This window comes from Chelmon rostratus, chromosome 2 (assembly GCF_017976325.1).
Source record: "Chelmon rostratus isolate fCheRos1 chromosome 2, fCheRos1.pri, whole genome shotgun sequence".
Lineage (NCBI taxonomy): Eukaryota > Metazoa > Chordata > Actinopteri > Chaetodontiformes > Chaetodontidae > Chelmon > Chelmon rostratus.
Window position 1 is genome coordinate 6,497,041 of NC_055659.1, and position 55,894 is coordinate 6,552,934.

At 38.9% G+C, this 55,894-nt stretch overlaps 11 protein-coding genes across 11 annotated transcripts; 10 read left to right on the forward strand and 1 right to left on the reverse strand.

Moving 5' to 3' along the window:
* The first annotated feature begins 308 nt into the window (after positions 1-308).
* LOC121622936 (transcription factor HES-5-like) lies at positions 309-964 on the forward strand. Its single transcript, XM_041960016.1, has 2 exons — positions 309-409; positions 508-964. Exons 1-2 carry the CDS (start codon positions 309-311, stop codon positions 962-964), a joined length of 558 nt encoding a protein of 185 aa, XP_041815950.1.
* A 3,506-nt stretch (positions 965-4,470) lies between these two features.
* On the forward strand, positions 4,471-5,147 carry LOC121623185 (transcription factor HES-5-like). The gene is made up of 2 exons (XM_041960385.1): positions 4,471-4,593; positions 4,707-5,147. Exons 1-2 carry the CDS (start codon positions 4,471-4,473, stop codon positions 5,145-5,147), a joined length of 564 nt encoding a protein of 187 aa, XP_041816319.1.
* A 5,162-nt stretch (positions 5,148-10,309) lies between these two features.
* LOC121623989 (hairy/enhancer-of-split related with YRPW motif protein 2-like) lies at positions 10,310-10,878 on the forward strand. The gene is made up of 2 exons (XM_041961566.1): positions 10,310-10,432; positions 10,546-10,878. Exons 1-2 carry the CDS (start codon positions 10,310-10,312, stop codon positions 10,876-10,878), a joined length of 456 nt encoding a protein of 151 aa, XP_041817500.1.
* Positions 10,879-14,240: 3,362 nt separating this feature from the next.
* LOC121623974 (hairy/enhancer-of-split related with YRPW motif protein 2-like) lies at positions 14,241-14,809 on the forward strand. Its single transcript, XM_041961538.1, has 2 exons — positions 14,241-14,363; positions 14,477-14,809. The coding sequence occupies exons 1-2, from the start codon at positions 14,241-14,243 to the stop codon at positions 14,807-14,809; spliced, it is 456 nt and encodes a 151-aa protein (XP_041817472.1).
* A 3,320-nt stretch (positions 14,810-18,129) lies between these two features.
* LOC121623983 (hairy/enhancer-of-split related with YRPW motif protein 2-like) lies at positions 18,130-18,698 on the forward strand. The gene is made up of 2 exons (XM_041961550.1): positions 18,130-18,252; positions 18,366-18,698. Exons 1-2 carry the CDS (start codon positions 18,130-18,132, stop codon positions 18,696-18,698), a joined length of 456 nt encoding a protein of 151 aa, XP_041817484.1.
* A 9,770-nt stretch (positions 18,699-28,468) lies between these two features.
* Positions 28,469-29,130, forward strand: LOC121623315 (transcription factor HES-5-like). The gene is made up of 2 exons (XM_041960570.1): positions 28,469-28,591; positions 28,699-29,130. Exons 1-2 carry the CDS (start codon positions 28,469-28,471, stop codon positions 29,128-29,130), a joined length of 555 nt encoding a protein of 184 aa, XP_041816504.1.
* Positions 29,131-32,840: 3,710 nt separating this feature from the next.
* On the forward strand, positions 32,841-33,511 carry LOC121623231 (transcription factor HES-5-like). Its single transcript, XM_041960447.1, has 2 exons — positions 32,841-32,963; positions 33,077-33,511. The coding sequence occupies exons 1-2, from the start codon at positions 32,841-32,843 to the stop codon at positions 33,509-33,511; spliced, it is 558 nt and encodes a 185-aa protein (XP_041816381.1).
* Positions 33,512-37,085: 3,574 nt separating this feature from the next.
* Positions 37,086-37,654, forward strand: LOC121623954 (hairy/enhancer-of-split related with YRPW motif protein 2-like). The gene is made up of 2 exons (XM_041961514.1): positions 37,086-37,208; positions 37,322-37,654. The coding sequence occupies exons 1-2, from the start codon at positions 37,086-37,088 to the stop codon at positions 37,652-37,654; spliced, it is 456 nt and encodes a 151-aa protein (XP_041817448.1).
* A 5,236-nt stretch (positions 37,655-42,890) lies between these two features.
* Positions 42,891-43,458, forward strand: LOC121623946 (hairy/enhancer-of-split related with YRPW motif protein 2-like). The gene is made up of 2 exons (XM_041961502.1): positions 42,891-43,013; positions 43,126-43,458. The coding sequence occupies exons 1-2, from the start codon at positions 42,891-42,893 to the stop codon at positions 43,456-43,458; spliced, it is 456 nt and encodes a 151-aa protein (XP_041817436.1).
* A 5,896-nt stretch (positions 43,459-49,354) lies between these two features.
* Positions 49,355-50,013, reverse strand: LOC121623018 (transcription factor HES-5-like). The gene is made up of 2 exons (XM_041960135.1): positions 49,891-50,013; positions 49,355-49,777 (listed from the first exon to the last, which is right to left on the reverse strand). The coding sequence occupies exons 1-2, from the start codon at positions 50,011-50,013 to the stop codon at positions 49,355-49,357; spliced, it is 546 nt and encodes a 181-aa protein (XP_041816069.1).
* A 4,011-nt stretch (positions 50,014-54,024) lies between these two features.
* On the forward strand, positions 54,025-54,694 carry LOC121623786 (transcription factor HES-5-like). The gene is made up of 2 exons (XM_041961234.1): positions 54,025-54,147; positions 54,260-54,694. Exons 1-2 carry the CDS (start codon positions 54,025-54,027, stop codon positions 54,692-54,694), a joined length of 558 nt encoding a protein of 185 aa, XP_041817168.1.
* Positions 54,695-55,894: the final 1,200 nt, after the last annotated feature.

Below are 55,894 nucleotides of genomic sequence, written 5' to 3' on the forward strand. Positions count from 1 at the left end.
GCAAGTGTGTGCTCAGTCAAAGTCATTGATCTCAGCATCAGGCAGCAGATCTGCTCTCTCTACAGGGTCACCACTTTCCCAGATTCACAAAGAGCTCTGTGAGTTTCTCTCCATCACCCCCCCCAGTCCTCCACCTGTTCCCCAGAGATCTAACCATTGACTTCTTCTAATATGACCACTGAGCATGTGGCAGCTTGACATATGAATTTTTCTAGATGGGCTCTCTGATTGGCTAGAAACTGTGAGAAACTCCAGTCAGACCAAGACCCACACATTCATATGGAGATGTGGGACTATAAATAGGAGGGATGAAGCCAGCAGAGATCACATTCTCTCTACAGAGACCTCCACAGCACAGAGATACAGCCATGGCACCTACAATCACTGCAGCAATGACCAATTCTCAGGACCCACAAGGTAAATTGAAGATTCAACAAGACTGGATGTGATCAATGAGAGGTTGTTGTTGTTCATGCTAAAATCTGACTCTAAAATAAGTTGCTTAATGACTTTGTTCTTCTCTCTGCAGCTCAGAAAGCCTCTGGTGGAGAAGTTACGCAGAGAGCGAATCAACAGCAGCATCGAGCAGCTCAAGTCTCTCCTGAGTCCAGAGTTCCTCAAACAGCAGCCAGACTCCAAGCTGGAGAAAGCAGACATCCTGGAGATGACAGTTTGCATCCTGAGACGGCTGCAGCAGCAGCAGCAGCAGCAGCGTCGAGCTGTGGACTCAGCAGCTGTTGATCAGGGCTACTCCAGGTGTGTCCAAGAAGTAGAACACTTCCTGTCCAGAGAACAGGTGAAGACAGAGTCCCAGAGAAGTCTTCTGAACAACTTCGACAAGCTGCAGTCCTCCTCTGATGAGAACCTGAGACCGGCTGACATCTCTCTGCTGAGCTCTACAGTCCAGACCAGCATCACCAAAGACAAGAGTCCAGTCAACAGCGCCCTCTGGAGGCCGTGGTAGACACCTACACACTGGAATTACAACCAGTGAAACTCTGATGACCACATTGGTCAAAGATTACTGGACTGAATTCTTTGGAGTTTTATGAATTTGTTCTTCTGTATGTACAGAAGGTTGTATTTTGTGTGTTTCTTTGTACAAGATGACATTTCCTAAGGAAATGACAGCAACAATATCTTTCACATTAAGAAAGAACATCTTGTCATGCATGTTGCATGAACCAAATCTAATTGCATGAGCAATTATTATTATACCTCACTGTACTTCATGTACTGGTGGTATATGCTATGGTAACACATCTTATTGATCATTGTGATCAATATGAGTGTATGCTATGGTAACATTTGTCATCATTTGATTGTTATTGATCATTGTGATCAAAAAACTTTATCTTTTTTATGGACATATTGTCATAATGGACTTTATCTCACTTTAATCTCTCTAATGAGTACTGATCTGTTGCAAGATCCAAATGTTTCTTCATTTTTTCTTAAAATGATTGTTTAATGTCACTATTGTCCTGTGACACTTTCATGCTTCACTGCGCATCATGTATTAGCAAAACATAATGTAATGGTGCTATTTGTTACCTCTTGATTAGTAACGATCATTTTGATCATAAACCTTAATTGTCCTTTCTACGAACATTTTGTCAAAATGGATTTCCCCTCACTTAATGTGATTATTGAAAAATGATCTGTTTTAAGATCAATATGTTTATCTTTTTACTGTAAAAGGTTTGAACTGAATGCTCATTAAGAATGATGTAATCTGCTGTAAGGTCAGCTTTTACAAGTTTTTCTTTTGTTCACTGAGTGAAAATGTTTTGATCCACTTTGAAAAAAAACTCTCAAAGGAAAGTGATTCCTGTGTCATCCAATATTGTAAATCATTTGTCTTTTATAAAGACAGCTGTTCCTCTACTCTCTCTGAGAGAGCGTCTTATAGAAATATACAAGTTGTTGTGATGGATCATCACCTGTAGATGATCATTACTTTATGTGGCTCACTGTGCCTTGATGAATAAAAAAAAACAATGCAAACTGAAAATGTGTTCTCATGTCATTGTGTGCCATGGTTACCCTACTTATTATGATAAAACAGACTTTATTTTGTCATTTTCACTAAATTGATAGATACCGCCATATTTGTTTCTAACTCAGACTGAAATGTCAAGACAAAATTCAGAAGTCAGCACATACAGAAACTTTGAACATCCCTGTTTAATGTAAAACTAAGAATAGTATTGTGGTTCAATTAAGATATTTGACAAAGAGGGATTATCAATGTCATTGCATTGATAAGGAGGAACGCAAGTCTGTGAACAAAATTGGGGAAATGTACACTTCAAAGACACTTTTGCTGCACCATTATTTTGGCACAAGTTTCAGTTTCAGGTGTTTTAATTTGAAAAGTTAAAAGTTAACCATTTAACTCTTTAAAGAGCTTGGACATTGTTTCTTCAGTGATGCAAAATAAGACACACTTCTATTGTTCCTCCAGTGAAAACAGTGAAAGGACAGAGTGTGGGAAACCAGAGGAGACTCACTCACAGAGCCCTGTGGGACAATAGATCCAGACCTTTGCCCCGAGGAGACAGAGGTTAAAAGGGACTCTGGCTCAAAAAATGCAAACATCTTGACCTGTTTCAAATCATAGATACAAGTTAAAGTTTTTTTCTGATTATAAAAAAAATCGCCTTCAGCAGGTTTACATACTTTGCATTGCCATATAGATTCATTTGTTTGATTTTAACTATAAATGGACAAGAGAAATTTCATTGTACCTGAGTATAATGAAAATAAAGATAATTTATTCATTACCTAAAGATGAAGCTGAGCAAAGTCATTAATTAAATTCCTGTCAATGAAGTAAATGCTAAAATGGTTGTTAATTAGAATTTCTAATGTATGACATTTGGTTTGTTGAGTTTAACTTACATGTTAGTTTTATGATCTCATGACATTTGGCTTTTGAACACAAGTTACTAGAAAGGAGAATATCATTCGGTATTTAAGCCGAGCAGGTGAATGGTTTTCTGACTGCATATGACCAGGGTCAAGTATCACGTGTTGACCTCAGTGTATGTTGATACGTACAGAAAAGGTTTTACTAACGTTTAAAATACATGTGCGATGTCTCCGCTGATTTTGGTTACTTGAATTTTGAATGTTATCTTTAGATTGAATCTTGATGAGCTGTAAACGTTCAAAAGAAACAGTTAAAAAAGAAAAAAGACGTAATGACCTTCTTGTGTTAAAAAGAGAGGCGTCGTAAAATGCATTTGGCCTAAGGCACATGCCCTCATATCGGTCAGTGAGCGGAGTGTGGGAAAACGATGGAGAACAGAGTTTAGCTTGATTAGCATTATCAACCCCACCAGCAGCACGCTTTTCTCCAAAGGAATTTGGCACACTTCAGGAAACAGCTGCCTCAACCTCCCCCCCGCCTCTACATGCTGACATTTTTGTCTCTCATGATAAACTCTTCATCATAACTTCAAAATGTCAGAACCAGCCAATGGCGTTCCTTCCCTCCAGATGGTGGGTGACGTCAGGCTCTGTTTCTACTACAACACACGTCCAGCATCAGTCACAAAAGCTCCATTCAAAGTCCTTCTGTTGTTCATTGACCACAGCATTCAAGGAGTCAGTGTGGGAAACTGAGACCAACTTTCTACCCACACTGACGACAAGGTGCATGTCTGAAGGCACTGCTACATCTGGACAGCAGAATGACTGGCTTTTAAAAACAGTTTCAATCCATTTCAAACGTTATATTCATTTTACTACCTGAGAGAACTGACCTTTAAAAATACAGTATTTTAAATGAATGAATATAGGAAAAAGGCAGAATTAAAAAAAAGACAAATCCTCTTGAAATATCAAGACAAAATGGAGGATAAATGGAATTAATTGCTTTGTCTATATAAGCTATGGTACAACAGCACGATACAGTCAGAAAAATCTATTTCCACTGATGACTTAATTTTGTTGGATATATGTTATATATAGTATTTTAAATTAAACAAATTTAGGAAAAAGGCAAAAATGTACAAACATGAAAATTCTCCATAAATCATCAAGACAAAATCGGGGATAAATGGCATTAATTGCAAAGTCTAGATAATGATGAGAGACACAACTCATATATTGCACCACAAATGTTATTCCATGTTCTAATGTTATTCACGTGTGTGATGGGATGATGAGCGTGTGCTCAGTCAAAGTCATTGATCCCAGCATCAGGCAGCAGATCTGCTCTCTCTACAGGGTCACCACTTTCCCAGATTCACACACAGCTCTGTGAGTCTCTCTCCATCACCCCCCCAGACCTGCAGCTGTTCCCCTGAGATCTAACCATTGTCCCCCAGGCAATACCAGCATTCAGCGTGTGTAATCCACTATTGTCTGACCAAGCTCTCTGATTGGCTGAGACTGTGAGAAACTCCAGTCAGACCAAGACCCACACATTCATATGGAGATGTGGGACTATAAATAGGAGGGATGAAGCCAGCAGAGATCACAGTCTCTCTACAGAGACCTCTACAGCACAGAGATACAGCCATGGCACCTACAATCACTGCAGCAATGACCAATTCTCAGGACCACCTGACTCTCACCCACAAGGTAAATTGAAGATTCAACAAGATTTGAATGTTGTTGATGAGATGTTGTTGTTTTTCATGCTAACACTTCACTCCAGAATAAGTTGATTAATGACTTTGTTCTTCTCTCTGCAGCTCAGAAAGCCTCTGGTGGAGAAGTTACGCAGAGAGCGAATCAACAGCAGCATCGAGCAGCTCAAGTCTCTCCTGAGTCCAGAGTTCCTCAAACAGCAGCCAGACTCCAAGCTGGAGAAAGCAGACATCCTGGAGATGACAGTTTGTGTCCTGAGACGGCTGCAGCAGCAGCAGCAGCAGCAGCAGCAGCGTCGAGCTGTGGACTCAGCAGCTGTTGATCAGGGCTACTCCAGGTGTGTCCAAGAAGTAGACCACTTCCTGTCCAGGGAGCAGGTGAAGACACAGTCCCAGAGAAGTCTTCTGAACCACTTCAACAAGCTGCAGTTCTCCTCTGATGAGGACCTGAGACAGGCTGACATCTCTCTGCTGAGCTCTACAGTCCAGACCAGCATCACCAAAGACAAGAGACCAGTCAACAGCGCCCTCTGGAGGCCCTGGTAGACACCTACACACTGGAGTCACTACCAGTGAAACTCTGATGGCCACATTGGTCAAAGATTACTGGACTGAATTCTTTGGAGTTTATGAATTTGTTCTTCTGTGTGTACAGAAGGTTGTATTTTGTGTGTATCTTTGTGTGAGATGACATTTCCTAAGGAAATGACAGCAACAATATCTTTCACATTAAGAAAGAACATCTTGTCATGCATATTGCATGAACCAAATCTGATTGCATCAGCAATTATTATTATGCCTCACTGTACTTCATGTAGTATTTGTTTTACTTCATGGTAGTTTATGCTATGGTAACATTTATTAACATTTTTAGTTATTTATCATTGTGATAAAAAAAACTCTTCCTGTCCTTTTTATGGACATGTTGTCATAATGGACTTACTCAAAGTTGATCTGTTGTAAGATCAAAAGTTTTATTCCTTTTATCTAAAATGTTTGCAGAATGTCACAATTATCCTGTGACTTGTTTATTGTTAACTGCACAATCAGTTTGACATGTTGAGAATCAACTGAATTTAATGGTTAATAATGACGATGTGATCTGTTGTAAGGTCTGTTTTTACTGTTGTTGCTTTTGTTCACTGAGTGAAAATGTTTTGATCGACTTGGAAAAAAAAACTTGCAAAGGACTGTGTCCTCCAATATTGTAAATCATTTGTCTTTCATAAAGACAGCTGTTCCTTTACTCTGTGTCTTGTAGAAATCTACAAGTTATTGTTGTGATGTATCATCACCTCTAGTTGGCGCTGTCTTACTTTATGTGGCTCATTGTGCCTTGATGAATAAAAAACATTGCCAGAATTTTCTGTTGCCATGTCATTGATTGTAATGGTTGGCCTCGTTATTACAATGAAAGCCACACATTCCACATTTAATTTTTCATTTTCACTGAACTGATAAAGGCCATGATCATTGTTCCTATAATTGACTGAGAAATCAAGATAAAATTCAACATATACAGCAATAATTAAAACAGAACATACCTGTTTAGGATAAGAGTATATATATTAAATAGGGATGCAATAATACCAAAAACGCACGGTATGAGAATACCTCAATATTAAGGCAATGATATGATATTTATTGCGATATCAAAAAGAAAAAAAGAAAAATTACTTGAAAAAATGTTGTTTATCAAGTGAACAAGCCAACGGCTGGCGTGGCCTGCGTTCAAACCTGCTTGTGATGCGAGGTTTAAAGTGTGTTCGGGGACAGTCCGGCCTCTCTTACGACTGCATCCATATTTCGTGCATTGTCTTTAACAACAGGAATACCGTGATGATTGTTATTGCTCTTCTACTGCAAAACAGCAGATTTCAAAAGCTCAGCTATGTTGAGTCCAGTGTGTGTTTGGAAAAGACGTTGTGTCTGTCACACAAATCTTTTCATTTCCCATTCGCTGGTCACAAAATGAGCTGTGACTGTAACATAGCTCTGAGTCGCTTGTGAAGTCCACACATCTGTGGTTATTCAGATGCACTGTTTCTGTGAGGCTCTGTGTCACAGGGCCACAGAGCTGTTATCACTGTGCGACTAAAGTGTGGCCTTGGTGGAATTGTATACTTAGGCCCCAGCGAGTTTACTAACCTCCAAAATCCATTGTTGTCGACCACAGTAAATGTCCTTAAGTCTTTGTCTATATATTAACGGATGCATCTTGTTATGTCTTCAGCTCTGGGACTGTAATACAGAATCAGGGCTCCAAATGCTTCTTTCAGGCTCCTTTGGCCCGGCTGAAGTTTTGTTGTTGTTGTGATTTAAGCTTTACTGGGTGGCAATGTGCCAAATGGCTTCTCATGTTTGATGTGTTTCCCACAGCGCAGTTAACAATCGTCCGGCGGTTTGTCAGTCTCCTTTGTTGCCATTTCTTGAAATGGGAAACCGAACTGTTGCCACATATCAGCTCTGAAAGTCAATCGGCACATTCATCTGTAATTTTCCTGTTGGGTTAATTTTTAGCAGCACTTGGCTTGGACTCAAAGGATGTATGGAGTCTGTCTTCTTGACTTCTATGATTGTGCCCTCTGCTGTTCAAACAAAAACACACTTTTGACAAAGAGAGGTAGTAAATAACCATGTAACCTCACGAAAGATAGCGTCACAGTCCCATGATGGTATCCAGCTATATTTCTATTACGAGTGTTAGAGCCATTTTTATGTTTTGATGGAAAATGTATGTTATTAGATTTAAATTTTATATTTAGAATGAATACTTAATTTATACTTTAACAGAGTATAAGAACTGTATAACAGAATTGTATGCATGTAGTAATAATAGGAGTTTATTTAGAAATACTGAGCTCTACCTCGATACTAGTGTTGTGATGCTTTTTGATTGGCCATTGGTTTAATATAAAACCGTCAGGATGCGAGCCAGAACAGAAGCCACGAGCCATTGGAGCATCACAGTCTTTTGACCGGCTACACAACGCACTAGAAATAATTATTTAGAAGTTATGGACCCATCTTTTGTTTTGTATGTTTGATTTTAAGCTTTAGTAGAGAAAGACATCAAACTGAAGATTCGGCTTCAAGACTTTTATTTGTAATGTGTGTCGTGTCTGAAAGAACTTCGAGGTTCATGGCCCTAGTGAGTCACCTGCACTCACAGCAAGATTCGATATATCGTTACATCCCTAATATTAAATGGGTTCAACTGATATGTTTGACGAAAAGGGACCCTCGGTGATATGTTACTATGTTGATATGCAGCCTGTCAAGTTATCAAATTAAATAATTATGAAGCTCATCATAAAAACATGTTAGTTGCACCAGTATTTTGGTGTCAGTGCTTCAGGTGTTTAAACATAAAATCTGAAGTGATCAGACTAAATGAAAACAATTTCCAATTCAAAGACAAACTTTCTGGAACATCCTTTTGGCATAACATCAGTTTCAGGTGTTTTAATGTACAAAATTTACCGTTAACAATTTCCCTCTTTAAAGAGCTCAGACATTGCTTTTTAAGTTTTGCATAATAAGGCACACTTCTTTTGTTCCTCTGGTGAAAGCAGTGAAAGGACAGAGTGTGGGAAACCAGAGGAAACACACTCACAGAGTCCTGTGGGACAATAGATCCAGACCTTTGCCCTGAATAGACAGATTAAAAGGCAGCCTGGCTCTTACAAAAACCTGGAATTTGTGTTAATTCAGGCCATTGTCATAACTGTTCCTCAATGGCATGAATCAGCATTAATACCTTTTTTTTGGAAAAATTCCATCTTGTCATCATTTCTTCTGCACAGTGTCTGAAAAAGGTTCTGCCAGTTACACTACGTTAAGTTCATCTGTTGTACATACTTGAACATAAGAATTTGGTGAATGTACTTTAGGTTATGTTTCTCAGAAAAACATCATGACACAAAAACTAAATGCAACACCAAATACTTCAGAAAAGATACTCCTCACCCACACTGACAACACGTTACTTTTATTAAACTTTTATTCAACGTTACAGCACAGCAGGACAAAGATAGATTGTGGTGAAAAATAAAGCTTAAGGTAAGAATTACTCAACACTAAAACTTGAAAGGAAGATATATTTCACTCTACACAACTGTGTGTTTGGTTTCTCTCACAGGTTAGCGAGGTGACTGTACACTTGCTATCTGTCCTCCCTACTAATGGGGTTAACTTTGGTTCACAAGAAGTTTAAAGTGCCATTCCGAAATGTTGATTTTTGACCCAGGTTAGACACCTTACTTTTTGATGCTTGAGGTGTTTTCCAGTGTCAGCTTCCAGTCACATGAATAATGGTGGACAAAATGGTATAATGTGATGCTCCGCACTGATGTTCAGAATGAGACCCAGTACACAAAAAGGAGATTTTAGTATTTTACATATTAGTTAATTCTTCATATATCTGCAAAGTGATGCCATTAATTTCAACATACTGTGTAAGCACCCATTTCTCTGAGCTTTTCTTTTCTCAAGTTGTTTTGAGGGGCCACATCCAAAAGCCAGGCCCATACCACATGTGTTTAGGATCCTCAAAAAGTCCATTTGAAAAGGGGCACATGCCCATTGTCTGCACATGAACGGACGTTGGGAAAGCTCTCGAGAACAGAGTTGAGTGTCAATGACATCCTTACCACCAGCAGCCAAGTAATTCCCCGCAGGGATTTGGCACACTTCAGCAAGCAGCTGCCCCTCTGGAAACTTCCCACTCTCATATGCAGACCTGACATTTCAACACAGTTGATGGTCAGTCGTGACTAGAGATTAAAAATGTATGACAATGATTGAAAACTGAAAAGAAAGTTAATTATTCTGGTGAAACTTGGTGGCATTTTTCATCGTAATTTTAAATATTACAAACTGTCACAAACAGCCAATGGTGTGCATTCCCTCCAGATGGTTGGTGATGTCAGGCTCTGTTTCTATGACAACACACAGCCAGCATCTGTCACTTAAGTCTCTTTGTGGTTCATTGACCATACGTGTAAAGTGTGGGAAACTGAGCTCTACTTGATACTCACACAGGCTGCAAGGCACGTGCCAAAAGGTTCTGCTGCATCTGGCTGACTGAATGATTGTTTGTTCATCAACATATTTGGATGATTGTTTAGCAAAATCTTACATTTGTGATGAAAATAAAAACCTGGTCACGTAAAAAAAAATGAAATGAATCATCTAATTAAATGAATTAAAATTACAACGATTTCACTGACTGAGTTAGAGTTTTTGGCATTGAAATAAATGTAATCCAAAAACTACTCTAAAATGTCTTTGACAATAAAGAAATGAAAATTCTACGAAGTCGTGGTATCGGTTATACATATCACACATGACACACATAACTGACATATTGCACCATAAATATTATTCCATCACGTGTGTGATGAGATGATGAGCGTGTGCTCAGTCAAAGTCATTGATCCCAGCATCAGGCAGCAGATCTGCTCTCTCTACAGGGTCACCACTTTCCCAGATTCACACACAGCTCCATGAGTCTCTCTCCATCGCCCCCCCCAGTCCTCCACCTGTTCCCCTGAGATCGAACCATTGTCCCCCAGGCAAAAGAGCGTTAAACGTGAGTAATCCACTATTGTCTCACCAGGCTCTCTGATTGGCTGAGACTGTGAGAAACTCCAGTCAGACCAAGACCCACACATTCATATGGAGATGTGGGACTATAAATAGGAGGGATGAAGCCAGCAGAGATCACAGTCTCTCTACAGAGACCTCTACAGCACAGAGATACAGCCATGGCACCTACAATCACTGCAGCAATGACCAATTCTCAGGACCACCTGACTCTCACCCACAAGGTAAATTGAAGATTCAACAAGATTTGAATATTGTTGATGAGATGTTGTTGTTGTTCATGCTAACACTTCACTCCAGAATAAGTTGATTAATGACTTTGTTCTTCTCTCTGCAGCTCAGAAAGCCTCTGGTGGAGAAGTTACGCAGAGAGAGAATCAACAGCAGCATCGAGCAGCTCAAGTCTCTCCTGAGTCCAGAGTTCCTCAAACAGCAGCCAGACTCCAAGCTGGAGAAAGCAGACATCCTGGAGATGACAGTTTGCGTCCTGAGACGACTGCAGCAGCAGAATCAACAGCAAAAAAGACTGCTGAACCACTTCAACAAGCTGCAGTCCTCCTCTGATGAGGACCTGAGACAGGCTGACATCTCTCTGCTGAGCTCTACAGTCCAGTCCAGCTTCAACAAAGACGAGAGACCAGTCAACAGCGCCCTCTGGAGGCCCTGGTAGACACCTACACACTGGAGTTACTACCAGACAAACTTTGATGGCCACATTGGTCAAAGATTACTGGACTGAATTCTTTGGAGTTTTATGAATTTGTTCTTCTGTATGTACAGAAGGTTTTATTTTGTATGTTTCTTTGTGCAAGATGACATTTCCTAAGGAAATGACAGCCACAATATCTTTCACATTAAGAAAGAACCTCTTGTCATGCATGTTGCATGAACCAAATCTGATTGCATCAGCAATTATTATTATACCTCACTGTACTTCATGTACTGGTAGTGTCTGCTATGGTAACACATCTTATTGATCATGGTGATCAAAAGACTTTAACTATCCATTCTGGACATACTGTCATAATAGACTTTACCTCACTTTAATCTCTGTGATTATTGAAAACTGATCTGTTGTAAGATCAAAAGTTTTATCCTTTTGTTTGAAAAGGTTTGCTGAATGTCTCAATTGTCCTGTGAGACTTTCATCACTGTGCCTCATGTATTTGTAAAATATAATGCAATGGTGATATTTGGTCCCTCTTGATTAGTAATGATCATTTTGACCAGAAATCTTAAGTGTTCTTTCACACAATCACTTCATGTGATGACTGAAAGATGATCTGTTTTAAGATCAATTCTTTTTTCAATCTTTTTACTGTAAAAGGTGTGTTTAATGTCACATTGTCACAGTTTCCAGTGACAATGTCAGTTTGACATGTTGAGAATCAACTGAATTTAAAGGTTATTAATGACGATGTGATCTGTTGTAAGGTCTGTTTGTACTGTTTTTGCTTTTGTTCACTGAGTGAAAATGTTTTGATTCGCTTGGAAAAAAAACTTGCAAAGGACAGTGAGGACTGTGTCCTCCAATACTGTAAATCATTTGTCTTTTATAAAGACAGCTGTTCCTTTACTCTCTCAGAGTACAGTGTGTCTTGTAGAAATCTACAAGTTGTTGTTGTGATGTGTCATCACCTCTAGCTGGAGCTGTCTTACTTTATGTGGCTCATTGTGCCCTGATGAATAAAAAACATTACCAGATGGAAATATTCTGTTCTAATGTCATTGATTGTCATGCTTACCCTCTTTATTACAATGAAATGGAGAATTTCAACATTTAATTCTTCATTTTCGCTGAATTGATATAGGCCACGATCATTGTTCCTGTCTTTGACTGACAAATCAAGATAAAATTCAACATATACAGCAATAATTGATCCAGAACATACCTGTTTGTGGTAAAATTGCATATAATAAAGTGGTTTGACTGATATTTTTGACAAGGAGGGATTGTCAGTAATATGTTACTCTACTGATATGCAAACGGTCAAGTCATCAAATTAAATAAGTACAAAGATTTTTTTTAAAAAAGATGCTGGTTGTACCAGTATTTGGTGGTCCTGTCAGTTTCAGGTGTTTCAACATAAAAAGTTTAAAATTAACAATTTCCCCCTTAAAAGAGCTCAGACATTGTTTCTTTACTGATGCATAATAAGGCACACTTCTATTGTTCCTCCAGTGGAAGCAGTGAAAGGACAGAGTGTGGGACACCAGAGGAAACTCACTCACAGAGCCATGTGGGACAATAGATCCCGACCTCTGCCCTGAGGAGACAGATTAAAAAGGAGTCTGGGTCCGAAAAGGGAAACTTCTTTACCCGTTTCAAATCAGGCATGCAAATGAAATTTTTTTCCCAATGCTAAAAATGACCTTGACTAGATTTGAGATATATTGCCATTTGCTAAAGATGAGGTTTTAGCAAATTCGTAAATTTGTTCTTCTCAGAAAATCCTGATATCATTTCATTACTTAAGCCGTAAAACAATAGATTTTTTTAAATTTCACAAACAATTCAGGATTGCAGACCTTTGACTTGTTCTAGAAAGGAGAATATTTCAGTTTTGAAACTATGGAGGTCAGTGTTTTTCTGACTGAATATGACCACAGCCAAAAATGACATTTTGACCTCAGTGTATATTAATATTTAAATAAGAGGTGTGTCGCATATTTAAATTACACGTGTGATGTCCCAGTTGGTCTCCAATGCTCACAAATTTGACTTTATATATCTGTGAATTGAATATTGCTGAGCTGTGAACAATGAAAAGAAAAAGAAAAACCTTAAATGACCACCATGTGTTAAAATGAGAGTTCACAAAAGGTACATTTGTTTGAGGCACATGCCTTCATAGCTGTCAATGGACGGAGTGTGGGAAAACTCAAACAGCAGAGTTTAGAATGATTGGCATTATCAACCCCACCAGCAGCACGCTTTTCTCCAAAGGGATTTGGCACACTTCAGGAAACAGCTGCCTCAACCTCCCACCCTCCTCTACATGCTGACATTTTCATTCAGTTGATGATACAAAGGAACAATTAAGATTGGATGATAAAAATGTTCAACAATGATCAAAAACTGATGAAATATTTTGCCAAATCAATTGAGTTGATTCTTTATGATAAACACGTCATCATAATTTCAAGCTTAAAAGATGTCAGAACCAGCCAATGGCGTTCCTTCCCTCCAGATGGTGGTTGACGTCAGGCTCTGTTTCTACTACAACACACGTCCAGCATCAGTCACAAAAGCTCCATTCAAAGTCCTTCTGTTGTTCATTGACCACAGCATTCAAGGAGTCAGTGTGGGAAACTGAGACCAACTTTCTACCCACACTGACGACAAGGCGCATGTCTGAAGGCACTGCTACATCTGGACAGCAGAATGACTGCTCTCAAGTTACAAATAGCTTCTCAACCCATCTTCAGCATCATAATTAGTATAAAGCCAGAAAAAATGACTTTCAAACATACACTATTTTGAATGAAATGAAAATGGGAAAAAGGCAAAAGGTTCAAAAAAGGCAAATCTTCATGAAATATCAAAACAAGGAGGATATGGATGGAGGATAAATGGCATTAATTGCTATGTCTAGATTTCAGTGATGGTATAATAGCATACAAAGAGGAAAAAACATTTCCACTGATGATTCAACTTAGTGGCATTAAACCTATACAGTATTTTAACGATAGATAGACAAAACTGTCTGTCTCCCACATGTGTGATGAGATAATGAGCGTGTGCTCAGTCAAAGTCATTGATCCCAGCATCAGGCAGCAGATCTGCTCTCTCTACAGGGTCACCACTTTCCCAGATTCACACACAGCTCCATGAGTCTCTCTCCATCACCCCCCAGTCCTCCACCTGTTCCCCTGAGATCTAACCATTGAACCTCCAAGCAGTAACACCATTCAATGTTTGGAACCCATTATTGTCTCACCAGGCTCTCTGATTGGCTGAGACTGTGAGAAACTCCAGTCAGACCAAGACCCACACATTCATATGGAGATGTGGGACTATAAATAGGAGGGATGAAGCCAGCAGAGATCACAGTCTCCCTACAGAGACCTCTACAGCACAGAGATACAGCCATGGCACCTACAATCACTGCAGCAATGACCAATTCTCAGGACCACCTGACTCTGACCCACAAGGTAAATTGAAGATTCAACAAGATTTGAATATTGTTGATGAGATGTTGTCTTTGTTCATGCTAACACTTCACTCCAGAATAAGTTGATTAATGACTTTGTTCTTCTCTCTGCAGCTCAGAAAGCCTCTGGTGGAGAAGTTACGCAGAGAGCGAATCAACAGCAGCATCGAGCAGCTCAAGTCTCTCCTGAGTCCAGAGTTCCTCAAACAGCAGCCAGACTCCAAGCTGGAGAAAGCAGACATCCTGGAGATGACAGTTTGCGTCCTGAGACGACTGCAGCAGCAGAATCAACAGCATAAAAGACTGCTGAACCACTTCGACAAGCTGCAGTCCTTCTCTGATGAGGACCTGAGACAGGCTGACATCTCTCTGCTGAGCTCTACAGTCCAGACCAGCATCACCAAAGACAAGAGTCCAGTCAACAGCGCCCTCTGGAGGCCCTGGTAGACACCTACACACTGGAGTTACTACCAGACAAACTTTGATGGCCACATTGGTCAAAGATTACTGGACTGAATTCTTTGGAGTTTTATGAATTTGTTTTTCTGTATTTACAGATTTTGTGTGATTCTTTATGGAAGATGACATTTCCTAAGGAAATGACAGCCACAATATCTTTCACATTAAGAAAGAACCTCTTGTCATGCATGTTGCATGAACCAAATCTGATTGCATCAGCAATTATTATTATACCTCACTGTACTTCATGTACTGGTAGTGTCTGCTATGGTAACACATCTTATTGATCATGGTGATCAAAAGACTTTAACTATCCGTTCTGGACATATTGTCATAATAGACTTTACCTCACTTTAATCTCTGTGATTATTGAAAACTGATCTGTTGTAAGATCAAAATTTTTATCCTTTTGTTTGAAAAGGTTTGCTGAATGTCTCAATTGTCCTGTGAGACTTTCATCACTGTGCCTCATGTATTTGTAAAATATAATGCAATGGTGATATTTGGTCCCTCTTGATTAGTAATGATCATTTTGACCAGAAATCTTAAGTGTTCTTTCACACAATCACTTCATGTGATGACTGAAAGATGATCTGTTTTAAGATCAATTCTTTTTTCAATCTTTTTACTGTAAAAGGTGTGTTTAATGTCACATTGTCACAGTTTCCAGTGACAATGTCAGTTTGACATGTTGAGAATCAACTGAATTTAAAGGTTATTAATGACGATGTGATCTGTTGTAAGGTCTGTTTGTACTGTTTTTGCTTTTGTTCACTGAGTGAAAATGTTTTGATTCGCTTGGAAAAAAAACTTGCAAAGGACAGTGAGGACTGTGTCCTCCAATACTGTAAATCATTTGTCTTTTATAAAGACAGCTGTTCCTTTACTCTCTCAGAGTACAGTGTGCCTTGTAGAAATCTACAAGTTGTTGTTGTGATGTGTCATCACCTCTAGCTGGAGCTGTCTTACTTTATGTGGCTCATTGTGCCTTGATGAATAAAAAACATTACCAGATGGAAATATTCTGTTCTAATGTCATTGATTGTCATGGTTACCCTCTTTATTACAATGAAATGGAGAATTTTGACATTTAATTCTTCAGTTTCGCTGTATTGATAAAGGCCACAATCATTGTTCAACATATACAGCAATAATTGATCCAGAACATACCTGTTTGTGGTAAAATTGCATATAATGAAGTGGTTTGACTGATATTTTTGACAAGGAGGGATTGTCAGTAATATGTTACTCTACTGATATGAAACCGGTCAAGTCATCAAATTAAATAAGTACAAATATGATTTAAAAAAAACATGCTGGTTGTACCAGTATTTGGTGGTCCTGTCAGTTTCAGGTGTTTCAACATAAAAAGTTTAAAATTAACAATTTCCCCCTTAAAAGAGCTCAGACATTGTTTCTTTACTGATGCATAATAAGGCACACTTCTATTGTTCCTCCAGTGGAAGCAGTGAAAGGACAGAGTGTGGGAAACCAGGGGAAACTCACTCACAGAGCCCTGTGGGACAATAGATCCCGACCTCTGGCCTGAGGAGACAGATTAAAAAGGAGTCTGGGTCCGAAAAGGGAAACTTCTTTACCCGTTTCAAATCAAGCATGCAAATGAAATTTTTTTCCCAATGCTAAAAATGACCTTGACTAGATTTGAGATATATTGCCATTTGCTAAAGATGAGGTTTTAGCAAATTCATTAAATATGTTCTTCTCAGAAAATCCTGATATCATTTTATTATTTAAGCCGTAAAACAAAAGATTTTTTTAAATTTCACAAACAATTCAGGATTGCAGACCTTTGACTTGTTCTAGAAAGGAGAATATTTCAGTTTTGAAACTATGGAGGTCAGTGTTTTTCTGACTGAATATGACCACAGCCAAAAATGACATTTTGACCTCAGTGTATATTTATATTTAAATAAGAGGTGTGTCGCATATTTAAATTACACGTGTGATGTCCCAGTTGGTCTCCAATGCTCACAAATTTGACTTTATATATCTGTGAATTGAATATTGCTGAGCTGTGAACAATGAAAAGAAAAAGAAAAACCTTAAATGACCACCATGTGTTAAAATGAGAGTTCACAAAAGGTACATTTGTTTGAGGCACATGCCTTCATAGCTGTCAATGGACGGAGTGTGGGAAAACTCAAACAGCAGAGTTTAGAATGATTGGCATTATCAACCCCACCAGCAGCACGCTTTTCTCCAAAGGGATTTGGCACACTTCAGGAAACAGCTGCCTCAACCTCCCACCCTCCTCTACATGCTGACATTTTCATTCAGTTGATGATACAAAGGAACAATTAAGATTGGATGATAAAAATGTTCAACAATGATCAAAAACTGATGAAATATTTTGCCAAATCAATTGAGTTGATTCTTTATGATAAACACGTCATCATAATTTCAAGCTTAAAAGATGTCAGAACCAGCCAATGGTGTTCCTTCCCTCCAGATGGTGGTTGACGTCAGGCTCTGTTTCTACTACAACACACGTCCAGCATCAGTCACAAAAGCTCCATTCAAAGTCCTTCTGTTGTTCATTGACCACAGCATTCAAGGAGTCAGTGTGGGAAACTGAGACCAACTTTCTACCCACACTGACGACAAGGTGCATGTCTGAAGGCACTGCTACATCTGGACAGCATAATGACTGCTCTCAAGTTACAAATAGCTTCTCAACCCATCTTCAGCATCATAATTAGTATAAAGCCAGAAAAAATGACTTTCAAACATACACTATTTTGAATGAAATGAAAATGGGAAAAAGGCAAAAGGTTCAAAAAAGGCAAATCTTCATGAAATATCAAAACAAGGAGGATATGGATGGAGGATAAATGGCATTAATTGCTATGTCTAGATTTCAGTGATGGTATAATAGCATACAAAGAGGAAAAAACATTTCCACTGATGATTCAACTTAGTGGCATTAAACCTATACAGTATTTTAACGATAGATAGACAAAACTGTCTGTCTCCCACATGTGTGATGAGATGAGCGTGTGCTCAGTCAAAGTCATTGATCCCAGCATCAGGCAGCAGATCTGCTCCCTCTACAGGGTCACCACTTTCCCAGATTCACACACAGCTCCATGAGTCTCTCTCCATCACCCCCCAGTCCTCCACCTGTTCCCCTGAGATCTAACCATTGAACCTCCAAGCAGTAACACCATTCAATGTTTGGAACCCATTATTGTCTCACCAGGCTCTCTGATTGGCTGAGACTGTGAGAAACTCCAGTCAGACCAAGACCCACACATTCATATGGAGATGTGGGACTATAAATAGGAGGGATGAAGCCAGCAGAGATCACAGTCTCCCTACAGAGACCTCTACAGCACAGAGATACAGCCATGGCACCTACAATCACTGCAGCAATGACCAATTCTCAGGACCACCTGACTCTGACCCACAAGGTAAATTGAAGATTCAACAAGATTTGAATATTGTTGATGAGATGTTGTCTTTGTTCATGCTAACACTTCACTCCAGAATAAGTTGATTAATGACTTTGTTCTTCTCTCTGCAGCTCAGAAAGCCTCTGGTGGAGAAGTTACGCAGAGAGCGAATCAACAGCAGCATCGAGCAGCTCAAGTCTCTCCTGAGTCCAGAGTTCCTCAAACAGCAGCCAGACTCCAAGCTGGAGAAAGCAGACATCCTGGAGATGACAGTTTGCGTCCTGAGACGACTGCAGCAGCAGAATCAACAGCATAAAAGACTGCTGAACCACTTCGACAAGCTGCAGTCCTTCTCTGATGAGGACCTGAGACAGGCTGACATCTCTCTGCTGAGCTCTACAGTCCAGACCAGCATCACCAAAGACAAGAGTCCAGTCAACAGCGCCCTCTGGAGGCCCTGGTAGACACCTACACACTGGAGTTACTACCAGACAAACTTTGATGGCCACATTGGTCAAAGATTACTGGACTGAATTCTTTGGAGTTTTATGAATTTGTTCTTCTGTATGTACAGAAGGTTGTATTTTGTGTGTTTCTTTGTGTGAGATGACATTTCCTAAGGAAATGACAGCCACAATATCTTTCACATTAAGAAAGAACCTCTTGTCATGCATGTTGCATGAACCAAATCTGATTGCATCAGCAATTATTATTATACCTCACTGTACTTCATGTACTGGTAGTGTCTGCTATGGTAACACATCTTATTGATCATGGTGATCAAAAGACCTAAACTATCCGTTCTGGACATACTGTCATAACACACTTTACCTCACTTTAATCTCTGTGATTATTGAAAACTGATCTGTTGTAAGATCAAAATTTTATCCTTTTGTTTGAAAAGGTTTGCTTAATGTCTCAATTGTCCTGTGAGACTTTCATCACTGTGCCTCATGTATTTGTAAAATATAATGCAATGGTGATATTTGGTCCCTCTTGATTAGTAATGATCATTTTGACCAGAAATCTTAAGTGTTCTTTCACACAATCACTTCATGTGATGACTGAAAGATGATCTGTTTTAAGATCAATTTGTTTATCTTTTTACTGTAGAAGGTTTGTTTATTGTCACATTGTTTCCAGTGACAATGTCAGTTTGACATGTTGAGAATCAACTGAATTTAAAGGTTATTAATGACGATGTGATCTGTTGTAAGGTCTGTTTTTACTGCTTTTGCTTATGTTCACTGAGTGAAAATGATTTGATACACTTGGAAAAAAAAAACTTGCAAAGGACAGTGAGGACTGTGTCCTCCAATATTGTAGATCAATTGTCTTTTATAAAGACAGGTGTTCCTTTTCTCTGTGCCTTGTAGAAATCTACAAGTTGTTGTTGTGATGTATCATCACCTCTAGCTGGAGCTGTCTTACTTTATGTGGCTCATTGTGCCTTGATGAATAAAAAACATTACCAGATGGAAATATTCTGTTCTAATGTCATTGATTGTCATGGTTACCCTCTTTAATACAATGAAAGACACACATTCTCCTGTCATTGACTAAGAAATCAAGATAAAATTCAATACATACAGCAATAATTTATCCCGAACATACCTGTTTGGGGTAAAATTATATATATTGAAGTGGTTCGACTGATACCTTTGACGAGGAGGGATTATCAGTGAAATTTTACTCAACTTGATATGCAGCTGGTCAAGTCATCAAACTAAATAAGTGCATGGTGTCAGTAAGCCAGGGGGAAATGGAAGGACATTTAGCAGACTTGCAATGCAACAATAAAACCTGTCTTGCTAATAAAGATGTCTCAGCTATAATATCCTTTTGCATAGAGTTTAGTACAAGTGAGGCATCAGGAACCCCAAATATGGCAATCAGAGGGCAAGGCTGCAAATTGACTCCAAGAACGGTGGACATGATAGTAAAGTAGCCGGCCCCAAAACCATTGAGATCAGGGCAAAGAAAAAACATGTTACTGAGGTGACAAGGAGAGCTACATTTCACATTTGTCTTCTACTTCTGGTTATAATTCAGAGAGTCTTGACTTAGAAAAATGGACCCTGTATAGAACTTTAAATTGGATAAGTCCAAGACGAGCACAAGAGGTGGTAGACCGTATCCTATATATAGCATGTTCCCAGACCTCTTCACTCATTTGCAATCCCAATTCCCCTTCCCATGCATTCTTAATTTTGATAATTGACTGACTGTTTAATATCAAAATGAAGTTGTATATATACAAAATCATTCCTCTCTGATGTGGAGCACATGAAAGCAAGCCTTCCCAAGGCTGCTCTACAGATATGAAAGGGAATTTAGGGAAACGTTTGGAAAGAAAATCAAGAATTTGAAAATATTGAAACATATGAGTAGCAGGAAGGTCAAACCTAGATGACAAATTAGCGAAGCTAACAAAGACATCATCTATATGTAAATTTATAAATTGTTTAATACCTTTGTTATACCACATTGAAAATACTGAGTCAGAGATTGATGGAGAAATACGTAATTATTGTTTAAAGGACCCAAGGAAGATAAAGCTACAAATTTAAAGCGTCGTCTAAACTGATACTAGATCATAAGTGTGTTTAGTACCACTTGGTTATCAGTATATAGAGAAAGTTTTGTTGGCAAAGAGGAATAAAGTAAAGCAGGTATAGAGGATCCCCTCCAGGAAAATAACTCTAGTTTACACCAAGAGGATCCAGGGGATTCTAACCAATAGCAAAGTTTATGAATGTGAGCAGCCCAATCATAAAATTGAAAATTGGGTAAAGCAAGTCCCCCACTGAATCTACATCTCTGCAATAAAGTTTTACGAACCCTCGGTGGCTTCCCAGCCCAAATAAAGGAGCAAGTTATCTTATCCAGTGAATCAAAAAAGTGTTTTGGTCGAAAAAGAGGAATTGACTGGAATAAAAAAAGAAATTTTGGTAAAATATTCATTTTAACAACATTGATCCTGCCAATTAATGAAAGGGGGAGGTTGCTCCACCTTTGAATATCTGATGTAATCTTTAAAATAAGGGGAGAGAAATTGGCTGATTCAAGCTTAGATATGGAACGTGTCACATTAATACATAGGTATTTAAACCATGACAAACTTAATAAAAAAGGCAAATCAGACTGATGAAGACAACATGCTGCGGTATTAACGGGAAAACACTCACTTTTTCCTGAATTTAATGTGTAACCTGAAAAGGAACTGAAATTCTCCAGAATACTCAAAGCAGCGGGGATAGAAATTGTAGGATCAGTTATATACAATAACAAATCATCGGCATATAACAATAACTTGTATTCACTTGCATTTCGAATGATTCCACTAAGTGAGGGAGAAGATCTTAACAAAATTGACAAGGGCTCAATAGCGATGGCAAAGAGCAAGGGTGAGAAAGGATAGCCCTGGTGAGCTCCACATCCAAGAACAAAATAATCAGAATAAGTATCATTAGTATGAACACTGGCTTTAGGGGATGAATAAAGAAGTTGAATCCAAGAAATCAATTTATCACCGAATCCAAATTTCTTCCAAACTGCAAACAAGTACCCCCACTCTACTCAGTCAAAAGCTTTTTCAGCATCCAATGAAATAACAATCTCAGGGAGTTCAGCCAATTGCTTGGAGTAAACTCTATTAAAAAGGGTACGGATATTAAAAAACAATTGAGTTCCCTTCATAAAACCACTTTGCTCTTCAGATATAATATGAGGAAGCACATTTTCGAAACGGGATGCAATTACTTTAGCCAACACCTTCACATCAGCATTAAGTAAGGATAATGGTCTATAGGAACCACATGAAGTAGGATCTTTATCCTTCTTAAGGAGGAGAGCTATAGTGGCTTGTGTCAGAGTTGGTGGTAAAGAACCATGTTCCAAGGCTTTGTTGAACATTAATAAGAGTAATGGTGCCAATTTTACAATAAACGTTTTAAAAATTCAATCGGGAACCTGTCAGGGCCAGGAGGAGCTCAGACATTATTAAGCAATGCATAATAAGGCACACTTCTATTGTTCCTCCACTGAAAGCAGTGAAAGGACAAAGTGTGGGAAACCAGAGGAAACACACTCACAGAGTCCTGTGGGACAATAGATCCAGACCTTTGCCCTGAGGAGACAGATTAAAAGGCATCCTGACTCTTACAAAATCCTGGAAGTTGTGTTTATTCAGGCTGTTGTTGTAACTGTTCCTCAATGGCATGAGCATCAAGTCCATCTTGTGAGAGACAGTTTCTTTAGCACAGTGTCTGAAAAAGGTTCTGGCAGTTACATTAAGTTAAGTTCATCTGTGTGTATCTAAACATTAGAATTTTTTTAATGTCACTTTTGTTTATGTTTCTCAAAAATCATCATGATAGAAAAACTAAATGTAACACCAAATACTAAATAAAACAAGCCTCTCCTCACCCACAATCACAACACAACACTGTCTTCCAAATCTTTTTTCTTCTTTTTAATCAACACCACGGACAGCAGAGTTTTGACAGAAATCCGAAAGAGTCACGTGAAATGTCCAAGAAATCCTCCAATGTTAACGTCACAGCACAGCAGAACAAAGATAGATAGTGGTGAAAATTAAAGCTTAAGGTAAGAATTACTCAACACTAAAACTTGAGGGGAAGAGGGTCAGTTGTAAACTGTCTCAGAATAATATATTTCACACAACACAACTGTGGGTTTGGTTTCTCTCACAGGCCACCTAAATTGCTATGCACTTGCAGGACTTCTGGTAGTATGCACAGTTCAGCAACATCAAGAGAAAATGCATGGTAAAACCATTAATGGTAATGGTGGAAACAATATTTGCTCTGCTGCGTTTTGCAAAAACACATTGAAGTTTAAGATAAACTTGCTTTGGTTTGTTAGGTTGTTGTGCTGCACTACATGTCCTCCCGACTAATGGGGTGAACTTTGTGCCAAATTTAAAAGACCATAATATTTATTTTTGACCAAAACTAGCTACCTTAATTTTGGCACATGAGGTGTTATCCACTATTTGCTTCCAATGACATTATTAATCTTAATCTGAGTGGTCAGAATGGTATAATGAGACCTTCTGCCCTAATATTCAGGACAAAACTCTGTACACAAGCATGAGATTTGAGTATTGTATATTTTCAGTTACTTGTGTTGATAAAATGTGAAGCAGTTAATTGAAAATCCCACATATTCCTTTTTTTTTTTGATGTTCATGGGTAATTATTTTTTGAGGGGACACACCCTCTACACTTTGTGTCGCACACCACATGTGCTTAGGATTTTCAAAAAGTCCATTTGTAAAGGGGCACATGCCCATTGTCTGCACGTGAACGGACGTTGGGAAAGCTCTCAAGAACAGAGTTAAGTGTCAATGACATCCATCCCACCAGCAGCCAAATAATTCCCTAAAGGGATTTGGCACACTTCAGCAAGCAGCTGCCCCTCACGAAACCTCCCACCCTCATAACAGTTTGAATATAGTTGATGGTCAGTTGAGACTGGAGTTAAAAATCCATGACGATGATTGAAAACTGAAAATCTGAAATAGTTAATCATATTAATGAAACACATTTTTCACGAGAATTTCACATATTACAAACTGTCACAATCAGCCAATGGTGTGCTTTCCCTCCAGATGGTTGGTGATGTCAGGCTCTGTTTCTATGACAACACACAGCCAGCATCTGTCGCTGAAGTCTCTTTGTGGTTCATTGACCAAAAGTGTGGGAAACTGAGCTCTACTTATTACTCACAAAGACTACAAGGCACGCGTCAAAAGACTCTGCTACATCTGGACAGCTGTATGTTTACTGAGTTTATTTTAAGTGCCTTGGGAATCACACTGGTCTCTGACGTCTTATAGTAATGCTCGAAAAATCATGTATTTTTGATTAAGCAAAACTAAAAAAACAAAAATCCATTAAGTTAAAATAAATACAGTAGCAGCAGTACAAAGTAGAATTATTTCCATAGCTTTATTTTAGGATTTGGCTCTAAAATGTCCTTGACAATAAAGAAATGAAAATTCTACAAGGTCGTTGTATTGATTATATATATGATATATGTAATATACATATTGCACCATAAATATTATTTCATCACGTGTGTGATGGGATGATGAGCGTGTGCTCAGTCAAAGTCATTGATCTCAGCATCAGTCAGCAGATCTGCTCTCTCTACAGGGTCACCACTTTCCCAGATTCACACACAGCTCCCTAGTCCTCCACCTGTTCCCCTGAGATCTAACCATTGTCCCCCAGGCAATAACAGCATTCAGCGTGTGTAATCCACTATTGTCTCACCAGGCTCTCTGATTGGCTGAGACTGTGAGAAACTCCAGTCAGACCAAGACCCACACATTCATATGGAGATGTGGGACTATAAATAGGAGGGATGAAGCCAGCAGAGATCACATTCTCTCTACAGAGACCTCTACAGCACAGAGATACAGCCATGGCACCTACAATCACTACAGCAATGACCAATTCTCAGGACCACCTGACTCTCACCCACAAGGTAAATTGAAGATTCAACAAGATTTGAATATTGTTGATGAGATGTTGTCTTTGTTCATGCTAACACTTCACTCCAGAATAAGTTGATTAATGACTTTGTTCTTCTCTCTGCAGCTCAGAAAGCCTCTGGTGGAGAAGTTACGCAGAGAGAGAATCAACAGCAGCATCGAGCAGCTCAAGTCTCTCCTGAGTCCAGAGTTCCTCAAACAGCAGCCAGACTCCAAGCTGGGGAAAGCAGACATCCTGGAGATGACAGTTTGCATCCTGGGACGACTGCAGCAGCAGAATCAACAGCATAAAAGACTGCTGAACCACTTCAACAAGCTGCAGTCCTCCTCTGATGAGGACCTGAGACAGGCTGACATCTCTCTGCTGAGCTCTACAGTCCAGACCAGCATCACCAAAGACAAGAGTCCAGTCAACAGCGCCCTCTGGAGGCCGTGGTAGACACCTACACACTGGAGTTTCTACCAGTGAAACTCTGATGACCACATTGGTCAAAGATTACTGGACTGAATTCAATGGAGTTTTATGTGTTTTAATTTGTTCTTCTGTATGTACAGAAGGTTGTATTTTGTGTGTTTATTTGTGCATGATGACATTTCCTAAGGAAATGACAGCAACAATATCTTTTACATTAAGAAAGAACATCTTGTCATGCATGTTGCATGAACCAAATTTGATAGCATCAGCAGTTATCATTATACTTCACTGTACTTCATGAACTGGGAGTATATGCTGTGGTATTTCATCTTTTGATTAATATGATCAGTTTTATCAAAAAAATTACAATACAATAGTTCTTATGGACATATTGTCATTATGGACTTTACCTAACTTTAACCTGTCTGATTACTTAAAACTGATCTATTGTAAGATCCAAGTGTTAGTTCTTTTTTCAAAAATGATTGTTTTATGTCACATTTTCCTGTGATACTTTCATGCTTCACTGTGCATCATGTTTTCGTAAAATATAATGCAATGGTGATATTTCTGATCATTGTGATCATAAATGTTAATTGTCCTTTTTAAGGACATTTTCAAGTTTTTCTTAATTTATGTCATAATCGAAAAAATATGTTTTAAGATCAGTATGTTTACCTTTTTACTGTAACTGGTCATTAATGACGATGTGATCTGTTGTAAGGTCATTTTTCACAGTTTTTTCTTTGACCCATAAAGAAAAAAATGTTTTAATTCATTTGGGAAAAAAACTCTCAAATGACAGTGAGTACAGTGTTCTCCAGTACTGTAAATCATTTGTCTTTTATGAAGACTGTTGTTCCTTCACTCTCTCTGAGTGCAGTGTGTCTTGTAGAAATCTACAAGTTGTTGTTGTGATGAATCATCGCCTCTAGTTGGAGCTTTCTTATACCCTATGTGGCTCAATGCTCCTTGTTGAATAAACACTACAAGCTGACAATGTTGTGTTCTTGAGTAATGTTTCCTTTTAAGTGTACCTATTATTATTATGAAGAGATTTTTCACATTTATTTTGTTTTTTCTCTCTCTCATAATGAATCAAATTCTCTGCAGTCATTTTAATGGCAAATATCAAGATCAAATGAAACCCTCACAGTACTTGGCTGTCCTTAACATACCGGTTAACTGTAAATGTAAGTGCAATAAAACTTAAAATGTTTCATTCATATGTTGTTATCCATAAGATGTATGAAACTAAACAAAGTAATGTGGTTCAATTGAGATGTTTGATGAACAGGGACTACAAATATTATGTCACTCTGGTGATATGCAGTAAAGTCATCAACCAAACTGAGAAAAAGTACATTTCAATGAGATCTTTTGCTGCACCTTTATTTTAGCAGAGTTGTCAGCTTCAGCTGTATTAACATAAAATGTTTGAAGTTAACCATCTTTCACTTGAAAGAGGTCAGGCATTGTGTCTAATGAGAAGCATAATAAGGCACACTTCTATTGTTCCTCCAGTGGAAGCAGTGAAAGGACAGAGTGTGGGAAACCAGAGGAAACTCACTCACAGAGCCCTGTGGGACAATAGATCCAGACCTCTGCCCTGAGGAGACAGACTAAAAAGGAGCCTGACGCCCAAAATGGAAACGTCTTGACCAGTTTCAAATCATGGACGCAAATTAATTTTTTCTTCCCATGATAATATCACCATCACCAGTTTTAGATATATTGCGATATTATAAAGATGTGACTGAGCAAGTCATTAAATGGCCTCCTGTCAGTGTGTATCATTGAAAATGTTAAACCAGGGAGGTCTGTTTTGCTGACAGACCACAGCAAAGCATCACATGTTGACTTCAGTTTATATTTATATTTACATAAAAGACTTTGATCATTTAAATGACATATGGGATGTCCCAGTTGGTCTCCAATGCTGACAATTTTCTTTACTTTACATGTATTCAAAATGACGATTGGTGAGATGTAAATGATGAAAAGAAAAAGAAAAAGGAAATTCAATGACCACCATGTGTTAAAATGAGAGTTCTCAAAAGGTACATTTGTTTGAGGCACATGCCTTCATATCTGTCAATGGACGGAATGTGGGAAAAACTCGAACAGCAGAGTTTAGAATGATTAGCATTATCAACCCCACCAGCAGCACGCTTTTCTCCAAAGGGATTTGGCACACTTCAGGAAACAGCTGCCTCAACCTCCCACCCTCCTCTACATGCTGACATTTTTATTCAGTTGATGATACAAAGGAACAATTAAGATTGGATGATAAAAATGTTCAACAATGATCAAAAACTGATGAAATATTTTGTCAAATCAATTGAGTTGATTCTTTATGATAAACACGTCATCATAATTTCAAGCTTAAAAGATGTCAGAACCAGCCAATGGCGTTCCTTCCCTCCAGATGGTTGGTGACGTCAGGCTCTGTTTCTACTACAACACACGTCCAGCATCAGTCACAAAAGCTCCATTCAAAGTCCTTCTGTTGTTCATTGACCACAGCATTCAAGGAGTCAGTGTGGGAAACTGAGACCAACTTTCTACCCACACTGACGACAAGGCGCATGTCTGAAGGCACTGCTACATCTGGACAGCAGAATGCCTGCTCTCAAGTTACAAATAGCTTCTCAACCCATCTCGAGCATCATATTCTTTTTAATACCTGAGAGAACTGAATTTTTGTTTTGTTTTCTGTATTTGCAGTGTTATTTTTGAAATGCTGCACATGTGTTGTCAAAATTTGTTCTTCAGTGCTTGTAGTTTGACTATTTCTATGTGTTTTTCTCTTGAGCTGACTTTCCAAAATACAGTATTTTAAATGAATGAATATATTGGAAAAAGGCAAAATTAAAAAAATATACAGTCAGAAAAATCTGTTTCCACTGATGACTTAATTCAGCTAGATATAAGTTATATACAGTATTTTAACGGTAGATAAATGAAGCTGCCTGTCTCACACGTGTGATGGGATGGTGAGCGTGTGCTCAGTCAAAGTCATTGATCCCAGCATCAGGCAGCAGATCTGCTCTCTCTACAGGGTCACCACTTTCCCAGATTCACACACAGCTCCATGAGTCTCTCTCCATCACCCCCCCAGTCCTCCACCTGTTCCCCTGAGATCTAACCATTGAACCTCCAAGCAGTAACATCATTCAGTGTTTGTAACCCATTATTGTCTCACCAGGCTCTCTGATTGGCTGAGACTGTGAGAAACTCCAGTCAGACCAAGACCCACACATTCATATGGAGATGCGGGACTATAAATAGGAGGGATGAAGCCAGCAGAGATCACATTCTCTCTACAGAGACCTCGACAGCACAGAGATACAGCCATGGCACCTACAATCACTGCAGCAATGACCAATTCTCAGGACCACCTGACTCTCACCCACAAGGTAAATTGAAGATTCAACAAGATTTGAATATTGTTGATGAGATGTTGTCTTTGTTCATGCTTCACTCCAGAATAAGTTGATTAATGACTTTGTTCTTCTCTCTGCAGCTCAGAAAGCCTCTGGTGGAGAAGTTACGCAGAGAGCGAATCAACAGCAGCATCGAGCAGCTCAAGTCTCTCCTGAGTCCAGAGTTCCTCAAACAGCAGCCAGACTCCAAGCTGGAGAAAGCAGACATCCTGGAGATGACAGTTTGTGTCCTGAGACGACTGCAGCAGCAGCAGCAGCAGCAGCATCGGGCTGTGAACTCAGCTGTTGATCAGGGCTACTCCAGGTGTTTCCAACAGGTAGAACACTTCCTGTCCAGGGAGCAGGTGAAGACAGAGTCCCAGAGAAGTCTTCTGAACCACTTCAACAAGCTGCAGTCCTCCTCTGATGAGGACCTGAGACAGGCTGACATCTCTCTGCTGAGTTCTACAGTCCAGACCAGCATCAGCAAAGACAGGAGTCCAGTCAACAGCGCCCTCTGGAGGCCATGGTAGACACCTACACACTGGAGTTACTACCAGACAAACTTTGATGACCACATTGGTCAAAGATTACTGGACTGAATTCTTTGGAGTTTTATTAATTTGTTCTTCTGTATGTACAGAAGGTTTTATTTTGTGTGTTTGTTTATGCAAGATGACATTTCCTAAGGAAATTACGGCAACAATATCTTTCACATTAAGAAAGAACTTCTTGTCATGCATGTTGCATGAACCAAATCTGATTGCATCAGCAATTATTATTTTGCATCACATGTACCGACAGTGTATGCTATGGTTGCATTTCTTATCTTTTGATTGTTGTTGAATATTGTGATCAAAAGACTTTAACTATCTGTTATGGACATATTGTCATAATGGACTTTACCTCACTTTAATCTCTGTGATTATTGAAAACTGATCTGTTGTAAGATCCAAATGTTAATTCTTTTTTTTTTTTTTTTTTTTTTAAAGGCTTCTAAATGTCTCAATTGTCCTGTGAGACTTTCATGCTTCCCTGTTCCTCATGCATTCGTAAAATATAATGCAATGGTGATATTTGTTACCTCTTGATTAGTAACGATCATTTTGATCAAAAATATTAACTGTCCTTTTTAAGGACATTTTGTCAAAAAGAACTTTCTCTTACTTCATGTGATTACTGAAAAATGATCTGTTTTAAGATCAATATGTGTATCTTTTTTGCGTGAAAGGTTTGTTTTGGAATGTAATGTTTTTTAAGAACAATGTGATCTGTTGTAAGATCTTTTTTTTTCTTTTGCTCACAAAGTGAAAATATTTCAATCCACTGGAAAAAAAAGACTCCCAAAGGACAATGAGCACTGTGCGCTCAAATACTGTAAATCAATTGTCTTTTATAAAGACAGCTGTTCCTTTACTCTCTCTGAGTACAGTGTGTCTTGTAGAAATCTACAAGTTGTTGTTGTGATGTATCATCACCTGCAGATGGAGCTTTCTTACTTCATGTGGCTCATTGTGCCGTGTTGAATAAACAACCACTGCCAAATGCTAACTTTCTGGTCTCATGTCAATTTGTGTCATGGTTACCCTCTTTATCAAGATGAAAGAGAGACTTTCCACATTTATTTTTTGATTTTCACTTAAATGACAGAGGCCATCATCGTTGTTGCTATCTTTGATTGACAAATCAAGATAAAACTCAGCACGAACAGTAAATCAAAAACATAACTAATGTAAAACCAAGCATCAGAAAATTGATTTAATTCCAATTAATCTGTTTGAGGAATATTAATGTCATGTCACTCATGTCACTGAGTTAAGTGGTTCTTGACATAATACAGATTACTACAGTCGTTACATGGGGTTATTTACTGTACAGAGACACAACCTCAGCACAATCCAATTGATGGTCTCAAATGCATCAAAAGGGCAAGAAATTCCACTAATTAGCTTTTGACAAGGGGCACCTGTTAACTGAAAACCTTTCCAGGTGACCACCTCATAAATCTGGTTGAGAGAATGCAAAGTGTGTGAAAAGCTGTCCACAAAACAAAAGGTGGCTAATTTGAAGAATCTAAAATATCAAACATATTTTGCTTTAATATGTTTGCGTTGATTTCATAATTCCATATGCGTTACTTCATAGTTTTGATATCGTCAGTATTATTCTGCAATGTAAAAAATAATAAAAATAAAGATAAAACATTGAGTGACAAGGTATGTGCAAGCTTTTGACTGATAATGTTAGTTAACTTGTTAAACATAAAAATGTGGTTAATGTCACAAAATGTAATTTTTATCAAAATTAAAACCTCATGATACTCAGGCTGTTAATCATAAACACCTGAAACGCAGAAGTACTGCACATGATTCGTATGCCGGGATGGTGTCGAACAAAGAGAAATATCGAGACCACTCAGCAATGAAGAACATCGACAGGAAAGCAGAACTGACATTGTTGGAGGATTGAAGAGGGGTTTTTTTTTTTGGTTCATTTTATACATTAACAAGCAAAGCCAGCTGTCACAGTTTGGAGTGTGTCCAGTATCCTCTTCAAGACACATTATAACCTGAGCAGAAAAAAACTGCATTGTCAGAAAATGTGCCCTGATGTTCACAAGCCAACCCATTGAACAACATGGGATTTAAAAACTTTATAATATTAATTACTTTTCTACGTATGCTGTGCAATAAATAATACATACATGCCCAATATTTAACTTTAATCTTTTGGATTTTTTGGGTTTTTTGAAGGGGTTGTTCACAATGATTGTGCAAAACAGGAGGATCGGTAAAAAGTCCATTTGTAGAGGGGCACATACCTCTTGTCTGCTAATGGACAGAGTGTGGGAAAGCTCTGGAGAAAAGAGTTAAGTGTCAATGACATCCATCCCACCAGCAGCCAAGTAATTCCCTGCAGGGATTTGGCACACTTCAGCAAGCAGCTGCCCCTCTGGAAACGTCCCACCCTCATGTGCAGACCTGACATTTCAACACAGTTGATTGGTCAGTAAAAAGGCATGATTTTGACTGGTGGAAAAATACGTATGACAACGATTGAAAATGAAAACATGAGATGATAAATCATTTTGATGAAACTTGGATACAATTTTCATCTAAATTTCAAATGTTACAAACTGTCCCAATCAGCCAATGGTGTGCTTTCCCTCCAGATGGTTGGTGATGTCAGGCTCTGTTTCTATAACAACACACAGCCAGCATCTGTCGCTGAAGTCCCTTTGTGGCTCATTGACCATACGGGGAGTAAGTGTGGGAAACTGATCTGTACTTGTTACTCACACAGACTAGAAGGCACGTGTCAAAAGACTCTGCTGCATCTGGACCGTTTCATGTTTACTGTCCTGGGAGATTAACTACCTCAATGGACCTCAGACTGTTCTCTAACATCTTATATTATTGTGTTGCAAAATTCTGAATTTTGATGAAGAAAAACTGGAGAAAAGTTGGTTAAGTTAAAAAATTAAAATTATGGAAAGAATTATGTTTAATTTAAGAACACAAAAAGAGGCATTTATTGATAATTGGCAAAAATGGTGTACTTTTGTCTCAACCATAAGACTGGATTTCAGGTAATTTCAGACTGTACGATCAGATTGCCTATATTCTCTTAACTGGAGGTGATTACTAGTCCAGTTGTGTATGTTTTTATTTTTTCTCCTTGGTACTTCTGTACTCACCAATAGGTCTTCATGTTGATTGTTTGAATGTTTTTCTGTTTACATGCAAAATCAAAAACCAATAAAAAGTAAATGACAAAAAAAAAAAAGAAAATTAAATCAATTATAAATGTAGGAATTTCACTTGCTGCATTACAGGTTTTGGATCAATTCAAGCAGCAAAAAACAATTCACATACTTGGATGGATTTATTGATTTATTTATACATTGCAGCATAAGTGTTTTTCCACCACGTGTGTGATGGGATGATGAGCGTGTGCTCAGTCAAAGTCATTGATCCCAGCATCAGGCAGCAGATCTGCTCTCTCTATAGGGTCACCACTTTCCCAGATTCACACACAGCTCCATGAGTCTCTCTCCATCAAGCCCCAATCCTCCATCTGTTCCCCTGAGATCTAACCATTGTCCCCCAGGCAATAACAGCATTCAACGTGAGTAATCCACTATTGTCTGACCAGGCTCTCTGATTGGCTGAGACTGTGAGAAACTCCAGTCAGACCAAGACCCACACATTCATATGGAGATGTGGGACTATAAATAGGAGGGATGAAGCCAGCAGAGATCACAGTCTCCCTACAGAGACCTCTACAGCACAGAGATACAGCCATGGCACCTACAATCACTGCAGCAATGACCAATTCTCAGGACCATCTGACTCTCACCCACAAGGTAAATTGAAGATTCAACAAGATTTGAATATTGTTGATGACATGTTGTTGTTTTTCATGCTAACACTTCACTCCAGAATAAGTTGATTAATGACTTTGTTCTTCTCTCTGCAGCTCAGAAAGCCTCTGGTGGAGAAGTTACGCAGAGAGCGAATCAACAGCAGCATCGAGCAGCTCAAGTCTCTCCTGAGTCCAGAGTTCCTCAAACAGCAGCCAGACTCCAAGTTGGAGAAAGCAGACATCCTGGAGATGACAGTTTGCGTCCTGAGACGACTGCAGCAGCAGAAGCAGCAGCAGCATCGAGCTGTGGACTCAGCAGCTGTTGATCAGGGCTACTCCAGGTGTGTCCGACAGGTAGAACACTTCCTGTCCAGAGAACAGGTGAAGACAGAGTCCCAGAGAAGTCTTCTGAACCATTTCAACAAGCTGCAGTCCTCCTCTGATGAGGACCTGAGACAGGCTGACATCTCTCTGCTGAGCTCTACAGTCCAGACCAGCATCACCAAAGACAAGAGTCCAGTCAACAGCGCCCTCTGGAGGCCGTGGTAGACACCTACACACTGGAGTTACTACCAGTGAAACTCTGATGACCACATTGGTCAAAGATTACTGGACTGAATTCTTTGGAGTTTAATTAATTTGTTCTTCTGTATGTACAGAAGGTTGTATTTTGTGTGTTTCTTTGTGCAAAATGACATTTCCTAAGGAAATGACAGCAACAATATCTTTCACATTAAGAAAGAACATCTTGTCATGCATGTTGCATGAACCAAATCTAATTGCATCATTGATTATTGTTATGCCCCACAGTACTTCATGTATCAGTCGTATATGCCATGGTAACACTTTCAAACTTTTGATTGTTATTGATCATTGTGATCAAAAAACAATAACTATCTGTTATTTGATCTGTTGTAAGATCAGACTTTGGCTTTTTTTTTTCTAAAACCTTTGCTTAATGTCACAATTATGTGTCACTGTGTGTCATGTATTTGTAAAATATAATGCAATGGTGATATTTGTTACCTCTTGATTAGCAATGATCATTTTGATCAAAAATCTGAATTGTCCTTTTTATGGACATTTTGTCATAAAGACCATGCGGCTATTGAAAAATGATCTGTTTTAAGATCAGTATGTTTATTTTCTTACTGTAAAAAGTTTGTTTAATGCACAACTGAATTTAATGGTTTTTAAGAATGTGATCTGTTGTAAGGTCAGTTTTTACTGTGTTTCCTTCGTTCACTAAGTGTAAATGGTTTGATTCATTTGGGGGAAAAAAACTGCAAAGGACAGTGAGGACTGTGTCCTCCAATATTGTAAATCATTTGTCTTTTATCAAGACTGTTGTTCCTTTACTCTCTGAGTACAGTGTGTCTTGTAGAAATCTACAAGTTGTTGTTGTGATGTATCATCACCTGTAGATGGAGCTTTCTGACTTTATGTGGCTCATTTTGCCTTGATGAATAAACAAACACTGCAAGCTGACAATGTTGTGGGGTTATTTTCATTGTTATTATGATGAAAAACAGATTTTCCTCAATTTTTTAATTGTTTTTTTCTTTCTTATTTGATAAAGATTTCTGCAGTCAATTCAATGACAAATATCAAGATTATATAAAGCTCACACAGTATTTGTCTATCCTTAACAAACCCATTCACTGTAAATCTAAGTACAACATAAGATAAGATAAGATAAGATAGACTTTTTTTAATGCCCAGTCAGGGAAATTCGGGTATTACAGGCAGCAGGAAATGGCAGTTGGGGGAAAAAAGCAACAGAAATAGAGAAATACAAGATACAAAATAAAAGCTGATTATAGATATATTTATACAAAGGACTATTTAAGAGAAAAAAATATGTAAAAAAATATATATAAAATATGTATATTGACGCAAAAGAGCATAAGAGAAATGTGATTAACGTGATTTCACTAATATGATGTTAACCATAACATGTAGTAATGTGGTTCAATAAAGATATTTGATTGATAGGTATAATATTATGTCACTCTGTTGATATGCAGTGAAGTCATCAACCCAACTGAGAAAAAGTACATTTGAAAGAGATTATTGCTGCACCTTTATTTTATCAGAATTATCAGTTTCAGGTGTTTAAATTTAGAAAGTTCAAAGTAAGCCATTTTCTCTTCAAAGAGGTCAGACACTGTGTCTAACAAGAAGCACAATAAGACACACTTCTATTGTTCCTCCAGTGGAAGCAGTGAAAGGACAGAGTGTGGGAAACCAGAGGAAACACACTCACAGAGCCCTGTGGGACAATAGATCCAGACCTTTGCCCTGAGGAGACAAATTAAGGAGGAGTCTGGATCCCTAAATGAAAACTTCTGTACCTGTTTCAAATCATGGACGCAATTTCAACAGTTTTTTTTTTTTTTACTAAAAATCACCGTGATTGGTTTCATACACTGTGTATTGCCATTTCCTGTATATGTGACTTAGCAAAGTCATTAAATGGCCTTGTGTCAGAAAAAGACAGATTATTATTATGAATTTAAAATATAGGAAAAAAATGTCACAAACAATTCAGGATTACAGAACTTTGACTTTTGTCAACTAAATACAAGTCACTAGGAAGGAGAATATTTATCAGTGTTGAAACTAGGGAGGTCAGTGTTTTTCTGACTGAATATGATCACAGCAAGGCATCATATGTTGACTTCAGTTTACATTGATATTTACAAAAATGTTTTTTTGATCATTCAGATGACGTATGTGATGTCCCAGTTGGTCTCCAATGCTCACAAATATGACTTTATATATTTTTTAATTGAATACTGCTGAGCCGTAAACTGTAAAAAGAAAAAGAAAAAACCTTAAATGACCACCATGTGTTAAAATGAGAGTTCTCAAAAGGTACATTTGTTTGAGGCACATGCCTTCATATCTGTCAATGGACGGAGTGTGGGAAAACTCGAACAGCAGAGTTTAGAATGATTAGCATTATCAACCCCACCAGCAGCACGCTTTTCTCCAAAGGGATTTGGCACACTTCAGGAAACAGCTGCCTCAACCTCCCACCCTCCTCTACATGCTGACATTTTCATTCAGTTGATGATACAAAGGAACAATTAAGATTGGATGATAAAAATATTCCACAATGATCAAAAACTGATGAAATATTTTGCCAAATCAATTGAGTTGATTCTTTATGATAAACATGTCATCATAATTTCAAGCTTAAAAGATGTCAGAACCAGCCAATGGCGTTCCTTCCCTCCAGATGGTTGGTGACGTCAGGCTCTGTTTCTACTACAACACACGTCCAGCATCAGTCACAAAAGCTCCATTCAAAGTCCTTCTGTTGTTCATTGACCACAGCATTCAAGGAGTCAGTGTGGGAAACTGAGACCAACTTTCTACCCACACTGACGACAAGGTGCATGTCTGAAGGCACTGCTACATCTGGACAGCAGAATGCCTGCTCTCAAGTTGGCTTTCAAATAGCTTCTCAACCCATGCAACCCATCTCAAACATCATATTCTTTTTACTACCTGAGAGAACTGAATTTTTGTTTTGTTTTCTGTATTTGCAGTGTTATTTTTGAAATGCTGCACATGTGTTGTCAAAATTTGTTCTTCAGTGCTTGTAGTTTGACTATATCTATGTGTTTTTCTCTTGAGCTGCAGTGTGTTGAGTTCTCAGGGTTACCATAAAAATGGCATTGTTTTAACTTCCTAAATTCTAGGTTGTGGATTGTTACAAGCATTTACACACACACACACACACACAAAAAATGTAATGTAGCTATATGTAAGTTGCAACTAATTGTTAATGTTCCACATGTGTGATGTGTGATGAGATGAGCGTGTGCTCAGTCAAAGTCATTGATCCCAGCATCAGGCAGCAGATCTGCTCTCTCTACAGGGTCACCACTTTCCCAGATTCACACACAGCTCCATGAGTCTCTCTCCATCACCCCCCCAGTCCTCCACCTGTTCCCCTGAGATCTAACCATTGTCCCCCAGGCAATACAAGCATTAAACGTGTGTAATCCACTATTGTCTGACCAGGCTCTCTGATTGGCTGAGACTGTGAGAAACTCCAGTCAGACCAAGACCCACACATTCATATGGAGATGTGGGACTATAAATAGGAGGGATGAAGCCAGCAGAGATCACAGTCTCTCTACAGAGACCTCTACAGCACAGAGATACAGCCATGGCACCTACAATCACTGCAGCAATGACCAATTCTCAGGACCACCTGACTCTCACCCACAAGGTAAATTGAAGATTCAACAAGATTTGAATGTTGTTGATGAGATGTTGTCTTTGTTCATGCTAACACTTCACTCCAGAATAAGTTGATTAATGACTTTGTTCTTCTCTCTGCAGCTCAGAAAGCCTCTGGTGGAGAAGTTACGCAGAGAGCGAATCAACAGCAGCATCGAGCAGCTCAAGTCTCTCCTGAGTCCAGAGTTCCTCAAACAGCAGCCAGACTCCAAGCTGGAGAAAGCAGACATCCTGGAGATGACAGTTTGCGTCCTGAGACGACTGCAGCAGCAGAATCAACAGCAGAAAAGACTGCTGAACCACTTCGACAAGCTGCAGTCCTCCTCTGATGAGGACCTGAGACAGGCTGACATCTCTCTGCTGAGCTCTACAGTGCAGACCAGCATCAGCAAAGACAAGAGTCCAGTCACCAGCGCCCTCTGGAGGCCCTGGTAGACACCTACACACTGGAGTTACTACCAGTGAAACTCTGATGACCACATTGGTCAGAGATCTTTGGAGTTTTATGAATTTGTTCTTCTGTATGTACAGAAGGTTGGATTTTGTATGTTTCTTTGTACAAGGTTGCGTTTCCTAAGGAAATGACAGCAACAATATCTTTCACATTAAGAAAGAACTTCTTGTCATGCATCTTGCATGAACCAAATCTGATTGCATGAGTAATTAATTTTATACCTAACTGTATTTCATGTACTTTTAGTACATCTGATCGTTATTGATCATTGTGATCAAAAACCTTGAACTGTCCTTTTTATGGACATATTGTCAGAATGGACCTTACCTCTCCTAAATCTCTGACTTCTCATAACTGATCTGTTGTAAGAGCCAAATGTTTATCCTTTCTTTCCAAAATTTTTGCTTAATGTCACAATGTCCCTGTGACACGTTCATGATTCACTGCGCCTCATGTATGACTAAAATACAATGCAATGGTGCTATTTGTTCCCTCTTGATTTGTAATGGTCATTTTGATCATTACTGATCTTATCAAGATCTTATTGTCCTTTTTATTGGACATTTTGTCACAAAGGTTTGTCTCTGTCTTTATGTAATTTTTGAAAAATGTTTTAAGATCAACATGTTTATCTTTATACTGTAAAAGGTTTGTTTAATGTCACACTGTCACAGTTTTACAGTGACAATGTCAGTTTGACATGAATTCAATGGTTATTAACGACGATGTGATCTGTTGTAAGGTCAGTTTTTCGAGTATTGTGTCCTCCAATATTGTAAGTCATTTGTCTTTTATAAAGACAGCTGTTCCTTTACTCTCTCTGAGTACAGTGTGTCTTGTAAAAATCTACAAGATGTTGTTGTGATGCATCATCACTTGCTCATTGTAGCTCACTGTGCCTTGTTGAATAAAAAAAACACTGCCAACTGAAAATTTTGTGTCCTCATGTCACTGTGTGTCATGGTTACCCAATTTGTTACAATGAAAGAGACACTTTCTACATTCATTTTCACTACATTGAGAAAGCCCCCCATCATTGTTCTTTGATTGATAAATCATTATGCAATTCAGCATACAGTAATTATTCATCCAGTGCATATCTGTTTTAGTAAATACATGTGCTTAACTGGTTCTGTTGAGGTTTTTTGACAGGGATTATCAACGTTATATTACTCTGTTGATAAGTCATCAAAGTTCATTTCAAAGAGACTAATGCTGCACCAGTATTTTGGTGTACTTGTCAGTTTCAGGAGTTTTAACATAAAAAAAGTTTAAAGTTAATCATTACCCTCTTTGAAGAGCTCAGACATTGTTTCTTATGTGATGCATAACAAGACACACTTCTATTGTTCTTCGAGTGAAAGCAGTGAAAGGACAGAGTGTGGGAAACCAGAGGAAACTCAGTCTCAGAGCCCTATGGGACAATAGATCTAGACCAGCCATGTCCAAACTATTCCATAAAGGGCCGTGTGGCTGCAGGTTTTCGTTCCAACCAAGGAGGAGCACACCAGGCTGGAATCAATTAATCAGATGATCTCAGTCTTCAGCTGATGACTAAGGGATCCCTTGATGTTGATTGGTTGGCCTGGTGTGCTCCTCCTTGGTTGGAACGAAAACCTGCAGCCACACGGCCCTTTATGGAATAGTTTGGACATGCCTGATCTAGACCTTTGCCCCGAAGAGACCGATTGAAAGGGAGCCTGGCTCTTACAAAAACTGGAACTTGTTTTAAATCAGGCTGTTATTGTAACTGCTCTTCAATGGCATGAATCAGCATCAACACATTTTTTTAGAGCAATTCCATCTTCCTCTAGGTCATTTGTTCAGCCGCTTTACAAATTTTATCATGAATTAAGTTGATGTAATCTCTTAAGATGTGTCATATCACTGCCTATATGCCAATAGCACACAGGTCCACTCTCTTAACGCTAAACCCAATAACCTGAATCAACTGCCCTCTCTTCATGATTGCTTAGCATCCACCAAGGAATAGATGGCTCTTAATTTTCTCCAGCTAAGGCCAGACAAAGCAGAAATCCTTGTAATTGGGCCAGATAACTTTTCTTCTGCAGGTGATGAGTTTACTGTTTCATTTCACTCAAATATCACATCTACCACCGAGAATCTTGGTATCATTTTTGATCTGTATACTTTTTACTAACATGTTCCTAAGTTTGCCCTGCCCTGTCTTCTTCAGTGAAGAAATATTGGAACAATTAGATATATCTTGTCCTCTCAAGATCTTTAACTCTTAATCTCCATTTTCATCTTCTCTCGCCTAGATTAGTGTGATTTGCTCTACACGTGTCTCAAACAGTCAGACAGCTTGAATGAGACATGTCTAGAGGGAACAGTTGTGTGTTTACAGTTAGATCAGAATGCAGCTGCCAGGTTATTCACTCGAACGAGTCGACCGTCCCACATTACCCCTGTTCTTGCTTCCTGTAAAATTCTGAATAAACTACAAGGTCCTGTTGATTACAAATAAGGCTCTCCAACGCCTTGCCCCAGGAACAATTCTGATCGCTTGTTTCATATTCCACTTCTTTACCACTCTAATCTCGCCCAATTAACCATGTCCCACTCCAACTGCAAAATAAAAGGCGACCGTGGTTTGCTGTTTTAGCCCAAAGCCTCTGGAATCATTTTCCCCAGTCTATCAGATATGTTTGACTCCTCAGACTGTTTTAAGCAGCTTTTATAAACGCATCTTTATATGCAAGCCTTTTTTAGATCTCCATTCTAGACTTTGCCTTTTGTCGTTGTTTTTGTTTCAGGTTTGTTTCTCATTTTCTGCTGCGTTTTTTATTGTAACGTATTTTACCTGTGGATTCAATTTTATCTTTTCATGTGTGTGAAGCACTTTGTAGCTGCTTTGAAAAGTGTTCCACAACTATTCATGTTACTTCACTTACTTTCCTGTGAGAGCCAATATTTTTAGTGCATTGCTAGAGAAGGATTGCCATTTACACAACGTAAGTTCACCTGCTGTACATATTCAATCTTAACAGTTTGGTTATGTTTCACAGAATAACAACGCTATGATACAAAAACTAAATGCAACACCAAGTACTTCAGAAAAAACACTGCTCCGCCACACTGACAACACATTACTGTAATTTAACATTTTTCTTATTATTTATTAACACCATGGACAGCGACGTTTTGACACAAGTCCAAACAGCTGCGAGCAATGTCCAAAAAAATCTTCAAATGCTAACGTTGCAGCATTGCAGGACAATAAAGCTAGTGATGAAAAAATAAAGCTTAAGGTTACAGTTACTCACCGCTGCACTTGAAGGGTGGATGGCCGGTGGCGAACTGCCTCAGGGGAACAGATCTCTCAGCGCGGATGCGGGTTTGCGGCTCTCGCTGGCCAGCTAGCTTAACGTACACCTGTTGGGCTTCTGTTTGTAGAACACGGTTCAGCAACGTCCACAGGAAATCTTCATTAAATCCGCGACGTTATGAGTTGAAACGATGGAGAACACGTCGGGTAATAGTTTAGATAGACTTGTTATGGTTTGTTAGTCCAAAAAATCAACCGCATGAAGTCCTAACAGAGGACCAGTTTTCTAAGGCCGGACGAACTGGGCTGACTGCACTGGACCGACGTTCGCCATTAGCCGTTAATGTGTTGGATTCGCGGACGCTGTGGCTGAATTTCCTCACTTCTTACATTTGTCTCGTCTCCTTATATTTCTTCAGGTATCCGGCCTTCACACCACTGGTGCGAATTTTGACTCAGAATACGTTTAAAATACCGTCTTCTAATGTTCATTTCTGACCTGAGTTAGCTACCTTAATTTTGGCGCGAGGTGCTAGCCAGTCTACTTCCTGTCACATCAATTATGACCTGAGTGGACAAAATGGCACAATGAGAGGTTCCGCCCTCTTCAGACCGAGGCCCATCACATAAACGTTAGGTTTTATATTATTAGTTCATTCGTAATGTATCTGCAATGTGAAGTAATTAATTTTAATCCTAACACGTTGCATATATCGCATTTATTTACCCATTTTTTTTTAATTTTATGCATCATATTTTTAGTGGGCTCCATCCTCTACTTTTAGTGCCTGTGTACAGCATCCTCAAAAAGTCAATTTGCAGAGGGGCACATGTCTATTGTCTGCTAATGGACGGAGTGTGGGAAACCTCTGGAGAAACTAGTTAAGCGTGAATGACATCCATCCCACCAGCAGCCAAGTAATCCTCCGGCGGGATTTGGCACACTTCGGGAAGCAGCTGCTCCCCATGAAACCTCCCACCTTCATGTGCAATTTCGATCCATTTGAATAAGGCATGATTGTGACTGGAGGATCAAAATGTATGACATTGTTTGAAAACTGCTGGAAAAACTGACTGAGATGATCATTTTGTTTACGGTCGATTTGAGAGATTTTCCCCCAGAATTTGAAACATTACAAACTGTCCCAATCAGCCAATGGTGTGCTTTCCCTCCAGATGGTTGGTGATGTCAGGCTCTGTTTCTATAACAGCACACAGCCAGCATCTGTCGCTGAAGTCCCTTTGTGGCTCATTGACCATACGGGGAGTAAGTGTGGGAAACTGATCTGTACTTGTTACTCACACAGACTACAAGGCACGTGTCAAAAGACTCTGCTGCATGTGGGCCGTTTCATGTTTACAAGTTTATTTTAAGTGCCTGAAGGTGCATCACACTGGTCTCCAAAATATTGTAGTAATGCTCTAAGAATCTTGTATTTTTGATAAAATATACTGAAAAAATGCATCAACCTGAAAAAAGAAATTAAATTTTGTTCATTTCACTCGCTATATTTCTTATTTTTTGACTCTAAAATATCCATACAAGAAAGTTCCACTTAGTTTGTGTATTATTATTATCATACATGTAATTCATACATACTTGCTTACATACTGCACCATAAATATTATCCCCTCAGGTGTGTGATGGGATGATGAGCGTGTGCTCAGTCAAAGTCATTGATCTCAGCATCAGGCAGCAGATCTGCTCTCTCTACAGGGTCACCACTTTCCCAGATTCACACACAGCTCCCTAGTCCTCCACCTGTTCCCCTGAGATCTAACCATTGTCCCCAGGGCAATACCAGCATTCAGCGTGTGTAATCCACTATTGTCTCACCAGGCTCTCTGATTGGCTGAGACTGTGAGAAACTCCAGTCAGACCAAGACCCACACATTCATATGGAGATGTGGGACTATAAATAGGAGGGATGAAGCCAGCAGAGATCACAGTCTCTCTACAGAGACCTCTACAGCACAGAGATACAGCCATGGCACCTACAATCACTGCAGCAATGACCAATTCTCAGGACCACCTGACTCTCACCCACAAGGTAAATTGAAGATTCAACAAGTTGAAATATTGTTAATGAGATGTTGTTTTTTTTCATGCTAACACTTCACTCCAGAATAAGTTGATTAATGACTTTGTTCTTCTCTCTGCAGCTCAGAAAGCCTCTGGTGGAGAAGTTACGCAGAGAGCGAATCAACAGCAGCATCGAGCAGCTCAAGTCTCTCCTGAGTCCAGAGTTCCTCAAACAGCAGCCAGACTCCAAGCTGGAGAAAGCAGACATCCTGGAGATGACAGTTTGCGTCCTGAGACGACTGCAGCAGCAGAATCAACAGCAGAAAAGACTGCTGAACCACTTCAACAAGCTGCAGTCCTCCTCTGATGAGGACCTGAGACAGGCTGACATCTCTCTGCTGAGCTCTGCAGTCCAGTCCAGCTTCACCAAAGACAAGAGTCCAGTCAACAGCGCCCTCTGGAGGCCCTGGTAGACACCTACACACTGGAGTTTCTACCAGTGAAACTCTGATGACCACATTGGTCAAAGATTACTGGACTGAATTCTTTGGAGTTTTATGAATTTGTTCTTCTGTATGTACAGAAGGTTGTATTTTGTATGTTTCTTTGTACAAGAAGACATTTCCTAAGGAAATGACAGCAACATTATCTTTCACATTAAGAACGAACATCTTGTCATGCATGTTGCATGAACCAAATCTGATTGCTTTAGCAATTATTATTTTCCCTTACTGTACGTCATGTACAGGTAGTGTATGCTATGGTAACATTTGTTATCATTTGATTGTTATTGATCATTGTGGTCATAAACTAACTGTCTGTTCTTTTTAAGGACATAGTGGACTTTACCTCACCTTAATCTAACTGATTATGCAAAACTGATCTGTTGTAAGATCCAAATGTTTATTTTGTTTCTTAAAAGTTTGCTTAATGTCACACTGTCACAATTTTCTGGTGACGTCACATTTTCTTTCATGAACATTCGTGTATTCAGCAGTTTTTAACCTGCTGTTATCACTATTTGATCACTCTGTGATAACAATGTTCTGATCTGTTTTAAGGTCAGTTTTTACTATTTTAATTAAAAAGCCTTTTTTTGTCTTTATAAAGACATCTGATCCTTTACTGGGTACTCTGTGTACAGAGAAATTTTGAAGTTGTGATGTATGTTCATCTATTGTCAGAGCTTTTCAAACGTGATGTGGCTCATTGTGCCTTTTCAAATAAACCAACACTGCCACTTGCAAATTTTGTGAGCTCATGTCATTTTGTTTCATGGCCTTTTAATAATGTGTAAATAATGCAGTTTCTCTGCTCAGCTTCCAGTTTATACAGTTAAGACTCCATTACAATCCAGTCGTTGTTATACGGCCATCATATCCCACTCTGATTAAAAGATACAAGAAAGAGGTGACATCTTTCTCACATTTCTGTCTTATTTACATCAACATACAGCACATAAAATAAGAAAGTGATTACTAATAGTCATAAAAATAGAAATTATTCTTATTGAACTTTTTAAATAAGATACAATTAACATGACAATTGACCTTACTGGTGTTGACATTTATGTTGACTTCCCTTTTTTAAAATGAATGTACAAAAAACATTGTCTTACACTTAACTCACTGGAATCTTAAAAACATTCAGCCACCAATACCTCACAAGTATAATGTACACACACACACACACACACACACACACACACACACACACACACACACACACACACACACATAGCATCTATTATTTTATCTTCAAGGCAAAAAGCAAAAGACACAGTAACATCATAATTTCATAGTGACCAACACGCTGTAGCTCTGCAGGAACCATTACCTTTTACCATAACTTTTTACCAACACATGCATCTATGTGCAGCTTGCAGACTTCCTACAAAATGTGCGTACATGTACAAAGTTGATGATTTGAGTTGACGGTGCATTTTGGCGGTTCAGATCAATTCAGGTAAGCCAGTGGCGGACAAACTATTCAGATCCTTTGAACAAGAAAAAGTACTCATGCCATACTGTGAAAATACACCTCTACAAGTAAAAGTCCTGCATTCAAAATTTGACTTCAGTAAAAGTATTTAAGTATTATAAACAATATGTACTGAAAGCGCATATTAAGTATGAAATGTAAAAGTTGTTGCAGTACAATTCTCCCTGTCAGTGTTTTACTATTGCATCTGATGTTTTTGAATTAATTAGTTACTAAAGCTGTCAGACAAATGCAGTGCTTCCCTCCGAGATGTAAAGCATGCATGTAAAGTATAAAGTGGCATAAAATAGAAATACTCAAGTAGCAGGACCTTGAACGACTAAGAAAGTCATGAACCATAAATATGAGAGAAAATCTGGAGCAACTTCCATGAAATTGAAGTCTAAGATTGAGACAAAGATGTCAGATTATTAATGATCCCTAAATTATTATGTGTGATATTATTGTTTTTGTCCTTTTGATGCACCTCTGAGAGACATTTAGTTTTCTTCTCTGTGATAAATGTCTTGTCCTTCTTGCTTGTTATCTCTAGGTGGGTTCACCTTCCTGCTTATCTCCCCTCCATCTGCCTCTGTCTGCTGTCTGTGCAGGGGCTCAGGTTTCCCGGTTCCCCTCCTCTGAGCTCCCACACTTCCTTGCACAAGGCTGAGCGTGCCCCGGTCACACGCCCTCCTCTCTCTCTGGAGCTGGGAGCCACGGCGACACACGGCTTCCCACACTTCTGTATGCAGCCTGCTCAGCTGCACACACAATAGAAGTGTGTCTGCTCTCACAAAGCCTCAGGACGGTTCTCAGGCAGAAAGCCACTTCACAGACGAGCCATCTGGTTCAGCTGAACTCACTGCTGAGACACACAGAGCATATAACCTAAGTGTATGATTATTGGTTATATTAGTGAATGTCTTATTTGCAGTGGCAATTAAAATATTTGTTATCAATAAAATGTTGAAATAAACAGTAAAGAAGAGAAGTCCATTCATCCCAAGAAAGAAAAGAATGGTGGTTGTATTTCTTAAAGTATTAAACAGGTACTTGTCAGCACAAGGCTTTAGTCTGAACTTTGCACAATTTAATAAGGCTGTTCATGGTTTGCTTGTAACTCTGCAATGTCATCCTTGTGGTCTATCTTTGTGAAATTCTCGCTAATAATTAGTCATTTTAATTTTATTTACTTTTAGTGCTTGTGTGTAAGGATGTTTGCTTGTGTGTGCAATCTTATCTTTGTCTTTTTTTTCTTTTTCTCTGTCTATTTCCCATCCTTTTTATGCTTTTCCTCTTTTTATAATGGGTTAGCATATGCATTTGCACATATAAAAAACAAATCAAGTCAAAAATAAATAATATTTTGTCATATTTTAATTTCACATCCCTAGTTAACTGTCAATAAGGGTCTTTGCTATGTGTCACAGTAGGAAAAATTTTCCCGTGTCCACCTCAGGAGAAACATTTTCCCACTGACCTCGCTGATCTGTGGCACATAGAGAAAGCATCCCACCTGTTCTCTGTGACAGGCATTAAATTAACTCCATTGTCCCCAGCTCTGAGCCTCCTGATTGGCTGCAAATCAGAGAGAGGGCGCAGGACGAGCAGCATAAATGCAGAGCAGAGACGCTGATGTGAACGGAGACGTCCTCTGAACCTTCGCAGGCAGCAGCAGAACTAACCACCACAAGAAGCAAACCTTGAAATGGCTCTTTATGCGGACCTCGCTCTTCAGGACAGCGTGAAGGAGCAGCTCTTTAGGTAAGCCAAAGCTACATTTCTCAAAGCAACTGTCAGTTAGCAATGTGTTCCTGGTTGTTTTAGTCTTGTGAAAGCTTTTATCTGATCAAGTCTTGACTTTGTTTCTGTCAGGTGTAAACTCCACATGCTGGAGAAGAAATGCTGCACCGGAGTGGAGAAGCTGAAGGCTCTGATTGGAGAACACCTGCAGAACGGGCTCCCTGTTTCAGACATCCTGGAGAAGACAAAGTCCTTCCTCACTTTGAGAAAAGCCCTGCTGTCGCACAACGGCTACTCCAAATATTCAAGGGACATTTTACGTCTGTTTCCTGATGCAGAGGAAGACTTGGCTCCACTCTGCTTTTAATGATGACGAGAAAGATGAGGAATGGACGATAAGGAGTCACTGAAGCAGCCTCTCTGTGTGTGGGTTGTAGAGAAATGCATTGTTTGCATGATGATGTGCTTCTCTGCAGAACCCTCACATGATATGGTTTAATTTTGGCTTCAGCAGTAGCCAGACGAAGAACACTGGATCACACTGGAGATGAAGAGGGCACTGGCAGAGAAGAGGAGTCAGTCGTTCGTTGTTAAAACATGTTGTGCTGCTATTTGTGGTTTTAGACCACATAAGATAAATCCTGTGTCTGAACTATGCAGGAATTAGTTGCTGATGCTTAAATATTAAGGAAAATGTTTCAACATTTTTATTGATTAACTGCAGTAAAATCTGCTTAAAATTTGAAGCCAAACAGAGCACCTAATGTTCCTGTGAAAATACTGTATAAGCTAATAATATTGTGTGATTTGCATACAGTTTTTACTGCCTTGCTTCAAGGTGTACTGTATCTTAAACACCAGCCTTTCTTCTGAAAAGGGATTCTCTTATTGTTTTCTGTATGCCATGTATGCATATTTTGTGTTGTTCACCATTTTTATTTTTATTCATCCAAAGTGGATTGAAATTTGTTTTGACCTTTTTTCAGATTTCAAGAAAAATAAATATGTAAGAGATTTAAAACGAGTCTTTTCATGTCACCTTATTGAAATCGGTTTTGGGGACTTCATGTTCTACCAAAAAGAAGAAAATAAAGGGGAAATGGTTGCAATATTATGGGTGGATTTTCTTGTCATAGTTCATGTTCCATGAGGAGCAGCAGTAACTCTGGCAACTGCCACCACCACACACGTCCAGGCAGGTGATGAATTACATGTAATAATTACTATAGTATATCCACCCCTTACTGTTTGTTTTATACATGCACATTACTCTACACTTTACTGTTTCTGCACCTCTGGTTAGACACTAACTGCATTTCATTGACTCAGTACCTCTGTGCAGTCATAATAAAGATAAGTCTAATGGACTCTAATCTAATCTAGTCTGATATAATATAATATAATATAATATAATATAATATAATATAATATAATATAATATAATATAATATAACATAATATAATATAATATAATATAGTAATAGTCTAATGGAAAACCTGAACAAACACAACATTCAGATGGTTGCACAAAGGGCAAGGATGGTTTACTGTGTGGTATGATGAGCTTGAACATATTGTGTATCCTGTTTTATGACCTTTTCATTCACCAGATGTCGGCCCAGTTTAACACCAGTGGGAGACTGATGTGTCAGACAGCCTCCCAGTAAAACCTCAAACGAGGCAGTGTCTTTTAGAAACACAGTTAATTGCACCAGACATGATGAATCTCTGCTGAAGCTCTTCTGGAGGTTCATGATGGCCTGACACCTTATCATATCATCATATTTTGAATTGATTTTTCTAGACGGTGGAGGGTTGAACCAGCAGCTGTCTGACTGTTCACTGACTTATCATACATCATATGTTTGTAATCATTTCCTAAACAAGTGAGGAGTGGTCACCTTTACCAAAAGGTGATGTGATGTTAAGTATTAATTTATCAGCTATTTATACATGCTGACCATGTTATCTCCTGTTTTAAAGTAGGTTAAGATCTGTGACTTTATGTCCAGTAGCAGCTGGTAAAACACCAGCAGTTCACAAAAACCAGACAAGCAACTGTTTTTTTGTGATTGTTTTAATGCGCATCACTTGGCTTGAAGAGATACATTCATTGTGAGACATTTTCCCTTCACTGAAGGTATGAGTGCTGTCACTCACAGAGTTAGAAAGCAGCACATTTGTCTTGATAAATTTCATACACAACATGAGTCTGCTAAAAATGCAGAAAATTGAGGTATATCGAAAAGATATATCAGACAGAACATTTCAATAAATGTGAATATGACACGGAAATCTGAAACATGTTCAACATGATTAACTGTGTCTCCTAAATGGAGAAAAGGTACATAGATTATTGTCAGTGTCACTGACAATAGATGGTCGTTCTCATCTGGAACAATAATGTTTACTTCACAGAGTAACACCTGAATCAGAAATAAGTATCTTTGACATACAAAATAGTAGCTGCTGTCTGCTGTCTGCAAATATCACAGAAACACAGAACCTTTGCAAAAGGTATAAAAAGCGAAAAACTGCAATAACATATGCAAGAATTGTTCAAAAGGACCACAAGAATGAGAACAGCTTGTTGTTTGAGTTTCACTCCTGAGATTCACTTGAGTATGAGTCCTTGGGGAGGGGGGTCTACCAGGGCCTCCAGAGGGTGCTGGTGACTGGACTCTTGTCTTTGCTGATGCTGGTCTGGACTGTAGAGCTCAGCAGAGAGATGTCAGCCTGTCTCAGGTTCTCAGAGGAGGACTGCAGCTTGTTGAAGTGGTTCAGAAGACTTCTCTGGGACTGTGTCTTCACCTGCTCTCTGGACAGGAAGTGTTCCACCTGTCGGACACACCTGGAGTAGCCCTGATCAACAGCTGCTGAGTCCAAAGCTCGATGCTGCTTCTGCTGCAGTCGTCTCAGGACGCAAACTGTCATCTCCAGGATGTCTGCTTTCTCCAGCTTGGAGTCTGGCTGCTGTTTGAGGAACTCTGGACTCAGGAGAGACTTGAGCTGCTCGATGCTGCTGTTGATTCGCTCTCTGCGTAACTTCTCCACCAGAGGCTTTCTGAGCTGCAGAGAGAAGAACAAAGTCATTAATCAACTTATTCTGGAGTCAAGTGTTAGCATGGACAAAGACAACATCTCATCAACAATATTCAAATCTTGTTGAATCTTCAATTTACCTTGTGGGTGAGAGTCAGGTGGTCCTGAGAATTGGTCATTGCTGCAGTGATTGTAGGTGCCATGGCTGTATCTCTGTGCTGTCGAGGTCTCTGTAGAGAGAATCTGATCTCTGCTGGCTTCATCCCTCCTATTTATAGTCCCACATCTCCATATGAATGTGTGGGTCTTGGTCTGACTGGAGTTTCTCACAGTCTCAGCCAATCAGAGAGCTTGGTGAGACAATGAGGGATATAGCAGCGTGAATGCTGGTATTGCCTGGGGGACAATGGTTAGATCTCAGGGGAACAGGTGGAGGACTGGGGGGGTGATGGAGTGAGACTCACGGAGCTCTGTGTGAATCTGGGAAAGTGGTGACCCTGTAGAGAGAGCAGATCTGCTGCCTGATGCTGGGATCAATGACTTTGACTGAGCACACGCTCATCATCCCATCACACATGTTTGAGAGTGATAATGATCATTAAGATAATGTTACATTTGAATTTTTACAAAACAGAACATGCAAAAATTTCTGTTTATATATATATATTTTTTTTTTTTTCAAAGTCAGCTTTATTGTCAATTCTTCAGTATGTACAGGACAAACAGAGAATCGAAATTGCTTTACTCTTCAACCCTTTTGTGAAAGGACATATATTAAAAAAGATATAAAGATAAAGATATATATATATATATATATATATAAAGATATATCTAAATAAAAACTGTGCAAACTAAATAAAAACTGTACAAACTAAGTAAAAAAAACCTGTGCAATCTAAACAATGAAACACTGAGAATGTAATAGTGCAAATGTAAACGGTAGTGCAAAAAGAATTATATATTTATATTGAGATATATAAGAATTATATATTATATTGCCAAACTGTCAAACTTATGCAGAAATTTAACACTAGCCATCGCATAACAACCGTTCTCTTGCTTGCTTGGTTTCTCCTTTAACTGGGTGGTCTGGTAATGTTGCTGAATCTGCAGATAGCGCAGTAGTTATATGTTTCTTTAAGAATGCAACATGGATGCAACTGACCTTTTAAAAATAGCTTTGAAACACAAATCACCTCACCAACAGCTGGATGCTCATGCTTTAAATAAAGTTTGACTGCAGCTATTACAAATAACTTCAAATTCATATTGCACCACAACCAGCACCTCATCAGTTTAGGAACAGGCTCCCAGTGTGGAATGCAGAGGCACAATCTGAATGTAGGAGGAAGAAAAAAGAGCTTCTGAATGTTCATTAATCCTGAGCATGTCTGCATTCCTTACGGACATTTTACAAAAGCCCAGTAATGACGGGCCTTGATGACAGGAATTTCCATTCACAGGCAGTGAGACAAAACTCGTAAACTGACTCCATAATTAATGCGATGTGCAACCAGACACACTTCTTTTGTTCTTGAAATCAGTGAATGGACAGAGTGTGGGAAAGCAGGGAAAACTCACTCACAGAGCCCCAGAGGGACAATAGAGGCCGGCCAGACAAAGACGTCTGTGGGGGGTGGGGGGGGGGATTCTTTACTACTGAATTTTAAATGACACTTTTTACTCACTAAAGATGACAGTATGTATATTTAGATCATATTTTTTATGTGCATATGTCTTTACTTTAAAAAAAAAATTCCACTGTGACAATTCAACTTAACTTAAATTCAATGATGCCGAATGATCCAAATTTTTAATAAATTTATAGTACTCCAGTATTACAAGCATCCATTATTAGTAATCAGATTTTTTTTACTTTAAAAAATAAAGTCAGATCACAAAAATGTAAAGAATTAATAATTTAAATCAAGATTTTATATAGCTTTATTTAGCATTTATAAGCAATATATAAACATTTAATAACAGTTTATTAATGTATTTGCCGACAACTACTCCTCTTCCTGTGGGCACCCATAAGTGGAGGTTGGTGCATAAACAGACACTGAATGATGATATGCTAAGATTTGGTTATAATGGTAGAGAATATGTCTTCACAGGAAAAGTTAAGATTCTTGACAAATACATAAATAGACACTTAAAATTTTCCCTTATATCTATTTGCAACAATATTTTTTTTACTTGAAAGAGCAAAGGTGGGGGTTAAAGTGAATTGCTTCTAAAAATACATTGTATAATTATGTAGTTCATTATAGTTGACTGGTTGTCAGGTTACATCCCCAGTCAAAATATTTGTGTTTATTTCTCGTGCACTCCTCTCCTAATTGAAGAGAGTGTCTAAACAACAAACTTGCCCCTCAGGGGAGAGCCGGGAGCTGCTTGTGTGGGGCTGAATTAGCATTTAACAAGGCACATGTCTATTGTTGAGCGGGAGCTCAGTCAATGGGCCGAGTGTGGGAAAGCCGTGAGAGGCAGAGTCACAGTTCAGGGTGATTAGCATCCTCAAGCCCACCAGCACCTGACGGTTCTCCGAGGGGAGTTGGCACACTTCAGAGGAAGATTCTCTTCTCTCTTTCTTCTCTTTTGCTTTCACTGTCTGTCTCTCTGGTCCAAACTCTCTAACTTTTGCCAATTTCAGTTCCCCTCTTGTTGATCAGGACATCATTTCAGTCCAAGCCTTTTTATTTATTCTATTGACGGATGCCAAACTGCCAGGGCAAGGTCGCCCTTACAACCAGGTTTATAAAGACTTTTGTTTTTCTTCATGTTTTGACATACATGTACCTTTGTCTGAATTTCATGTATTTTAAGAGACATCTACAGAAAATGACTCACGTTAACTAACAGACAAAAGAGGGCAAAGACATTTTTGTTCGACTTTGTGTAGAAAATTAAAAGGGAATCTTTCCATGAACTATTTAATCAGCTACTTGTACCCAGAGGTGGAAGATGTACTCAGATCTTCTGTTTAAAAGACTGTAGTAATTACACAGTGTAGACATACACTGTTTCAAATAAAAGCCATGCATCCAATTTTTTACTTGAGCAAAAGTAGAAAAGTACCAAAAATAAAAGTGCTCATTATGCAGAATGGCATATTTCAGAATAATGTCTACTGTATTATTGAATCATAATCAATGATGTATTAATGTGTTCATCACTTTAATGTTGAAGCTGGTAAAGATGGTTTAAACACTTTATAAAGTTGATCTGCTGGATAGTTTGTGAATTTCCCATCAGGGATCAGAAAAGTTTTATTTTAATGTACAAAAACAGGTAATAAATTATTTGATTATATTTTGTAATATTGAACTAAACCTGCAAAGTAAGCAGTAAATAAAATGATCAAAGATTTGTTGTGCAACAGAAGTATGAAGGAGCAGAAACTTAATATGCTCAAGAAAAGTACAAGTTCATTAAAACTGTGCTTAAGTACCAGACATTCAAATCCTCCTTCACATTAAAACTCAGTCGCTGTCGTTTTTTTCCTCCAGATAATTTGTGCTTTGCTACTTTCTGGCCTTTGAAGTGCCCAATAATGCTGTCAGGCTGTTTTATGGTTACTGATCCCAGCTCCCAGGATTCAGTGTGGGAAACCCTGACCGACTCGTTACTCACTGGAACAACAGTCACAAGACAGAAGACACATCTGTCTCATCTGGACCACTTTCAGCTGAATGAGTCTGACTTTACTAATCGCCTCATCACAACATATGAAGGAAGCTTGTATGAACTAATAACAATCGCTGCTTACATGTTCGTATGCGTTTACTTAAAAACTTTAATTAAATTAATTAGCAATCATGATGAATAAATGTTCTAGTTTTTCAACATGCTCAGCTTCAAGGACAGATACTTGATTTAATAGCACAAATGCAACAACACCTCTGAGGAATGTGGGTGTTGTTCGTGCTGAGGACAATCACACAGTCATTCTCCCACGTGTGTGATGGGATGATGAGCGTGTGCTCAGTCAAAGTCATTGATCCCAGCATCAGGCAGCAGATCTGCTCTCTCTACAGGGTCACCACTTTCCCAGATTCACACAGAGCTCTGTGAGTCTCTCTCCATCACCCCCCCAGTCCTCCACCTGTTCCCCTGAGATCTAACCATTGTCCCTAAAGCAATTCAGCGTGTTGCTGCTCCACATGCCTTATTGTGTCACCGAGCTCTCTCATTGGCTGAGACTGTGAGAAACTCCAGCCAAACGAAGACCCACACATTCATATAGAGATGTGGGACTATAAATAGGAGGGATGAAGCCAGCAGAGATCAGATTCTCTCTACAGAGACCTCGACAGCACAGAGATACAGCCATGGCACCTACAATCACTGCAGCAATGACCAATTCTCAGGACCACCTGACTCTCACCCACAAGGTAAATTGGAGATTCAACAAGTTGAAATATTGTTGATGAGATGTTGTCTTTGTTCATGCTAACACTTCACTCCAGAATAAGTTGATTAATGATTTTGTTCTTCTCTCTGCAGCTCAGAAAGCCTCTGGTGGAGAAGTTACGCAGAGAGCGAATCAACAGCAGCATCGAGCAGCTCAAGTCTCTCCTGAGTCCAGAGTTCCTCAAACAGCAGCCAGACTCCAAGCTGGAGAAAGCAGACATCCTGGAGATGACAGTTTGTGTCCTGAGACGACTGCAGCAGCAACAGCAGCAGCAGCATCGAGCTTTGGACTCAGCAGCTGTTGATCAGGGCTACTTCAGGTGTGTCCAAGAAGTAGAACACTTCCTGTCCAGGGAGCAGGTGAAGACACAGTCCCAGAGAAGTCTTCTGAACCACTTCAACAAGCTGCAGTCCTCCTCTGATGAGGACCTGAGACAGGCTGACCGCTCTCTGCTGAGCTCTACAGTCCAGACCAGCATCAGCAAAGACAAGAGTGCAGTCACTAGCGCCCTCTGGAGGCCGTGGTAGACACCTACACACTGGACTACGACCAGTGAAACTCTGATGACCACATTGGTCGTTACTATCAGACATATTCTGAAATGTAATGGAGGTTTTCTGTCTAAAGTGTTTTCATTCATGACAAAGTCATATTGGATTGAAGCTTTCATTTACTTTTTGAATGTATTTTCAAAGAAAATGAATTTATTTTTGGGAAAATATTGAGTAGCACAAAATTGTATTCTGTGAATGACATATTTTCTTTTATTGATTTATCAATATAATCAGATATTGGCCAGTAATGGTCAGAATGATCACACCTGCCTTTAAGTCCTATCAGACTTAGTCACTGATGCAGTGACTGGAATTGGCAAATCTCTGCTACTTTCTGGTAGCATGTTTTCCATTTTGATGTTCTTGATTAACTTTTTACTTTGTGAAAGCTTACTGACCCATGTTGGGTCTTAAAGTCTTGTGTTCTATTTTTAACATGTCCGGTTGTGTCAACAGTTAAAATGTATATCTTAAAGTTTTGTTCTCTCAGTTTAAGAGAGTTGGTTCACTTTGTTTAGGTTGAACTAAACAGTTCCCTGTCTTTTGTAAAGATACAGAAGCTGTTCACTTTACTCTATTTGAGTACATTGTCTTGGGCTAAGAGTATTACTGTGATGTATCATCACCACTAGTGCCTCTGTGATGTGACCCATTCATTCTTTTTGAATAAAAAACATCAACTGAATCTTAAGCTGTGTTATTTCATTCTTTACAAAAATCTTATCTGAATGCACTGACAATGCAGGGATTACATTATTACCTCCATCCCACTGTAGTCCGTAGTCTACTGTGGAGGCTTTCAATGAGGACACTTTAAATGTATGAATGAGCACTACCCTCTAGTGGTTGGTTTATGTATGTGCCCTTTAACACAAAACACATTTCATCTTATGAGGGTATAACAGTTTTTCTCTTTTATTTTCCCTTTAGTAGCTTCAAAATGTTGAAATCTCTTAAAACATTTGTCTCTATGTTTGTATATGTTCAAATGTGAGACTTCATGTTTTTTACTGCACCATTCTATCATCACATGGTAATAACACGCATTATGCATCAATTATACAAATTTCCTCACAATTAGACTGGCATATTTGGTATTTTTTAAACTTTGGGATCCCCACTGGAATTAAAAAATAAAGCCCTGTGGATTTGAATAAAGTGTGGCTGCACAAC

Excerpts from the sequence above, each read along its gene's own strand:
- LOC121622936 (XM_041960016.1), top strand. The coding sequence starts at position 309 with ATGAAGCCAGCAGAGATCACATTCTCTCTACAGAGACCTCCACAGCAC. Across the intron at positions 410-507 it reads GCAATGACCAATTCTCAGGA|GACTTTGTTCTTCTCTCTGC; the intron begins CCCACAAGGTAA and ends AAGTTGCTTAAT.
- LOC121623974 (XM_041961538.1), top strand. The coding sequence starts at position 14,241 with ATGAAGCCAGCAGAGATCACAGTCTCCCTACAGAGACCTCTACAGCAC. Across the intron at positions 14,364-14,476 it reads ACCTGACTCTGACCCACAAG|CTCAGAAAGCCTCTGGTGGA; the intron begins GTAAATTGAAGA and ends TTCTCTCTGCAG.
- LOC121623946 (XM_041961502.1), top strand. The coding sequence starts at position 42,891 with ATGAAGCCAGCAGAGATCACAGTCTCTCTACAGAGACCTCTACAGCAC. Across the intron at positions 43,014-43,125 it reads ACCTGACTCTCACCCACAAG|CTCAGAAAGCCTCTGGTGGA; the intron begins GTAAATTGAAGA and ends TTCTCTCTGCAG.
- LOC121623954 (XM_041961514.1), top strand. The coding sequence starts at position 37,086 with ATGAAGCCAGCAGAGATCACAGTCTCTCTACAGAGACCTCTACAGCAC. Across the intron at positions 37,209-37,321 it reads ACCTGACTCTCACCCACAAG|CTCAGAAAGCCTCTGGTGGA; the intron begins GTAAATTGAAGA and ends TTCTCTCTGCAG.
- LOC121623185 (XM_041960385.1), top strand. The coding sequence starts at position 4,471 with ATGAAGCCAGCAGAGATCACAGTCTCTCTACAGAGACCTCTACAGCAC. Across the intron at positions 4,594-4,706 it reads ACCTGACTCTCACCCACAAG|CTCAGAAAGCCTCTGGTGGA; the intron begins GTAAATTGAAGA and ends TTCTCTCTGCAG.
- LOC121623018 (XM_041960135.1), bottom strand. The coding sequence starts at position 50,013 with ATGAAGCCAGCAGAGATCAGATTCTCTCTACAGAGACCTCGACAGCAC. Across the intron at positions 49,778-49,890 it reads ACCTGACTCTCACCCACAAG|CTCAGAAAGCCTCTGGTGGA; the intron begins GTAAATTGAAGA and ends TTCTCTCTGCAG.
- LOC121623786 (XM_041961234.1), top strand. The coding sequence starts at position 54,025 with ATGAAGCCAGCAGAGATCAGATTCTCTCTACAGAGACCTCGACAGCAC. Across the intron at positions 54,148-54,259 it reads ACCTGACTCTCACCCACAAG|CTCAGAAAGCCTCTGGTGGA; the intron begins GTAAATTGGAGA and ends TTCTCTCTGCAG.
- LOC121623989 (XM_041961566.1), top strand. The coding sequence starts at position 10,310 with ATGAAGCCAGCAGAGATCACAGTCTCTCTACAGAGACCTCTACAGCAC. Across the intron at positions 10,433-10,545 it reads ACCTGACTCTCACCCACAAG|CTCAGAAAGCCTCTGGTGGA; the intron begins GTAAATTGAAGA and ends TTCTCTCTGCAG.
- LOC121623231 (XM_041960447.1), top strand. The coding sequence starts at position 32,841 with ATGAAGCCAGCAGAGATCACAGTCTCCCTACAGAGACCTCTACAGCAC. Across the intron at positions 32,964-33,076 it reads ATCTGACTCTCACCCACAAG|CTCAGAAAGCCTCTGGTGGA; the intron begins GTAAATTGAAGA and ends TTCTCTCTGCAG.
- LOC121623983 (XM_041961550.1), top strand. The coding sequence starts at position 18,130 with ATGAAGCCAGCAGAGATCACAGTCTCCCTACAGAGACCTCTACAGCAC. Across the intron at positions 18,253-18,365 it reads ACCTGACTCTGACCCACAAG|CTCAGAAAGCCTCTGGTGGA; the intron begins GTAAATTGAAGA and ends TTCTCTCTGCAG.
- LOC121623315 (XM_041960570.1), top strand. The coding sequence starts at position 28,469 with ATGAAGCCAGCAGAGATCACATTCTCTCTACAGAGACCTCGACAGCAC. Across the intron at positions 28,592-28,698 it reads ACCTGACTCTCACCCACAAG|CTCAGAAAGCCTCTGGTGGA; the intron begins GTAAATTGAAGA and ends TTCTCTCTGCAG.